The 55,919-nt window shown below is 35.7% G+C and overlaps 3 protein-coding genes and 1 long non-coding RNA gene across 4 annotated transcripts; 3 read left to right on the forward strand and 1 right to left on the reverse strand.

The window, feature by feature from the left end:
• The first annotated feature begins 11,862 nt into the window (after positions 1-11,862).
• On the forward strand, positions 11,863-13,325 carry LOC125498852 (uncharacterized). The gene is made up of 3 exons (XM_048647150.1): positions 11,863-12,331; positions 12,627-12,858; positions 13,025-13,325. The coding sequence occupies exons 1-3, from the start codon at positions 11,863-11,865 to the stop codon at positions 13,323-13,325; spliced, it is 1,002 nt and encodes a 333-aa protein (XP_048503107.1).
• Positions 13,326-18,966: 5,641 nt separating this feature from the next.
• On the forward strand, positions 18,967-20,470 carry LOC125499022 (uncharacterized). Its single transcript, XR_007275684.2, has 3 exons — positions 18,967-19,432; positions 19,948-20,127; positions 20,204-20,470. It is a non-coding gene; the product is annotated as an uncharacterized LOC125499022 (long non-coding RNA).
• A 5,802-nt stretch (positions 20,471-26,272) lies between these two features.
• LOC104896038 (ATP-dependent RNA helicase DEAH11, chloroplastic) lies at positions 26,273-34,835 on the forward strand. Its single transcript, XM_010682721.4, has 3 exons — positions 26,273-27,211; positions 27,999-31,152; positions 33,439-34,835. The coding sequence occupies exons 1-3, from the start codon at positions 26,420-26,422 to the stop codon at positions 34,656-34,658; spliced, it is 5,166 nt and encodes a 1,721-aa protein (XP_010681023.2). The 5' UTR covers positions 26,273-26,419; the 3' UTR covers positions 34,659-34,835.
• A 940-nt stretch (positions 34,836-35,775) lies between these two features.
• Positions 35,776-36,381, reverse strand: LOC104896039 (hypothetical protein). Its single transcript, XM_010682722.3, has one exon. The coding sequence runs from the start codon at positions 36,379-36,381 to the stop codon at positions 35,776-35,778; it is 606 nt and encodes a 201-aa protein (XP_010681024.2).
• Between the last annotated feature and the right edge of the window lie 19,538 nt (positions 36,382-55,919).

The raw sequence follows: 55,919 nt of genomic DNA on the forward strand, positions 1-55,919 counted from the left end.
GCTACAACATGGTTGGGCGTTAGGGTGGCGGCACGGCAAGCGTGTGACGCTAGGCAACAGTCTAGACGAGCAACAAAGGAGGAGGAGGCAACGAGCAATGGAGATCAGGAAGATAAGGAAGGGAGGTGGTGGCGAGAGGTTTAGGCGGCAGTGGTGGTTCACACAGGCTGGGCGTAGTAGGGGGGTGTCGCAGTAGTGGTGTTGGGTGTGGGGAGGGCGTTGCTGGGGGTGTTGGGGTTACTGGGAGATAGGGAAGGGTTAGGGTTAAAATTTAGGGTTAGTTAGGAGTTAGGTTAATTAGGGTTAATTATGGGTTAATTAGAGGTTAATTACGGTTAAGACTATCGGCGGTTAACGCCGTCAATCATTAAGGGTATTTGAGTGTATTTATATAAAACTGAGAAAAATCTGGTGAATTTTGAAAACATGAGGGGTACCTGGTGAATTTTTTGAAAACTCGGGGGTATCAGGTAAAAAAACCGGAAAAACTACTCTTGGTTATATCGTCCCCGGTTTACAATAATTTTCTCAACTGATTGGTTTTGGTTGGATTACTTTGTAAATTCATTTTATTTTAGAAAAAAAGAATCTTAGAGCTTGTTCATTATCGTTTTTTGCTTTCATTTTTTTAACCAAACAAAATATGTAAATCAGAAAATTAAGTTTTCAATTTTAAGTTGTCAATGTTTCAAAATTGACATGTCCGGTACAAGGATGACTAAATTTAGTTTTATTATATCCCTTATATCATACTAGTTTTACGAAAATTGAAAAATGACAATGATAATGAATCAACCTTAAATTACTACTTTTAGCTAATAGTTTCCATCTATCCCCTCAAGAGATATTCCCATCAATCTTTTAGCCAATATCTAAATTTCCATTAATTATTGTTATTTTTGCCTATTTTTAGAGTGTGATCTCCATTTTTGATAAAAATATTCCTAGTCTAGTCAGATGTAAAAAATAGGGGTAAATCACGATTGGTTAAGTCCAATCAAGACTAGTAATTTTAGTTCTCATAAGTTCATGAAATATATCACACTTTAATATTTTTTTTCAAGGTTAAAATCGCAATTCGAAAACTAAATAACAAGTTTGACTTTATAAAATTACTTAATTATATACATTGTAAGTTCAATTTCGGAAACAAAATAATAATCAAAAACCAAGAAAACAACCTTATAAATTACATAAAATATTTTCAAAACTAGTAATTTACAACTTGTCTTTGAAAGTTATAACTACCAAATCAAATACTGAGAAATATTAAATACTCAATCCGTTTCTCAAAGTCCTACTCATTACTTTTCCATCCGTTTTTTTTTAAGTTCTACTCAATTGCTCCGAATTGAGGAAATAATAAAACACGAGCATAAAATAAAATATTTCAGACTGAAACTGTATTCTAATCAATTTTCTAAGCCCACCTATGAATGTTTTTTATATATAAATAGTTCTACTAAGTTCACATTCTAAAACGTTTAAAAATAGTTTTATAAAAGCTCATCTCCGAAAACCTTTTAAAAATAGTTTTATCAAGCCCGTTTTACCATTTTTAAGCCCATCTTAATTAATAAAGTTAATTAATTTTATTGATTAATTTTATTAGATTTTAAAATATTTTCAAAACAATTTTTATGAAAAAACATCTTTACCTAAAGTTTTTACAAAACGTCTATCTTTATTTAACATCTTTTTCTTATTTATCTAACATCGTTTTCCTAAAATTTTTGAATAAAATCAATTTTAAAAACCTAAGGGCTTGTTCTTCCCAGCTTATTTTCAATTCAGTTCAGTTCAGCTCCAATCAGTTCAGTTCAGTTCAGCTCCATTCTTTTATGACCATTTTGTTAAATATTATTATTATGTTGGTATAATTTATTTTACTAATTACTCTTATTATTATTATTATTATTTATATTTATATCATTACTATTAAGTATTATTGTTGTTGTTTCTATATATTATTGTTGTTTATTATAGCTTTACTCATTATTTACTATTATTATTAGGAGGAATATGGTTTAGGACAAAGCACAAATAAACCCACGTTTTCTAGCCTATAAACCAATCAAATCGTGTCAAGACGGTTTATGATGTAATTTTCACTGTGCAACCCAATCATTATTTTTATTACTAAATATTATTGCATTATTAAATCTTATTATTAAAATAGTAATATTAATTTACTTCTTAGATATTATTATTATTATCATATATCATCAAGTATTAATATATTAATACAAATAATATAAAATAATAATTATTAATTATCATTAATTATTATTATTATTATTTATTTATGATTATTAATATTATATATTTATAACTATCATTTAAAAATATCCAAAATACTATTATTATTATTATTATTATTATTATTCATTACTATTACTTATCATTATAATTATTATTTAATATTAATATTATTTATATATTTTTTACATTCAATTTAATTCAATTTAATTCAATTTAATTTAATTCAATTCAATTCAATTCAATTCAGTTCAGTTCAGTTCAGTTCAGCTCAGCTCCAATCAGTTCAGTTCAGTTCAGCTGTTTTATATCGAAGAGAATAGGCCCTAATTATTTTCAGTTGCCTATTACTCCCTAAAAATCAAAACCTATATAAATACTTCTCCCTCAAACCCAACTAAGGCTCACGACACCATAACTCCCATTCTCCACACCTATCATCCAAATTCCTCTTGTAAAAAAGAAGTGAAAGTATTGGGTCAGACCGTCTGACCAATACTTAGTGTCAGACGGGCATAGCCCAAACCTCTTCCTGAATTCCTCTTCACCTTCGGGAGTTTGACAGACCAAAACCAGTAATATCTTTCCATTTCCAAATCTCTCATTCACTCTTACTTCATCTTCTTCAACCACCAACACATATTCATTCTCCAACATTTCCGTAACTATCACCTGTTTGTACTCTTACATCTTTGAACAAGAAGAAAACCCCAATTTAAGAATCTTGCAACACTCCCTCTCTTCGTTTTCTTCTTCATTAGACCTTACAACGCCATTGATTTCTAACTAATCTAGCCGCATCATTCCGAAGAACCTCCAAGAAAGAATCCTCCAATGCTTTAGAAAGGCCGGCACGGGTTCGAGCCTCAGTAAGGGAACGTTTATCGAGCAACCAAACGCAAACGGCGGAATACTGAGAAGCAGGGTCACACAATCGGTGTCGACATCGAAGTTTTCTATCGATGGGACGAAATGACAGCAGAAAGAGATGTGTGCAGCGAAGCAGAGGTGAGGGAAGGAGAGAGAAAATGATGTTAATTTCAGTCTTCATTCTTTTTCTATTTTCCATTTTCAGTTGGACGTTGTTTTCTTTCAGTTGGATTTTGTTTTGTTTCAGTTGGACTTTGTTTTCTTTCAGTTGGACTTTGTTTTGTTTCAGTTGGACTTTGTTTCGTAATATGTATACCAACTGAAACAAATAATGGACCAACTAAAACAAAAAATGGACCAACTGAAAGAAATAATGGGCCAACTGAAAGAAATAATGGACTAACTGAAAAAAAATGAAGACTACCTGAAAAAAAAATGAAGACTACCTGAAAGAAAATTAAGACTAACTGAAAAAAAATTGGAACCACCTGAAAGTCGTCCGACCAAAGATTATGGTCGGACGAGTCCGACACAATACGTTCTCAAAAAAGAAACATCCAAATTCATCACCTTATGATTCGCTCTGCTATCTCCCGCTAACCCACCACCTAGCTAACTAATTCACTCACTAATCATCAACACTGGCTTATACCAATTCAAGCCACCTTACACTAAAGCCATGTTATTTAGACTTATTTTTAAATTAAATTTCGTCCAGATTGGTTACTCTTCATTTCAATTTCTCTCATTTCAGTTTCTCTCACTCCAAAAAAACGGTGCGTAACTACCTGATCATATAATCCATCTTCATCATACCCTTCATCAAACAATACTCATAGAAACTTTTTCTCCTCGATTCCACGAGACCAATTCACCCAATACATCTCTCTGCAAATTTATACTCAAAAAACATTTTTTTAAAAGATTTGTTTGATATTCGATCCAATGTTCGTGCAAATCAACGACCCAGACGGGGTATAATTTCTAAGGTTCAAGTAAATTAACAATATTTATTTTCTTTCTTTTTTATTATTTCATTAAAGTTACTAACATTTTATTCATGATAATGAAGATTGTTAACGTATTCCTGCGATTGTAAATATTTATGTACATTATACTAACTCTCAGCTCTCACTCATATTATTTTTTTTTTCTTTTTTATGAATATTATTTTATGATTGATTGCAATATTTTTCACCTTATATATTATTGTTAATCAAGACCTAAATAAATGTTCTAACACTTAAATCAGATAATATGGACAACCTGCTGGAATTCAATAATATGTTTGCTAAATAATATGTCAGTGAAAAAGTAGTTTTTTGTGAATAATAAACCAACGTAGACTAATCTTTTTTAGGGTGATGGTTATTTGATTGCATAAAACTTGCTATGAATAGTACTAAGTAGAGGTCAACAATAAGCAAATTTGATTCATGATCTTATTCATAACCCCCCCGCCCCAACTCAATTTTTGGTCGTTCAATGACCATTAATGGATTCATGATGGAAAAATATACACTGGCTAAGTCCTTAAATTGTCCTTTTAAAGACTTTTTGGCGACTTCGAGAATATTTTTAATAAAACATTTACAATGGGCTAGTCAAATATGTGTTCATACCACGTAGGCGAACAAATACGCCTACATTTATTCCTCATTTGACAAAAGATACACAATAATTTAATTATCCTTAACACACACTTTATCTCTTCTATGCTCTCTATATCCCTTATAACTAGTTATTAGGCTCGGGCTATGCCCCGGGTAAGAAACAAATTCATATATTAATATAATACTTTATGATAATAACACTAAATACAACTTAGCTAGTGTTAGAACTTTATTATATATGTACTTGAGGTCTCGGGATCAAACCCTATACTATGCAATTTTTTAATTTTTTTTATTGTACATGGATTACATGAACTAAAACTTCTTAGGGAGAGCACCACGTGGCAAAATTTCTTGTTTTCGCATGCCTTTTCATATATTTGTATAGATATAATAAACTCACACTCTTGATCCTCATTAAAAAGGGTTATTAAATTGCAACCCCGCTTTACTAAACGCAACCCTAAAAACCTTTACTAACATATTTTCTCTACAAAAAACTTCTCTCTAAAATAATTATATCCTTCTCCTTCCCGCAATTGGATAAACATAAATTGCAAAAGACCTTATTGACAAATTTGAATTTGATACTTAATGGACGATAATTTAGACCTAAATTTCAGTCTAATAAATGTAAATTGTTATTATTTTTCTTCCCTGACTAATCACTTTCTTGCAATTTTTATGAAATACTTAACACTATTTCGTGCGTGCAATCCCAAAGAAACATATAACTCTGTTTCGTGCAAATTAAACGGAACATGTTAAATTGTTTCTTGATTATTGTATGAAACAAATAAATCTGCTTGGCACAAATAGTATGAAACAAGGCAACTTGTTTCATATATGCCTCCACAAGTTGTATGAAACAAGAAAACATACGTACGGGTAGGGGTATTGACGAGCCGATCGAGATCGAACATGTACAGGCTCAGCTCGAGAATGGTTGAAGTACAGCTCGGCTCGAGCTCGAAGCTCGTTGAGCTCAATAATTCAGGCTCGGCTCGAGCTCGAAAGGATCAAATTCAAGCTCGATTCAAGGCTCGGCTCGAAAACTAAAATTTTCAAATATGAAAAGAAAGTTCAACATATCACATATCAGACTTTTGATAAAAAGTATTGCCTATATAATATTTCCAAACTTTAAACTACCATGAAAGATTGAAAGCAAATAATATGCCCAGTAAATAAGTTAGGCCCAACTTCTACTTGTTCTATAACCTTCTCCTCCTGTATGTCATTTTAAAACATCATGTTCACCTCTTGCCTTGATACCTCACCGATGTGGGACTTTGTAAATCTCCCACAATAGAACTCAGCAATACTAACGTAGGAGTTAAACTTAAGATTTGCTGCAAGGTTTTTTATGCTGCCACACTTAGCTTGTTCTAATGTCTTCAACTATTTATATATATATATTTAAAATAATTGAATTAATTAATTAAGCGCTAATGTTATATACACAGATGAAAAATTCTCATCATTTTTATTATTGCCTTGTTTTTTTGGAAGGTATTTTTACTTTTTTTTTAGTGTATTAAACATGTAAATTTTGGATTCTTTGCGTATTCTTAGAGTCAAGACTACCATTCTTCCCCATATTTATTAATTACTTAAACCTATATTAAACATTAATGAAATAATCTTAGTAATTTAAAAATTGTCGAGTCTATTCTCGAGCTTTTGAGCTGAGCTTAAGGTAGCTCAGGCTCAGCTCATTAAGCTTTCGAGCCAATCCCCAACTCGAGTCAAGCCCTCTCGAGTCAAGTTTTGACCGAGCCGAGTTCGAATAGTTGCGAGCCACCCAAGCTCAATAGCACCCTTACGTAAGGGATTTGAATAAGAGAGATAAGAAGGAGAGATAAAGACGAGTTTAAGAGCAAACCAATTAACACAATGATTTATTAAACTTCTTCTTCACTCTCACTCTCTTCCTAGTTCCTACACAGATTCCCACACATGTTCTCTTATGAGATCAGTAACAAAAAACCTAGAACCCAAAAATAAATCATCCACTGAAGAATATCTACAAAGAAGGGAAATAATGGCGGTTGCTAGGAGAGGATGATGTGGCGGGTTCTGGCCGGGTATGACAGGAATACAGAGTATAATGCCAGACCTGATCTTCGTTTCCATCATTTTCTCTTTCTTCTTTCTCGCTGCTCTTAAAGTCCTCTTTACCTTTCCTTCTTATCGCTCTTCTTCAGATCTCGTATGTTTTCTTGTATGAAACAAATTCTTGAAACAAGGAGGAAGAGGGATACTGAGAAATTGGATAAAACTTATGGAGATAATTTGCCACAACTTTGGATGATAGAGAAGTGGGTAGAGGGAGAAAGGAGAGATAAATGGCTAGAGGGAGAAAGGAGTTATGAGCAAGAGGGGTATTTTGGGTATTTTGGAGCACGATGTTTAGTAAAGTAAAGTTGAACTTAGCAACCATGTTAATAGAAAGTAAAGAAACCACGTGGATCTACTTTATTTTTACACTAACTCTCCAATTTGCCTTGAAATTTGTGTCTATAGTAAATGAGTATAACTTTAAAAATGGAGGGATTAGAATTAAAAATGGCAAGGGGTTTGGTTGGGCTAGGCTTTGACTTTGCAGGTCTAGCACATGCCCTTGCCAAGGAAATATGGATATGCTTAAATTACAACAGGCACCTAACATGAGCCCAGTTGATCCCAATGTTCACGATTTCATTTTACAAATTTCTTATACTTAAAACAAGCTTTAAGAATTGAGAGCAACTCTTTTCACCTAAAATTTAACCAATCCAACTACTTTAGGCTTGAAGGTTAGTCTTTGTCTTTCATACTCATATTTATAATGAAGAGAAGATTATAGTTTTATTCTTCGAATTGATAAACTTACAAGATATGCATTATCAAATCGATGACCATAAATTAGAGCATAGCAAAAGAATGATGATCATACCATAACAAAAATAATCTCTACACTATTAGCATTAGATAAAAGAGTTGGCATGCTTTTGGAATGAAAAACCACACATAACATACTAGTTGCATGGTCTACCTCTTAAAACCTATAAAATGTTAGTTTTATCTTTATCGTATCAAAAGAGAAGGTAGGACTTCTTTTAACATCCACAAGGACCACAACTACTAATAAATAAAAAGTCAAGAAAACCTCTCATAAAGTATTTAATTGCTTCTTTCAAAAAAAACAAAATTTAATTGCATAATCAGTGAAGTCCCACAACAAATATTGATGTGCTTATACATCAATTTTGAGGTCTTGCAAAGATATTTTAGGGTATCACTTGAAGTTTAATATTGATAGTCAATTATATGGATTTTTTTTGGTGCTAGAGTGCCACCAGGACGGGTCATGAGAATCAATCCCAGAGTGGCAGAATCTCCTGAAATCGGGAGGAAAGCTCTAACCAACTGAGCTATCCGTCAATATCAATTATATATTGGATTTGAAATTTTGAATGAATACATGTATACATATTGACTAGGTTATAAAGAATGGACGGGCAGTGGTGGATCCAGGAATTGAGTCACGTGGGTTCGGGGGTTGTAATCGAACATAAATTCTAAATTAAATAATTACTTATTTAGAGTTAATTTTTTTTTTCAAAAAAAGGATAACTTTCAACAATTATACTTAACGGAGATTCCATTCTTGATTAAATTGAAAAATAATAACTATATATCTATTTTATGAAACATGAAAAAAAAATTAGCGACTAGCACAAATGTTAAATATCAAATGACTAATTAGGAACGAAACAACACAACAATAATAACATCTTTGCATTTTGGATGATATTGAGTTCTCGGAAGAATTTTGTTTAGAAGTGATGTATAAAAAATTTTCCATGTAAAAATTTAATATTTATACTTTTAGTTTATAAAATGCACATGTAAAATTTGTAAAAATATATAAATATACGAGTAGTGACTAGAGTGAAAACTATAGTGAATTTTTTTACTAATTACTTAGTGCACTTAGTACTCACCTTGCATGTATTATACAAACATTATTCTTCAGACCAAGTTTATTTCACAACAAAGTGAATTAGTATTAAACATATGAAGAAGGGATGATGGAGATCAGAAAAAGAACAAAAAATGAAATAAAACTTCCACTCAAAGAAATCCCCAGCCACATATGAAGAAGGGATGGAGAATAGAAAAAGAATTAATAATGAAATAAAACTTCAACTAAGAGAAATCGAACACACGACCCAGCCACTTAGGCTCACACCTTGCACGCCTACTGCCACTGGGCCAAATTGGTATACCTGTTATATTTATGCGTGTTTTTAATATATCTTGTATTTATTTTCAGTCTCTTCCAGTTTCCTTCCAAGATTCGCGTGGGTTCAGTTGAACCCACTGACCCCACGCTGGATCCGCCACTGTGGACGAGAGAAATCAAACAAAATAAGATGAGCATTAAACTCTATAATATGACGTTCATGCTTTTCATTTTCAATACTAAATATAACCCACACTTGCATGTGTCTAACTATCACCTATCAACACATATTAGTATATTACTTAACGTTGTATGCTTTTTTTTGTGGAGGTAAGAAAAGACATTAGGAGACTCTCAGCTTGAGGAGAACTCCTAATGTGTCGCTCACAATGATAGAGGAAAGAGAAGAATCAATACAAGGAGTGACAATAAAAGAAGAAGTAATTAAGTGACCAATATTAGCTATCCAATTAGCCGCTCAATTTGCTTCTTAGAAAACATGGTTGAGCTGCCACCTGTCGAATTTATTAAGTAGGAGACTGATATCTCACGTGATATTTGTTATTTGCTACAAAGGTGCCCAAATGCCTTTGGTTGCGTTGAAGACCAAAAGATCATTGCCTTCAATTACAATATTATTATGTTTTGTGGAAGAAAATCAAAAAGGGTAATAAGCAAAAACCTCTCTGGGCGCACGTTAAGGTGACCTTCCTATTGTGCGCCACTCAGGGCAAATGGGACGGAAGAAGAAATCTACCGGTGCCGGAGAGATGGCACAAGGTTTTGGTAAGACTGCTACGCCTATGAGCAGTAACTCAACGAAGATTGTGGGTGCAGAATACATTGAAACCAGTGGAACAATAACACATCCAGGTGTTCAAGAGATGGTGGTGCCAGTGGCAATTAAATCTGGAGCTGAGCTAGTGGAAAAGAGTCAACAATTCTGGACAGGAATGACTTAGAGTAAAATCTCGGAGAAAGGTATGGGTTTAAACTTAGCTGCTCCTATGGTTGTTAATGGTGAAAATGTCGCGAAACTGGATAAAAATGAGGTAGAAAAAATAAATGAATCTTGGGTGAACTCTCTAATAGTGTATGTCATAGGGCAAAATCCTAGTCTCATGGCTATCAATAACTATTGTAAGTCCCAATGGGCACCTAAGTCTGAACCTAAGATATTCTAACATGAAGAGGGGTATTTTATGGTTAAAATGGAATCAAATGAGGACATGGATGATGTGTTGTATCAGGACCTCATTTATTTTTTGGGAAGGCGATGATAGTTAAACAATGGACTCCTAATTTCAGCTTCAATCAGGAGATATTGAAGGTGATTCCTATATGGGTAAACTCCCAAATTTGCCTCTGAATTGCTGGAGTTCAGATTCATTATGTAGGATTGGAAGTGCTCTAGGAGTACCTATTTATGCTGATGAATGTACAACCAAGCAACTTGATCTCCTTTGCTAGAATCCTAGTGGAAATGGATATTACTTGTAAGGTCCCTTATGAAATAAATGTGGAAGATCCTAATGGGAGGGTGATTAAACAGAAGATTGTGTATGATTGGCTCCCACAATATTGTGCTAAATGTCAGCAAGTGGGTCATCAATGTGAGGAGCAGAGAGTTGGTTCTAAGAAAATTATCTAAAGGTGGACTCCTGTGAAGCACAAACCTGATGTGGTTCCCACTATTTCTACTACTAGTGCAGCCTTAGAGGATGGTATTGGGGAGAGAGAGGTGGTGGAAGCTTCAATAGCAGCTCCTAATCCTCCCTCTTCTTCTAATGTAACCCCAGTAGCTACGCCAATACCTTCTACTCAGAGGCAGGACTCGGTAGAGGAGGGGCCATGGAAAGTGGTCACAAGGAAGTCCAAGGATAAAGGTAAGTAAGCTGCATTTCAATCAGCTAAGGCTTCAGTGCAAAATGATATTCAAGTAGGAAACTCAACTGCAGCTGGGGGTGCTAAGGGACCAAACCCTTATTTGTCATGATGAAGTGCACTTCTTGGAACGTAAGAGGGATGAATGACCCTTTTAAAATAAAGAAGATAAAGCACTATCTCACTGCTTGTAAGATTGATGTGTATGCTCTTTTGGAAACTAGAGTTAGGAGTACTAATGTGCAGTCGAAATTTGGGAATGATTGGGCCTGGTGTTATAATTATAGTCACTCTCCTAGGGGTAGAATTTGGATTGGGTGGAAGCATACCTTGACTAGAGTTCAAGTAGAAGATGTCCAGGAGCAATTCATGGTGTTAAATGTTCACAAGGATGTTCAGCAAATCAAAACGATTGTTGTCTATGGTTTACACTCTATCAGTGACAGGAAGAGCATGTGGGTTGGGTTGAGAGGTCATGTGAATCATCAAGGTCCTATGATTGTGATTGGGGACTTCAATGCAGTATGTAGTTCAGTTGACAGAGCTAATGGCACCCTGGTTACAGATGCAGAAACAGTGGATTTTGAAGAATTCCTTCTTGTTTCTAGCTTAATAGAGGTTAAGAGCACTGAATTATTTTATTCATGGTCTAACAATAGTATTGGAGATGAAAGAGTAGTTAGTAGGATTGACAAAACTTTTGTTAATCATGAGTGGCTTACTAGGTATGCTGATGTTAACATTCAATACTTGCCTCCTGGGGTATCTGATCACTCACCTTTGTTGTTTACACTTAATGAAATTACTCATCAGGGAGGAAGGCCTTTCAGATTTATGAATTCTTTGGCTGAGCATGATGATTTTCTCCCAACTGTCTCTGAAGCATGGGATTATGTAAATGGCAATTATAAGTTGCAAACAGTATGGCTGAAATTAAAAGCAGTCAAGCAGGCATTGAAGCACTTATAGGTGAATAAAGTTGGCAAGGCTCATGAAAGGGTTGCTATGCTCAGGCAACAGCTGGAGGAGCTTCATTCCCAAGCAGATTTTGATGGCAATGCACAAGCTCAGAGAAGGGCAAAAAAATTCCTAGATGAGTTAAGGTTTTGGTCCAGAGTGGAAGATAGCATTTTGATACAAAAGTATAGAATAAAATGGGTGAAAGTGGGGGATGATGCTAACGCCAAGTTTTTCTTTGCAGCTACAAGAGCAAGAAATGCTTATAATAGGATTGTTCTTCTGAATGATGATGAAGGGAGGCAAATCTCTGGAGATCAAGCTATAATTGATGAGATTCTAGGGTTTTATAAGAAATTATTGGGAGCAAATGCTGACACTTTACCTGGTATTGATCTTAATATTGTAAGGGTTGGGAAAACATTATCTTTTCATGCTAGAGAAGAGCTGATTAGAGAGGTGGCCATTGAAGAAATTGATAATGCTTTGGACAGTATAGATAATTCCAAAGCTCCGGGTTAGATGGGTTTAATGCTTTTTTTTTCAAGGAAAGTTGGGAGGTTATCAAGCATGATATTTACTTTGGGATTAAGGAATTCTTTAACAATTCTGTCATGCACAAGCCTCTGAATTGTACAGTTGTTACATCGATTCCTAAGGTCCCAAATGCTACAAAAGTCAAAGATTTTACAAAATTATTTCGAAAATCTTAACTAACAGATTACAATCAGTTATTGGTGAAGTGATTAATGATGCTCAGTCAAGTTTTATTCCAAATAGGCACATTGCTGATAACATCCTGCTTGCCACAGAGCTCATCAGGGGTTATTCTAGAGCTCAGATGTCTCCTAGATGCATCATGAAGGTATATATAAGGAAAGCTTATGATTTAGTGGAATGGAGTTATTTAGAAACTTTATTGTATGAGCTTGGATTTCCAAGACTGTTTGTGGGATGGATTATGGAATGTGTAAGGAGTGTTTCTTATGCAATACTGGTGAATGGAACTCCTTCTATGCCATTCAAAGCAAAGAAAGGTATCAGGTAGGGAGACCCTCTCCCTCCCTTCTTATTTGCTCTGAGCATGGAGTACCTCAACAGGTGTTTGAATGAGCTGCAAAAGGTCCCTGATTTTAATTACCATCCCATATGTGAAAGACTTGACATTACTCACTTAATGCTTGCTGATAACTTATTGCTTTTTTAGTAGAGCAGAAGCTAGCTCCATTTCCCTCATGTTCAAAGCTTTTCAAAAGTTTTCTGAAGCTTCAGGGTTAGCTGCTAATGTAGAGAAAAGTAATATTTATCTATGTGGAGTGCAGGATGATGTGGCAAGAGAGTTATCTGATATAGTACACATGAATATTGGTGTGCTCCCCTTTAAGTACTTAGGGGTTCCTTTAACTTCAAAGAAACTCACATATGCCCAAACTGAACCACTAGTAGAAAAGATGACTAGTAGAGCTCAAATTTGGATGGCTCTCATGTTGTCTTATGCAGGGAGGCTGTAGTGGGAGAAAAGCATTCTCAGTAGTATGCAAAACTATTGGCCCCACATTTTCCCTCTTTCCAAGAAGCTTATTAAGGATGTGGAGAGTGTTTGCAGAAGATTCTTATGGACTGGAGATACTGCAGCTTTAAAGAAGGCTCTAGTGGCTTGGTCTACTCTTCAGCTTCCTAAATGTGGTGGAGGATGGAATATTATCAATATGTTCATTTGGAACAAGGTTGCTATGCTTAAACTCTTGTGGGCCACTGAGTTTAAGCGCGATAAGTTATGGGTGAAATGGGTGCACTCTTACTATATAAAAAGGCAAAATGTGCTTACTATCAACCTTAGTAATCAGACTTCTTGGATACTAAGGAAGATTATAAGCACTCGAATGGTTATGAGTGATATAGGAGGTTGGAGTCAGGTGAGCACTGGGCAGAAATTTTCTATGAAAACTGCTTACAAGATTCTTTCAGGGGACTTTGAGAAAGTTCGATGGAAGCATTTGATTTGTAACAATCCTGCTACTCCTAAGAGCAAGTTCATCATGTGGCTTACTTTGCATAATAAGTTGGCCACAGTAGATCGAGTAAGCAAGTGGGGAGTACAATGTGATACTCAATGTTGTTTATGTTTGACGGAATTGGAGTCAGTTCAACATCTTTTCTTCTACTGCAAGTATGTTGCTGAGGTATGGAGTGGTATCAACATCCAGATGGGGAACAGGTCTGGGAGAGCTCAGTTTCAGAATCATGTGGGTCAAGCATGTAAATCTTCACGGAAGAAATCAAGAATGATCATGGTGATGTTGTTTACTGAATGTGTATATGCAATATGGAGGCAAAGAAATAACAAAATTTTCAGAAATCATTGTAAAACTCCTCAGGATGTAATAAGGGAGATTTTATTTAGAGTGACTGCTAGATGTTCAGAGGAGGATAGGCATATCCTAATGTAATCTCTGGAATCTGGTTGGATGATTTGTTTGTCTGCTCCATGTTAACTGTTTATGTTTCACATTTTTTTTGGTATATAATATATCTTCATTATTTGCCAAAAAGAATAATATTTTGTGGAATGGCTAGGAGAAAATCTTGGTAAAATGTAGAAGCTTCGAAGATGTATATCTCGAGATCGAACCAAGGTTGAAAGCATGAACATGAATGAGGTGTCCCATATGGTTGCAAATGATACCAACTATTGCGGAATAGTCTTTGATGGAATCATCAAAGTTGAATGTGAAGGAGTTTATGGGAGGAGGCTTTGAAACAATTAGAATTACGGATGGATGGAAGGAAAAGGGAAGGGGGTTGTGCTCTCTTGATGGGAGATCCAAAACTATAACGATCAATTGTCATGTGGGTGTGTGGTTCTAAATGAGCAAAACGAGCTCTATGGAGGACTATATGTGTGTTTCATTTTCTTGGCTTGAAGCATCAAATCTCCTTTATTTCCAAAGACTCCAAACAAGGAATATAAATTTCAGAGTAGAACTTTTATTTTTAATGGTCTCCAAAAGCTCTAACAAGGGTAGAGTTAACAAATTAGTTTGCAACCAACTTTATGGTATATGGAAGGTCCCATAATAATCTTTGAGTGATCTTTGCACAGTGCACAAAGATTTATAGGAATGACCTGCTTATTGTAAGGTGTGGCTCTTACTTCCAAACTATTGTGACAGATCTACCACAGGATAATTTGAAGCTTTGATGGGACATGAAGTTTCCATATTCAGCGGTAAGGCCATGGTGGACCTGGAGTCAAATCATGAGCTAGCCAAATAATAGACTTTACTGAGAATTGTCTAGTGGGAGTAGGTCCCCAAATGAGCGAGTCTTCCATATAATTAGATGGGAGTGGAATCCCTTTGATTTTTGACACAATATGAGAAGGAAGAATGTTCAGAAGACTTGGAATATCCCAAAAGTGGTCAGGTCGAAAAAAAAGTAGAGACTGTAAGGTCGAGCCTATTGTGATTTGTATTTAGCATGTCTATCAAATTTTCATCTGTGACCCAATTATCCAGTCAAAACAAAATAGATTTACCATTCCCTAACTTCCATCAGATCAAGACAACATTTTAAGTTTAATATCCATATTTTTGGTATGATGCTCAAACCACGTATTAAACAAATCAAATTTGCATGTAATGGATGTTTACATGCACCCAAATATACATGATTAATATGAAATACCAAATATTCGAATGTAATGGATTATGATACTTTTTATATAAAAAACGGACATCTGCGATTTTAAATGTCCAAATAATTTGAGTGGATGTCTAAATATTTGATTTCGCGTATGATTTCTCAAAGCTAATCAATAAAGTATATATTGTATTTGAGTGTGGATCATTAGATATGAATATTAAACCAACCATATAAGTCCTTTAAACAACACAAATTCTTAGTTAGTGATTATTGGTCCATATATATAAATATCAATTCAATTAAGGTTTCTTTTGGTAGGGTATAGAACAATTTTCATGAACATAAATTTTCCTTTTTCACTTGTTTGGTTCCTTAAGGGGTATAAAACAAGTTTACTAGCAAAGGGAAAGAGCTATTGTATAGGTGAAAATCATTTTCCTTTTAGAAGAAATGACAAATACATTTTCCTCCTTCTTCCTTAACAACTTTTTCAGTCCTCTTATCCATCATCTCCATTCACCTTCCATTTTTCTTTTTCCATATCTTTTTTTTATATTGAACCAACACAAAGGAAAATTAGATTTGCAATTGAATTTTCTATTGTAAAATCTTTTACATGAAAAATCATTTTACATTGAAAATGTTTTAAATTCAACCAAACAGAACCTAGGTGGTGAAACTCAATTCATCTAATTTTCAATGTTGTTTGTGTAGAAGATTAAAATAAAGTTATCCCTCTTGATTTTCTGTGTGTATTTTAGTAAATTTATATGATAAAATCAATTCTACTTTAGCCTTTATTCTACTTTAGCCTTTATTACTAGTTTTGAAAAGTCCTCGATTTTTTTTTTCATTTGGATACTTTTCTAAATTGGCCACTCACTCAAGATATTAATTTAACGATATAACAATCTAAATTTATCCCTTTTGACGTCTTCTCACCTAGTTTCTTTCAACTTATTTATACTTGTATGAACTTATCAGAATTTATTAGTTTTTACTAGATATATTATATGAAATTTAAGTAGATCTTATTTTATTTAATGTCAAACCTTATTTTTATTGAACTAAACTAAACTAGACTTGTGCAAATTGATCCACTCTTATTAGATCTAGGTCTTATTTGGTAAAGAGAGATTTGAGGCACAATTAGAGATTTTAGCTCAGAAAATTTGATTAGTCAATCCTCTAATTTGAGTGTTTGGTACAAATAGATTTCAATTAACTTATTGAGCCCAAAAGCTCTTTTTGAAAAAGTTAAAGAGAGAATTTTTTGATATTAGAGGTTTGAGAATGAGTGGATCAATTACATTCATGTCCTGAAATTGCTAAAAATTACATTAATAAATAGGAAAAGGTGCAACAAATAAATTATACACATGTCCTTACTGGTCATTTAACACAATAATGTAACAATCAACTATCAACTACTTACTAAACGTATTTATACAAACAACTAATAATACAATCAACTAGTGAAATCAGCAAATACAATCAAATAACAACTATCAGCTAATATAATTAATCTAACAACTAACAATTATCACTAATTGCCAAATATAACCCTAATTTAAATTTTAATTCAGCAAGTGACTAAGGCTATGTTCAGTTCACCTTATTTTTGCTTATTTCAGATCTAATCAGATCAGATTCGATCAGAAAAAATAAGTTCAGATCAGATCAGTCCATGCTTATATCTAAAAACTCATTATTACTATTAATACTATTATTTACTAGTACATTTGTTCAATAGGATTATTATTGTTGTTGTTGTACTTATTATTTATTAATATTGGTAATTATTATTGATCTCGTTGTTATCATTATAAATGTCATTGTTATCATTATTTTTTTGTTATTTTGTTATTATTAAATAATAGAAAATTAAAAGCCACGTGTTAAGAACATAAGATTGACGCAAAAATAAGAAATATATAGATTATGATAGCTCAAATTCATGACAACGAAACTACTAACTTTGGATTACATTTCAAAATAAGCTAAGTGCGAGACACAAATTATAAATTTAGATCCGGTATACCTCTTCCTATCGAATTCCAATCTCTCTAGCTATTTGAAGTTGCACACTATCCATTTCTTTCTTGCGCAAGTCATAGTTGTTTGTATATCTTATTTTATTTTATATGAAAAAAAGAGTTGAGTCTGCCGACTTCTCAAGTGTGAAATATTTTTTTTAAGGGAAAGTGTGAAACATTTTATAAGTGCTCTTATAAATTAAAGACTTGGATTATATAATTATTTTTAGTCATAATTATTACTATTATGATTATAATTATTGTTGTTGTTATCATAATAATGATAATAATAATTATTATTAATAAAAGTTGTGTAAAAGTCATAATAGAAATAAAATGATAAATAGTAATACTATAAATAAGATCTTATAATGTATTGTACTATAATAAGTTACAAAATAATAATATAATAGTAATAATATATTTTATAAAAAATAAGATCTTGTAAATCAGATCAGATCATATTAAAAAAAATACTTCCTCCGTTTCTTTTTAGATGTTACACTTTCTATTTTAGGTTGTTTAAATTAGATGTTACACTTTTATTTTGGGTAATAACTTCTCTCTATCTCTCTCCTATCACATGTTCACATGAGATCCTTTCATTTTTCATTCTCTCTATTTCTCTTCTCTCCAAAAATTAACTAGGAGTCCGTGATTTGAAAAGTATAACATTTAATAATAAATGGATGAAGTAAGTTCAAATCAAATCAGCTCAGAAAGTTTCAGATGAATTAAACATAGCATATATTTTTTTAAAAAATTAATATGAACCCGGTGCACACTAATTAGTGTGCACCCGATCCATATTACGTGAGTTTAGGATATTGTATATTGATATGATATAGTGTATGTTAAAATAATATAGTGTACTTATGTATAATATAGTATATCTATTTTTGATATAGTGTATCTATTTTTGATATAGTGTATGTTTCTCTAATGCGTTTAAGTAAATATTGTCCTATATGATATAATGTACCTAGTTATGACATAGTGTTCCTCAAGGATATAGTGTACCTAGTTATGATAAAGTGTACCTCTGTATGATATAATGTATGTAGTTATGATATAGTATATCTATTTTTGATATAGTGTACCTATGTATCATATAGTGTATAAGTAAGTACTTCTTAACCGGTGACGTACCTGGGCCTGGTCCACACTATTTTTAGTGTGAACCGGGTCCATACAAGACGGATTATATGTTTTTTTCCAATTCCTAAGACACCTTGCCTTCCCAATGCCTAGGGGCTAGGCAGAGCCCAATAGTGCCACAATGCGTATTCTAGAAAGATTCCCGAAAGTACTATTAGGTACCCTTCCCTCCCTCCCACTCTCTCTCCACATCCATTACCCATTAAAAAGTGGGAAGTGCAAACTACTGTTCCTTAGTAACAGTGAATGGTCAATTCTGCCCTCCCAACTTCCTCTAATTACTGTCTGCCCATGAACCCACACGTGGCTGCTTCGTCACCTGAAAGTTCCACTTTTCCATCTCAGCCCTCCATCTACGCTTTCATCTAAGCCACTGGATTCTTCTCTTCTCCATCCTCTTCATTGCGTCTCTCTCCTCTCCCCTTTCTCTGGCTTTCGTATGTTGCTCTAATTGTCTCTTCTCTCTCCTGTTTCTCACCACAACTTCTTCAGTTACTTCAATTTAAAACCCTAGCATACTTTTCCCCAATTTCTAGGGTTTTCACTTTCGAATTTCACGTTCATGATGGACATTGAATAGATCTGTTTAGAATTGTTCAACTCTAAAACTTTTGTTTTCACTTCCGAATTCTCTATAACTCGCCATTTTCCAGAATCATACAAATACACGATTCAAAATTACTTCGAAAGAGAGGAGAGAGAAACTGAAGCACCAAAGTTTAACAAAAATGGCGACATCAAGAGTAGATATGAAGGGATTATACAAGCAGAAGAAGAAGGTAATACTACTCTCAAAGACTTCTCCTATAATTCGAAAAAAACAAATGAATGGTAGTAACAAAGAATTTGTTCATCCCTCTTTTTTTCCCCTCTTTCTCTCTCATCCCCTGCATCCAATTTTACTACACTTCATTCAATTCTCACTCCAATTAATTTAAACCAAACGTAATAAAAAAAAGGATGATTATGCCTTTTAATTTACGCAACTATACCTAACTTCTTCTACTTATTCTTCATCCTCTTGTAATTTAGTTCAATTTTTGGGTTTCTACTGTATATTATCTGGTGAGTTTTTTTTTTTAACCTTTGCTTATACAATATTGATTCCTTTTCCATTTTTTAGGGATTTGATTATTTGATCGATTAATTGATTGATTCGATTGTTTTGTTTTGCCGTAGTCGTCGTTTCAAGTTGTACATATGAACGTCAATACTATATATGTTGATACTTTTCAGGTTTCATATGAGTCTTTATTTCTTCTTGTTGACTGTTATATCTAAAATAAATTTGTAGGTGTTATAGAAAACCCACCTGGAGCGTCAAAAAATCAAGTGAAATAGCTCTCAATTCTTTGATCCTCAAGTTTTGGTTCTCATCTTCAAATTTTTGTCTAAGTGCAAAGATGTATCGGCTCGAGTCAAAATAATTGCAGATCTTCTTGATTCAAGTCCGTCGAACATAGAAGCATTGATGGTACTATTAGCATGCCTTTCTTTTTAAGGATTTATGCATCTGATGACGTCTAATGTCATGATGTCTTCCTATATAGGAGTATGGATGGACTGCTTGGTTGACAGCTTCAATGTAGCTTGATGTAGTGAAACATTACAAACTGGAGTCGGTTAGTCAAAGCAAAAGTGAGATGATTGAACAAAATTTTGTGAGAACATTGTTTTGTGTTGTCCTTTGCTATTATCTGATATTTGTGAAAGCTAATTGTCAACATTTGGAGGAGGCAGTGAATTTCATACTCTTGCATTTTGAAAAGGTGGTTCTAAATTCTTTGTACTTTGTTGAATTTTTAAATGTTTTTATATACTTAAGCGTTAAGAGGGCAAAGATCGGGATTGTTAGCTTAAGCTTTCCTACTCACAGATTTCTGCTTAAAGAAATGCAACAAAAATACAATTACTAAATGGAAATTACTGAGATCGTATCAACATATTGATTAAATTTTGTCTATCCAATATGTTTTGTCTGGCACAAGCACTAAAAAAAGTTTATTGGTATTAGTTATATGATAACATAAGGGTATTCACTTTGTAGTCATTGTGGATATCCTTTTTTTGACAATATTCATATCTTCCCCGGTGATAGAGATAGTAAATTTTCATATACTGCTATCAATTTTATGTCATAGCTCCTTTGTGAGAGGAAAATCATAAATTCAGGCTATTTTAAGAATTTTAGGCCTTATTCAGGGCGAGGTATTTGCTAGAATTATTGAATTTTTTTTATGGTTTTCCCCCTTTCCCTTTTTCTTATTTCTATATTTCCTTCCTTCTGAAAAGTCATTTTATGCTTTTCAATTCTTACTCTTGTTTGGATCAGAAATATATGAGAATGTGTCAATATGTCTTCGTATTTGTTTCTTTCAACACTAAAGAAATTATCTTTATTTTCAAGGAAATTCTCAAGTTTTCGAGTTTTTTCTCACCTAAATTCCTCCCAATTTCTGGGAAACAATTCAAGTTCTCACACTTCTACCACAACATGTAACAACTCCCAAATTCCTGGTAAATTCATTCTCTATTTCATCCAAGTTCTTAACTTTAAGTCATTTTAAAATATGCATATATATATATATATATATATATAATATATATATATAATATATATATATATATATATATTGTGTACTGTATTTTGTGCTTTAACTTGTTCTATTTTTTAGGGCGCTTGAAACTTTGTTGTATTCTTACTCAAATTACTTGGAGTTCTTATGTTTTTTTTCATTTTATATGAAATTTTTCTTTAATGGGCATTATTGAATTGAACTAGATGATTTATATGTGATTTTTTTCAATAAAAAAAATCCAAAAAACCAATTTGTCATCTTGTTGATTTTTTAAATTTTTAGGGAATGGGGATGCTGACAGTATGCAAAACTCTTAAAGTTTGTATCTTTTGATCGAATGTAAAAATTTCAGCTAATGGGTTATGAGGATATGCAAAGATGGCACCATTATGAAATTCTAAATATAATACTGATTGATGCTTTATTTAAAGCTGGTCATCTAGAGGCTGCTTCCTGTTTTTATGAAATATGGTGAGGGAAGAGGTGTATCCTGACGTACTTGCTGCAAATGCTATTATAGATGGATATTCTAGGAACGGGCAGATGATCAAATCACATGAAGCCTTCCAGTTGATGTGGGAAAATTCTGTTCCAAGTTTGGCTTCTTAGAACATTCTATTACATGGGTATTCAAAGCAGCGGGAACTGTCGAAATGCTTTACTTTATACAATACTCTAATAAGCAAGGGTTTTATTCCTGATAATTTAACACACTATTCTCTCATTCTTGGACTCTGTGAGTCACAAACAGTGGAACTCGCTGTGAAATGTTTAAAGAAGATGATATTGGAAGGAAGTATTCCTGACCTGTTGACATTTAACTTGCTTATCAGAAAATATTGTGAAAGTGGTGACTCAATATATACTCTCTGAATATCCTTAAAAGTCACTTCCATGCTTTTCTTCTTTCTAAAACCAGCTCCCATATTGCATTCAGAATTATTAATATTTACTTTTGCAGTCACAGTTCTGAACGTGATGATGGTTTCATTGCAGCTTGCATAATTGTTACATTGCTATTGTGTCCATGACTGCATGTACTGAAATATTATGACGACACGTATTTCACTTCTTCATTGTAATTCAAGAAATTTAGCATATTTTCGTGCCTATGATTGAAAATGTAATTTTGAACCTTTTTTTTGTGACAGAATATGAGGTTCAAAGCAAATATACTGACTACAATATGAGTTTACGGTTCCCTTATGTATGAGTTAAATAGTATTTCTAAGCATTGGCTTTAGGAACAGACTATAATGGCTTCTTTTTAATGTTTTTTCCCATTGGGCAACACATAAGCTGCAGGTATTCATTGTTCATCTTGCTTTTGTTTAATGTTTTTTCTATGAATAGGAGGTTGTCGTATTGAAGCTATAATTTTCTCACTCTTCTAATTAAACCTTTCTGGATGTAGGTACTGGAAATGGTGTGGAAAAACCTCTGCTGGATTCAGCTGGTGTTGCAGTTGTTTGGTACGGTAAAGTAAGGAGGCTAAGGGCATGGGTGTTCACCTCCTCCTCTCCTCCCCTCCTCCCATCCTCTTCATACTGAATTGTATCCAGTCTTGTAGCTTTTTAGTTGTGACGATTTTACATCAGTTTTGGTGACTTATAAACTTTTGTGATGGAGCCACAGGCCCTTAGCCAATGTTTGCGCTCCTTTTTCCTCTATATAAGCCACCAAACGGAAAAAGAAAGAAGCTTTGCCTTCTCACTAGATCGAGCATGATAAAAGAAAAAGTTGGTGAACTGATGTACACATTCCTCTATGCCATCTTTCAGGTCCTTTTTCCTGTGATTGATAAAGAGCAGGCAATGATCTTGCCTTGCTCTTTTGTCAATGCCCTTCTGCTATAAGAGATTTCTTTCTTAAGTCTACTTCACTAATTTATTAGGTCCACATTTGTGGTCCTATTACTACCCTGAATTGAATTTAGTGATTTGTTGACATTTGTCTTTTAAGGGATGGATTTTTATGTGAAATTACAATTATTGAGATTAAGCAATTATATAGTAGAAACCAAACCAGACTCGTTAGATTGCCAATGAATATCAAGTGGCATCTGGTGTGAGTTTTAAGGATAGCTCTGAGCCTCTGACTTGAAGATGGAATGAGAAAATCAAGTATAGGGAGGTTATAATTTTCTCATATCTTTTCTTCATTTTTTTGCTTGATGTTATCTTTAACTGCTCTCGCATATGCTACGCCTTCCCGGCCTCACCCCAAAAAATACCATGCGTTCGTTTAAATATTTCTCAAATGCTGAACCAAAGAGGAGACATGCAATCAAAACTGGATTTGCTGTAGCGGCATCTGTGAGTTGAATGATCTTTTGGCTGGTTGAAGTTGTACTTCACATATGCATAAATATAACATCTCTCTTCTTTTTTCTCCTGCCGTTTGGCTACTTGTATGCCTGCCATCTTTTGGCATACACACTTCATTTCTATTGTCTGTTATGATATTACTTGTGATTGCAGTGTAAATATATGCCTACTCAACTTCACCCATCACCTGCGTAGATATTCCTTGGCACTCTTTGCGTAAGTCGCTCTTAATTCATGTTTTTTCACTCATTATCGATACATGTATCTTTAGCTCCATATTGTGATGGTTTACTCTTTTATAGTTAACATTATGTTGTATAAATTGATTTTTCTTCCCCTAATTGATCCTAGGTTCACCTGATCATGCATCTATTATTTGTTATTATTGTTGGGTGGCATAGTTCAAATAATATGTTTCTCAGTTATTAGGGTGTGGGAAATGTACCTAGACTACACATGCGACATGCAGGCTTAAGCTTCATCAGATGGCTCGAGAGAGGGGAGGAGAGGGAGAGGGAAAGAGATAGAGGGAGAGAGGGAGATGGAGAGGGGGAGAGAGAGAGGGGGGGAAGATAGGGAGATGGAGAGGGAAAGGTAGTAAGAGAGAGAAGGGGAGGAAGAGAGGGAGAGGGAGAAGGATAAGGAGATGGAGATTAAGATGGAGAAGGGAGAGAGGAAGATAGGGAGAGGGAGAGGGAGAGAGAGAGAGGAAAAGGGAGAGGGGGAGAGGGGGAGAGAGGGAGAGGGAGGGTAAGGGGGAGGGGGAGATGGATATGGAAAGGGAGGGGGAGGGGAAGGGGGAGAGGGAGATGGAGATGAAAAGATGGAGATAGAGATGGAGGGAGATGGAGAAGGAGAGAGAGAGAGGGAGAGAGAGGAAGAGAGGAAGATAGGAAGAGGGAGAGGGAGATGGAGATGGAGAGAGGAAGAGATGGAGAGGCAGGTGGAATTTAGGTTTTAATTTGGTCTAATCTCTCACCTAACACCTTCTTTTCCTTTAAATTTCATTACCCATCTTTTTTTTGCCTCAAACAAAGCTCTCCTACCAAAAAATGGATTTCTTGGAATCCCTGGAGATGCAAATGTTATCCATTGGTGTGTCAATTCTTGCTGTTATTGCTACACTTGCTTTCTTCACCAGTAAGAAGAAATCCAGAGGCCGGTAGGATTGATTTTTTTCTTTGTGTTTCTCTATGTTTTTTTGTATTCTACATGAAAAAATAAACATCTTGTGCTTACTATTGTACATTTCGTAGTTTGTTTGGATCCTGAAAATTTCAAGGATTTTAAGCTTGTGAAGCAGCACCCAAATCAACCATAATGTTGCTAAGTTCACATTTGAACTTCCTACTACTACTTCGATGTTGGATCTTCCCACTGGAAAACACATAAGCTGCAGGTATTCATTGTTCATATTGCTTCTTTTTGATTTTTTTTTTTAAAAAAAATTCAGTGCATATTTTTGATACTGTAATAATATTAAATTTTAGTAACTTGATTCATTTGTGGTTGGTTTGACTATTTAGAATGCTAGATTAGGAAAACCATTTTGCTTGTGTAACATTATTTTTTGTGATTTTCCTATAAGTTTATTGTTTCATTTGTCTCGGAAAGGAATTCTTACGATGTTTCATGTTAGCGGACCCTAAACCATTTTGGAGTGCCTGGTTGTTGTTGTTGTGGTTGTCTTATTACTTCTTCTCTGAAAGGATTTTTCTTTGCTTAGTGCATAGAGTTTTTTGAACTTTAATTAGTTTCAATGTCACAATCAAAGAAAGGAAACTTATATTTATGTGTTCAAACAAGGGGAAGGATAGTTAAGGTGAAGAAGTCCTTAAACCATACACTCCATCTACATTAGACTTTGATGTTGGACGCTTCGAGTTAGTGATCAAGGCATGTCTGTTTTAGTTGGTTTCACTCCTCATTTTTTGTACTTGGTGATATGAGGATGCGTCTTTGTTCTCAAAATCTTAGAGTTGATTTTATGGATAATAGGTGTATCTGCAAGGAAGAATGTCACACCATTCTCAGAGAGACACAAGGTGTAGAGTTGATGTTGTATGAAAGGATGGCTGGTATTGAGATGTGAAGTCAAAATTGGGAGTTGATGTTGTATGGAAGAGCATGCTTGGTGCTGGGATGCACAAAGTGTTCACCTTCATGGCTCTAGGTGAGGTAATTTTGATAAACAGTCTAAGACAGCTTTGGGTGTGTCATCAACGAAGAATGCAGGATCATCAAGTTCTTCTGCTTACTATTTTGCTCTACGGCCTAATGCTCCTTGTTAATAAATTTTTCATTTAAAGTTAATCACTACCTAATGTAAACTAATTTCTGTTGCTGCTAGGCATGATTTAATGCTTGTAATAGATGTAGCAAATTAGAGAAAACACAGAATCTTGGGGCAATTTTTGTGATAATCAAACGGTTTGCAATCAACGCATTTAAGAAATATAATCTAATAGCCTTATTATCTTATCTATACATTCATATACTTTGAAACACCTCAAATCCAATTCACTTATATTTCTATAGAGCTATTCGTAATAATTTTCGCTTTCTTGGGGGGCCGTGCGCGATAGCGCGCGGGCCAACAACTAGTTAGATAAAAAAACGACGACAACAGATAAAGATAAACCCTTAACAATTGGCCCCTTTTTAACCCCCATCAAATCAAAATCCTACTCATAAAAGGTAATTGAAAACGACAAATTACTCTCCTGCTACACTCTTCTGTCTCTCTCTCTTCTCCTTCAGTCTCTCTAAAACCCCTTTTTTACCTTCACCTTTACTCTTCTTCCTCTTAATTCCAAGGGTTTTTTTTTTCCCTCTTTTTCTCGTTCTTCCAAGTTTTACCATGGCTAAAGTATATCATCACTCCTCCATTCAAGATACGACGTCATATTCTTCCCGGAATCACAATTATTCCCGAGTTAGGCCGCCGGAAACTCGTAGCCGCCCTAATTTCATCGTCAAGCTTTGTCCATCCCCTCACGACACCTTACACTCTGCTGTTGTCAAAAGTTTGATTTTCAAATACTGCGAAACTTGCCCTTACGACGTCGTTTTCCAGTTGAAATCTTCTGCTGTTCTTCTCTACTTCGTTGAGTGGACCTGCGCTCGCGAAGCCGTTGTGAAATTCTGGGAATCGCTTTTCTCCGGCGAGCATAATCTGACTCCTGTTCTAATTCGAAACGTCGACGTTTCGTCTGACGTGGTCGAGCTTAATTGTAGGTTGAAACCCTTGTTTTTGGACAAGCTAAAGTGTTTAGACTCTGGTGAGATAGTTACACAATGGGAGGATAAATTGAAGAGTGTAGATACAGAAATCGACGTCGTTTCAGTTGCTATGAGGAAACAACAACCGTTGCCGCTTTTCGAGAAGTTGAAGAAGAAGAAGGAGGGATTAAGGGGTGAAAAGGAGATGATTTTTAGGAGGATTTTGGAGTTTAAGGCTGCTCTTCGCTGTTTATCGAGGCTTATTGAGGAGGAAAAAGAAGATGATGAGATTTTACTGTTTCAGTTCAACAATGGCCTTGATTGGCCTAGGATTTATCATGTTATTATGAGGGAAATTCGACGATTCGAGCATGGTTTGCCAATTTATGCTTATCGAAGGGAAATCCTCCGGCATATCATGTCTCAGCAGGTGAATTTTCACCTAATTTTATCTAATATCAGTATTAAGGCTCTGTTCTTTTGGACTGACTGAACTTAATTTGTGTGAACTGAACTGAACTTAATTTGTCTCAACTGAACTTAATTTGAGAGGAAATTAATTGAACTAAACCAGATTATCATGAACTGAAGTGAACTGAATTTGTCTGAAAAGAACTCAACTGAATTTTTATTAATTCAGAACATAGCCTAAGTTTAGGAAAGTTTATCTACCTAAGGGGTTGTTTGGTACATGGCTAGATTTTGTGTTTGAGTGTGAGAAATTAATCATAGTTACAAGTATCACAGTGTTAGTTATTTCATACGTTGTTTGGTTTGTGAATATGCTGTAAAAAGTAACAGATTTACTAAAATACCCTTATGGATACTTTAATTAAATTTCTATATTGCATCTTCTTATCCATCTTGTTAGAAATAGGGTGATTTGAGGTATATATTACTATATTAGCACCTAAACTTTTGCAGAACTCACAAGATGTTGGGTATGTGAGGTAGGGAAGAGAATAAGGAATTGGTACGAGGGATAGGGGTAATATTGAATGAAAAATATTGGAAATAAAAAATGTTATAATTGCCCTTACTAGAAACTCTCCAGCTTGAGCTGTTATAAGTTATAACAATATATTTAGGGAAGAAACTTTAGGGAAAATAAGGGGGTACCGTGGTATTGGAAAGTGTGTTAGATATGCGAGTGTTTATGTGTGTTCTAGCTTATAACAATTATAACAATGTGTTTTTGATTTGGCTTACATTAACAGATTATGGTATTGATCGGGGAGACTGGATCAGGAAAGAGTACCCAGTTGGTACAGTTTCTCGCTGATTCAGGTGTAGTTGCTGATAAATCTCTCATATGCACTCAGCCAAGAAAGATTGCGGCTGTTTCACTGGAACGTAGAGTTCAAGAAGAGAGTTATGGGTGCTATAAAGTTGATTCTATTAGCTGTTGTCGGTATTATTCATCCCACCAGAAATTTGATGGCAAGCTACTATATATGACAGACCACTGTTTATTACAGCACTTTATTAATAACAGGATGTTAAATGGGGTTTCCTGCATTATTGTTGATGAAGCTCATGAAAGAACCCTAAACACTGATCTTCTTTTGGCAATGCTTAAGAAATTGCTTCCTCTTAGGCCTGACTTGAGGCTTATTATCATGTCTGCAACAGCTGATGCTAAGCAACTTTCAGAATATTTCTTTGGATGTGGAATGTTTTCGGTGGCCGGCAGAAATTTCCCAGTGGATGTGAAATATGTCCCATGCTTCCCTGATGGAACCTCTCAGCCTGTCGCTGTATCTGCTGGTAATATGGCCCCCTATGTATCTGATGTTGTAAGATTGGTGACTGAGATCCATAGAACCGAGAAAGAAGGAACCATTCTTGCTTTTTTGACGTCTGCTATGGAAGTCGAATGGGCTTCTGAAATGTTGGCTGTGCCTGATGTGGTTCCTCTGGCATTACATGGCAAACTTTCATATGAAGAGCAGTCGAAGGTATTCCAGGATTACCAAGGGAAAAGAAAAGTTATATTTGCGACAAATGTTGCTGAAACATCATTGACAATCCCAGGAGTCAAGTTTGTTATTGATTCTGGCATGGCCAAAGAAAGCATGTTTGAACCTCATTCTGGCATGAACGTTTTGAGAGTATGCTGGATCAGCAAGAGTTCTGCTAACCAACGAGCTGGTCGTGCTGGGAGAACTGAACCAGGATGCTGTTATCGGCTCTACTCGCAGGACGAATTTAATCGGATGGCTGCCCAGCAAGAACCTGAGATTCGTAGAGTTCACCTAGGTGTTGCTGCCTTAAAAATTATGGCGTTGGGCGTAGAAGATGTTTGTGATTTTGACTATATTGATGCTCCCTCGAGTGAAGCGATTGATATTGCTCTCCGAAATCTTGTGCAGTTGGGAGCTGTTACTTTGGAAAGTGGTAACTTCAAATTGACTGACCTTGGTCATTCTCTGGTTAAATTGGGGATAGAGCCTCGTTTAGGTAAACTAATTCTTGGCTGCTTCAGATTGGGCCTGAAAAAAGAAGGTGTAGTTCTTGCGGCAGTTATGGCTAATGCCAGTAGCATATTTTGTCGAGTTGGTAATCATGCAGATAAGCTAAAGTCTGACCGTCTCAAGGTGCCTTTCTGTCATCAGAACGGGGATCTCTTTACTTTGCTCTCTGTTTACAAAGCGTGGGAGGAAATTCCTTTGGGAAAGGGAAGGAATCAGTGGTGCTGGTATAACAGCATCAATGCCAAATCGATGCAAAGATGTCATGATGCTGTATGTGAATGGGAGAACTCTCTTAAAAATGAACTTTGTCTAATTGTACCGACTTACTGGTATTGGACACCTGAGAAAGTCACGGAGCATGATGGGAATCTTAAAAAGGCCATTCTTGCTTCCCTTGCTGAAAATGTGGCAGTGTACTCTGGCAGTGATCAGCTCGGCTATAAAGTGGCGTTGTCTGGGCAGTATGTGCAGCTTCATCCTGCCTGTTCTCTGCTGATGTTCAATAAGAAACCTGATTGGGTGGTCTTTGGTGAACTAATATCAACATCCTGTCAGTATTTGACATGCGTTACTACATTTGACAAGGAGTTTTTATCTGCTCTTACTCCTCCTCCTTTGTATGATGTATCTGAATTGGGAAGCCAAAAGCTACAGGTGATGACATTATCTGGTTTTGGCAAAACTCTTCTTAAAAAGTTCTGTGGGAAGTACAATTATGGTCTAACTGGTCTAGTGTCACGACTGCGGACTATCTGTGGGGATAAAAGAATAAGTATTGAAGTTGACTGTGATAAGGATGAAATTCGGTTATTTACTTCTTCAGACGACATTGAGAAGGTCTCCAATCATGTCAAGGATGCTCTGGATTTCGAAAAAAGGTCATTACAGAATGAATGTATGGAGAAATGCTTGTATCATGGTGGTCCTGGTATGTTCCCACCTGTTGCACTATTCGGGTCTGGAGCTGAAATTAAGCATCTGGAGCTTGAAAAGAGATGTTTGACTGTTGATGTATACCATCCCAATATCAATTCTGTTGATGACAAGGAGCTTGTATTGTTGATTGAAAATTGTGCCTCAGGAATATGTGCCGTCCATAAATCTGCTATTCATGGTTCAGAGACCGAAGAGAGAGAGAAGTGGGGCAGTATCACATTTGTGACGCCTGATGCTGCAAAAAGGGCAGCTGAGTTGAACAATATTGAGTTTAATGGTTCTTTGCTTAGAATGAATCTTTCAAGGACAACATTTGGAGTAGACCGAGCATTTTCGTTTCCTGCTGTCAGAGCAAAATTGTCATGGCCACGTAGGATCAGTAAAGGCTTTGCGATTGTTAAATGTGAGGTGCTTGATGTTGAGCTCATGGTTTCACAGATCTCTAATTTGCAGATTGGAGAGAGGTACGTTCGATGTGAAGCTAGTGCTAAGTACCTCAATTCTGTTGTGATAAGTGGGATAGATAAGGAAGCATCTGAACCTGAAATTTTACGGGCATTGAGGAGTGCTACAGATCGAAAAATCCTGGACTTCTTTTTGGTCAGGGGAGATGCTGTGGAGGATCCAGCATGCCGTGCTTGTGAAGAAGCTCTGTTCAAAGAGATTTCTGCTTTCATGCCGAAAGGAAGCCCACAGAGTAATTTCTGCAGAGTTATGGTGTTTCAGCCAGAGCCCAAAAATGCTTTTATGAGAGCTTTGGTTACTTTTGATGGAAGGCTTCACTTGGAGGCAGCGAAGGCATTAGAGCAGATTGAAGGTAAGGCTTTACCTGGTTTTCTGTCATGGCAGAAAGTACAATGCCAACGACTATTTCACACTTCGGTGTGTTGCTCATCCTCCGTGTACTTCGTAATCAAGAGAGATCTTGATTCACTGGTGGCCAGGTTCAACCGTCTAAGAGGTATGGATAGAACCACGACACTTGCTTCGCTTATTTGTTCATGATTCTTTCTGCCTTGGTCTTTTGATTTAATGCTGTCTAATATCAATTTGACTCGCATTTGCTTCTAACATCTTTATTCTTTTATGTTTATTTCTCCTGATCTTATGTTTTAGCTTGGTTTCTTTTATGAATTTTTGTATTTTGATTCAGACGACTTATTTGAATTTTTTAGCTTAAGTAAATGAAACGGCATTTCTATTACCTTCTTCGTTGGAACCTGGAATTTCAATTGCAGCCAGGAACATATCCTATGAACTCCATTGCTTTGAGTCGATTATATATTGTCTGTAACAAGCTTCATCGATACACTTCCTCCTCTTCCACTTGATGTTTAGATATCTTAACAAGATTTACCTCAATTATAGTGCTCAAAACTGCTAAAAAAGTACATGAAGTTGTACTGTGGATTTTAAGATTTTACTGGCTGAATAGAAAGAGAAGCATCAAATTATTGATGTCAGACACTTGATTATTGAAGCTGTATTCCCACTATGGATGAGAATTTAGTTTGTCAGCAAGGTGCCAGCACTGAAGCCAAATATTTGTCTTATCCATGTTTGATGTATGTGTAGCCTGTGGTGTATGTTTTGAGGCACAACTATGGTTACTAAACTTAAAGTGAATTAAATTTGAGTTATATTACTAGAGTTCATAAGGGAGCTGTGTTACTGCCAATATTAGCCAATTGTATTACTCATACCTATGCCATGTTTAAGTAATGCTATCACTTAATCATGCTAAGCTCTTGGATATAACACTACTTAGTTGTATATAGTTAAAGCAGAAGATATGACATAGAAGACAAAGGCTTTGTTCTCTCTATTTTCATAATATTAAGTTTTGGATATGGATACGAAGTTTATATTACAACTAAAAATTAGTCAGGGTAAGTCCACATGAGTTCATAATCCCTTTGTCTTCAATTGATCTTCTGGCTGTTTTGGTTGTCCACAGACTATCTTCATGCTACCTTAAACGGATCAATTGCATTACCATTACCCACAGCATGTGGGTATTATTCCTTCATTTAACTCTCTCTCTCCCCTCCCTCTCGGTCTCCCACCAATGAAATCCACACCTTTTTACTTAATTCTCTTCCTCAATCCAACCCAATTGAACCCCCGGTAAGACTCTCTCTTGCAGTTAATGTTGCTCCACAAGAATCCTTCTATTCTTAGTACTACTTAGTACTTAATCCCCTGCTTGCAAAATAGATTACACTTCGCTTCTACTTATCTTTACCTGTGTGCTCAAACCTAATATGTGGATAATTTGTTGATGGAGAGACTACCAGTTATAATAAGCGAGGGAAATTAAGGTGAAAATAGTGAAGTCTACATGTTTAATTGTTTCCTTGAGAATTTGTTGCGAGCTTGCTTTTAGTAATTTGATTGTGGATAATAAAAATATCATTTATTGATTGTGTGATCTCCAATTGGTTTTTGTGTGACTCAAATTACCTTAATGCAAGTTTCTGGGACCTTGCAGCAATTATGTCGCTTGGATTTAAAGGATATAGATTCGAGTTTGTTAGATAGTTGGCCACTTAGAGCCTTGTACAATCGACTAATTATGAAAGATATTAAGAGGTGGAGTATCAAAGTTCAAGGATTGTCACGCTTTTGATCTCTAACTTGATTTTGTTAGTCCAATAGGGAAATTATGATCCACAAGGATATGTGGAAATGCTAAAGTGAGTAGATTGAATCTAAGTTGAAGTGTGTACGTATATATGATGATATAATCATGTTGAAGTTGGTTCATAACTTACCTGGCATCCACTTTATAGAGTTAGTGGAAGGATGTAGAGGATGATGATTCTCCCTGAATAGGAGGATTCATAGGCTCAATACCTGGATGGAAAGGTCAAGGTCTACTCCCTTGGTCACACAAACGTTTGCATGTTTTCCTTCTGTGGATGTCCTATAATAGGTTGCAGTTTTGTTTAAGGATGTTCTTTTATTTCTCTACATATTTTGTCGCATGTTTTGTGATATTCCCCCTGCAATGGCCTGCGTGATTCACATGTTGAAAAATGTCATTGTGAGCCTTTTCCTGTAAAGTTTGGTTGCATGTAAATTTCAGTTTTGAGCTTCCTGCTCTTAATCTCTTTTGTATCATGTAAATTGCATATTTCCTATTTGTAATTTATTAATGTCAGTGACTTACATTAGCTAGAAGCTGTTATCCTTGTAATATGCCCCTGTACTTCGAATTCACTGTTATGATCTACTTGATATTCAGGTACTGAATGCACTTTGGATAAGAATGCCAATGGCTCTTATCGGGTGAAGATATCAGCAACAGCTACAAAAGTCGTAGCCGAATTGAGAAGGCCTTTGGAACAGCTGATGAAAGGGAAGGTAGTCAATCATGCCAGCCTCACACCTGCTGTTCTACAGATGTTATTTTCTAAAGATGGTATCACTTTGATGAAATCTCTTGAGCAAGAAAGGGGAATCTACGTGTATTTTGATAGGCAGAACCTTAATGTGAGAATGATTGGGCCTTCTGCTAAGGTGGGTGTGGCAGAGGAGCAATTTATCCAGCGCATTCTTAACCTCCATAAAAACAGGCACTTGGAGATCCATCTACGTGGAGCTGAATTGCCTCATGACCTGATGAAGGAAGTTGTCAAAAGGTTTGGCCCAGACCTCTACGGGCTGAAGGAGAAGGTATCTGATGCCATCTTCACTCTGGATACACGTCGTCATGTCATTTCCATTTGTGGTCCCAAAGAGGCAAGGCAAAAGGTGGAGGAGATTGTTAATGAGGTAGCACAGGCAAGTGGTGGTACAAGCGAAGCTAGTGCTACTAATGGAAAGGCCTGCCCGATTTGTTTGTGCGATGTTGAGGATGCACATCAGCTTGAAAGCTGCATGCATGTGTTCTGCAAATCATGTTTAGTGGAACAATGTGAGTCTGCAATAAAAAATGTTGATAGTTTCCCCATTTGTTGTGCCCATGAAGGCTGTGGTATCCCCCTTTGGCTTGTTGACTTGAAATATCTGTTGTCATCTGAAAAGCTGGATGAACTTTTTATAGCTTCAGTGAGGGCATTTGTGTCATATAGTGGTGGTAAGTACAGATTCTGTCCTTCACCTGATTGCCCTTCTGTTTATGAGGTGGCTGATCCAAGCAAGTCAGGGGAGCCTTTTATTTGTGGGGCTTGCTACGCAGAGACTTGTACTAAATGCCATTTAGAGTACCACCCTTACTTATCATGTGACAAGTACAAGGAATACAAAGAAGATCCAGATTCATCTTTACGGGAGTGGTGGAGAGGGAAGGAAGAGTATGTTAAGAGGTGTACGACATGTGGCCATACTATTGAAAAGGCCGAGGGATGCAATCACGTTGAATGTAAATGCGGGAAGCATCTATGTTGGGTCTGCTTGGAGTCATTCGATGATAGTGACGAGTGTTATAGTCACTTAAGGAACATTCATCACGGAATCACATGAAAGTTGGTATTTTCGGGGTGTATATCTATTAGAGGCTTTGTTTAGTTCAGCACATTGTACATGTCCGTCCATATGTATAGCTCATACGTATTAGGCTATTAGCTGCAGTTTTCTATGTAAATATCGTGAGTGCTGTTATAATGATATATAACATCTGTTCGTACAGGTTTAGTATAATCTTTCAGAGTTCAGACTAATATGTTGTGTCGATATGTTATACTGTCATAATGTTGTATGCAACAGATTGTGCTTGTCGCGGATATGTTGTGTCCAACTGTGTGCTTTTCTGTTTTCTCTTGTTCTTCATCCCATGTTTTTAGTCTAGTTAGATTCTCAACAACTAATCAGAAAATGATCCTCATTTTTGTCAGCTAACTCTAAAGTTAATTTTAACTGTTCTTCCTTCACCCCCAACATATATAAGGTTGTCTTGAATCTTGATAGAGAATTAGAGATTGGAGAAGTCACAAAATGTGGTGAAGATCAAAGTAACTTATTGTTACCAGATTTTTTTTTTTTTTTTTGACATCAAGATAATTTGCATCAATTGAAAATTGAAGTACAACCTAATGCTAATACAACCAAACGGAAATAACTATCACTAACAAGACCGACATGAACTCGAACATACTTCTGAAAGAAAACACTAAGTACTATGCATCCAGTCCAAATGAAGTTTATCTTGAGCAATGGCGGGTGAGGTGATACCAGATTTGTGATATGAGAATGGATATAGGAAGTTTATCGAATTTGGTTAAATTAGCTCAAAAGTATATACCTTTCAAGAAACAAATTCACTTATCTCATGGAAGTATATCACAATTTACGGGGTTGAGTGGATGAGATAAAAAATGCAATGAATAATGCCAATTTAGTTATATTATCTGTTAGGATGTCAATTTTTGGCACCTAGAAGCATTTACTTATAAAGGAAAAGGCTCAATCATAGAATAAATTCGCCAAATTGACTAATAGTTATTCTCTTGCAGAAAACAGAGAAAGCATATGTTATCATTGAAATTTCAACCAATTACAACTTACAACCCACCAGAATTAGTAAACCCACGTTTAAATTACACAACCATGTTGTTACAGAGAGGAAGAAATCACAACAAAACTAATAGAAGTATTTGCAACCAATGGCAAATCCAACCCCAGCTATCCCCAAACAGAAAGCCATAGTTATCAACAATGTTAACCCATTACTTCCACTTCCATCATCACCCTCTTCTCCATGTTTTCTCTTCCCACAATCATACAACTCCTGTTGCTGCTGTTTCTGCTGCTCAAACTGTGAGACTTGGAATTCAAGCAACCTCACAAACTGCCTGTATGCGAAAATCTGCATCGAATCTTGCACGAAAGCATAGCCAAGCGCGTCTCTTTCCTTGATGATCGCCTCATATTTGGCTTCTGCTTCGCGTGCTCGTGTCTGAGACAACCTTAGTGCCTTCAGAAGCCCCAGTTTTGCACTCCCATCATCCTCAACATGATGATGATCACCTACAAAGTTGTGTATTTTTTTTCTGTTCATGGGACTGATAACTGTTACATTGTCAGACAACCCAGAAATGACCTTTGTAGGAGGAGGCAGATCACAGTTTTGGATAAGATCATTATGTCCTGGTTTTTGTGACAGCATAACTCTCATCATCAAATCATTCTCGTCAAACCCTTTTATATTGAACAACTGTTGATTCTTCAGCGTCGCGCAATTAGCCATTGAAGACTGCTTCCTGTTCAGTTCAGTTTAGCTCTGAATTTTGGGTTCTGGTCATCCTAAATATTTACACATAACAGAGCAATTTCTGTGTTTGAGGCGTGAAAGAAACAGAATTTTCTTCTCTTTCTGTTGTTTTTAGTTTTTATATTGTGTTGATGCAGTTATAAGTTAAAAGGGTGGTTGAGAAGAAAGTGGGTGCCGCAAGAAATGGTGGGAATTGTTTTTTGGGTTTGATGGGGAGAAAATGCTTTACTTGCGTGTGTGGGATGCATAGCATTGACAAAACGTTACAACTTTTACTTTAAATAATTGAAAGATTCCACTACATGAAAATTATGGAAAAAGTTGGGAACTTAGGCATTTGTGTTAGTCCTTCAATTTCAATTTAGGTATATCACTATTCTACTTTCTTAATTTCAAAATATTTGAATCATTTAACTTTTACACTATTCATTCATTTATGTTTAACAATATTTCGTGAATTTGTTTGACAAACATTTTTGTGAATTCAACAAGGAAAAAGATAAAGTCATTTGGGTTTTTAGGTTCATCTCGATATATGGCTTCAAGCCTTCAATATATCAAGTTTTTGAAATTTTTACTTGCAAGAAATTAAAATATTAATGATTAAACTTATGCATTGGCAAGCGTGTCCGGAGAAACGTTACAAATAATATGAGACGGAGCAAGTACAGTAAGTATAAGAAAATAGGATATGACTTGGCATCCACCCTAAATTACTAATACACGCTCTAATAGAAAACAATAACACTAGTATATATATGAAAATACACTATTGGAAAAAAAAAATTCTAACTGATACTAAAGAACTGATCCGCCGGGGTCTTGAACCGAATCAGTTGAGTTAGTGATTTTATTTGCAAAGAAAAGGATCAATTAACTAACTTGGTGGGGGTGATAAGCCGAATCAGTTAACAAAAATTGATCCTTTAGTTTTTGTGGCAACCTAAATTAGGCTAAGTTCTTTTGGACTGAATTAAAAATTCATTTCAGTTCATTTAAGACAAATTCAGTTCAATTCTGGAAATTTCAATTCAGTTTGTTTTCCTTAGTTTCCTATCACAGTTTTCATTCAGTTCAGTAAAGTACAAACAAATTAAGTCCAGCTCAGTATAGTATAGACAAATTCAGTTCAGTTCAGTTTAATTGACTTCAGTTCATTTCAAAAGAACAGAGGCTAACTGATCCACTCAAGGTTGGTCCAAATTGCACCTTTTTAGTATAAGTCACCCTTGTTTCCTCTTTCCTCACGCACCCTCTCTCAGCCACTTACGGTGTCCTATTTCCTCACTCCTAAGTCCTTACTCCTCAATCCTCTTCTTCTTTTCTCACCCTAAATCACTACCTTCTCTCATCTTCGCTTTCGTCAAGTGCCGACAACCTCTCTCACTCAAGAGCAACACCCTTTCTCATCTTTTCCTTTGCTTCCACGCTGGCCATCACTCATCCACACTCGCCGTTTCTCGTCACCCAACCACCACCATCTTCGCCTTTGCTTTCACCACCGACGACAACAACCACTACTATCATCGCTTAGTCGCCCAATCTCTTCTCTCCATGCTCCATTGGATCTAGGGTTTGAGGTTTTAAAAGTTTCGTTCTTAGGAGGCGTTTGGTTCAAATAGAGGAATGGAAAGGGAATGAAACCAAGTAGAGAGGGGGAATGGTAGCAATCATTGTTACTTTTATTGGGTGTTTGGTTTAACAATGGAAAGAAATCACTTATAAGCGAATGAAAATGATTTTGTTACTCCTCTAATTTGAAAGGTAACATTTTGGGAGTTTGAGTTACCCTTAAATAAGGGTAATGGTCAACCCATACCCAAATCAAACAAGAAGTAATGGATTATTGAATCCGTCTCCAGGCCCTTAATTTCATTTCCTTCTGTAATTTCTGAATTTTTCCGTTCTCTAATTAATCTTTTTGATTTTGTTTTGATTAGGTTTTGTTCTTGACTTTCAATTCATCTTATTGCTTTGCATTTTAATTAATTTATTAGTTGTTTTTTCGTTTTTCTAGTGTTATTAGTTTTTCGTTTTGATCAGTTTCGTTCTTAATTTTAACTTTATCTTGTTGATTTTTTGTTAACTTAGTGATAGTACCGCCATTTTCGTTTACATTTTTTTTAAAATTTATTAGTTTTGTCTTGTCTCTTTTCTGCATATTTTTATTGTGTAATTTATTTGATGTAATTTCCGTTTTTGTAGTCTTATTTACTAGTACTAGTATAAAACAATTCAATGATTTATTTGTAATATTATTTATTCTTAGATAATATTGTTTATATTGAATGTTGATAAACATATAAAACTTGGCAATTTCGAGCTATAATTTCTGTTTTGTCAGAATGAAACTAGCTGGTGGCCGGTGTGGTGAGATATTGTGATGAAGCTAAGGCTTGAATTTTTATTTAATTCAATTTACACTTAATTCATCCGGAGCTGAAAATCGGATTAGTTAACTACACTAACAGATTCGATGATTCGCTGCAAACCGGATCACTTATGTGTGTAAACTGATTTGGTTGTGAACCGAACTAGTTCATGTTTCTCACTACTCCGCCCTGAACCACTCTGGTGCAATTTTTGATTAGTTTAGCCTATTTTCCCACTAGCAATATATATCATATATTCCATAATCTAACCACTTATGAGTATATGCCTGTTTAAAGGCGAAGATCCCCTCTTCTAACGTGCTCTGATTGAAATCCCAACGTTGACGTTGAAAAGTGTAATCCTTTCCAATAGGCCAAGTTTAGTATTCTATCTTGAGCATTTATAATTTAACAATTCTTGTTACACGATATACTAGCTACCTCCGTCTTTTAATAGTTATACCATATTCTTTTTTGGGATGTTTTTGAATTACTTTTACCATTTCTTTTTGGGAATTGTTTTCTCGTCAAATGTACTTTGTGTAATACTTTCAACATATGACATATACAATAAAAATTACTCTAAATCATTTGAGCACGCAATGCTCCTAGTCTCATCTTTGGGACGAAGTAAGGCAATTATATTGGCTATATTGGTAAAGTTAAGTAATTTAATCGCATATCTCATCTTTCGTTTTAATCTGGTGTCGTCGTTCACAGTCTAAAAAAGTAGTATATACGTGCCATTCTTTTAGGTACAATTGTTAAAAAAAGAGAGGAAGTAATCTAAGACATGATAATATGGTCAACAAATTGTTAAAAAATGGAGGAAATTGCTAAGAAATTGTCAACAAGAGGACTTGGATGAAAAAACGAATCTATCCATATAATCAACACATATATGGAAAGAGATTGAAAATGATGGTCAGTCTATATAGGTCAACCTCTTGCTTTGAAAAATTTTCATGTTCTGAAAGAAAAAAAAAATGTACGTTCAAACTTCAAACACGGTTTATTTTAAAAGATATCTCACCCCCTTCTCATAAGTTGGGCCGGTAAATGGATTGTCTTATATACACGAGAATTGAAATCGGTGGCTACATAGATATACCTTCAGAAATTCTAAACTTTAAGTTGGATTGATTTTAAAGCCTATATGTACATGAGTTGGTTTAACTCGACATGCGTGAATTATCTCTATTATATAAAAAAATAGGAGAATGATGGTGTATCTTATCCTTTTTCTGAAAATACTAAATTACTCTTAATGATTTAATGAAATGAAAAAATTACTCCATTCGTCCCAGAAAGATCTAAACGCTTGTTGAGACACGTATTTTAAGGCGATAAGTTGTAGTCTGATTATTAAATGTTATTTTATTTTAAATATGTAGATGTGATAGACATTGGTGGGGATACTTTTTATTAGAGGAGAGAGAAAGTTGGATAACTTTTTATTAATAAAAGGTAGAGTGTGGACCAAATGAGTGTGAAAGAAATAATACATAAATAGTGGGACCACGTAAAAAATGAAAGTGTTCAAATTAATTTGGAACAAACATAAAAGGAAAATGTTTAGACTATTCTAGGAGGAGAAAGTACAAAAGAAAACAATTTAAGAACCCTTTCTCATTTCAACTTGCCATTCTAAACAAGTTAAAAATGGTATATGAATCAAATATGTTGATCAAAAAATTAAATGGACAAAATATCTTAACCTTTATTTATAAGAGAATATGACATACATGACGTCCACCTGAAAAGTCTGAAACACTGATTACCTTTTATACTCTTTGATTTAGTCAAACCAACTCATTACGGAAATTATTATCGTTCAAAATTCTCTCACAAAAATTGGTATTAAAATCATTCACAACCTTTGCTAGTTTTTTACATTAGCGAATTAATATATCTAAATTCATCTAAATATTAATCTTTCACATTTTAAGTGTAATAGTAACTATATTACAGAGGGACTATATAATAGAATATCAAGTTTTGAAATTAATGTATGCATCTCATGCATATAAGACTAGTTTGTAATATGTTAAGTTATTCCCTCTTCTTTTTATTAGTTTACCCACCTTTTTTATTTGAGTTGTCTTTTGTTAGTTTTCCTACTTTCTTTCTATTTTTGAAATAGTCCCACAGTAGTAACTTCAATATTATATGTCAATAAACTAATATTTTATTTTTCCTTTTATGACCCATATACGGGGTTATAATGAGTTAGGCTTGTTCGCCAATAGTTTGGGCTCGACTTGATCAAAGCTCAGCTTGAGACCTTAAGTGGTTGAGCCTGACTAGGCCAAACTCGGCTCGAAAAGTTCGTGTACAGGCTTGATTGTTATTTTATAATAAAATTATGATACTTTAAAGCACTGAAAGAAGTTAGTATAGGCTAAAACACTTTAGAAAAGTTATTATAGACTAAAACACTTTAAAAAAGATATTATACATATTATTTTGTATAATTTTTTACATTGAATAATTCACATGTCTTTTCTTTTGTATCATTTAACTCTAGTTTGTCAATATTTTTTATGTATAGTTGACCATATGCCCTTAATGATAATTCACCATATGCCCTTAATGATTAACTACTATCAACTTTTTGACATGTTATTAGGCTAAAACACTTTAGGGTACAAAATAGTCAGGAACTATATTTTCCATTGCTGGCCTCTACTAAATAGTGGATTCATTACAGAGTTTATGCCAAAGAATAATCAAATAATATTTTTATACCCTCTTAAAATATTTAGTCTTGATTGGTTCAAGAAACACGTAGAATAACTAATTTTAGTGACATGTTATTAGGCAATCAAATTACTAGGTTTCTAACAGGTTGTCCAAATTAATCTGATTAATATTAGTACAATTCTTTAGGTCTTTTTTAGCAATAATAACATATGGATGATAAAAATCATGCAGGACAATCATATAATATGCATATAACAATCAGGAAGGCATGTAATAATATACAAAAGGCATGAATAAATATAATATGAAATAAAGAAGAGAAAAGGGGTTAGAATATACAAAGGCGCGGTTTTTATATTAAAGATTTACATCATGAAAGAAACGATTAGTAACTTCAATATGAAAATAGAGAATTTATTCAAGAACCCTCAGGTTTATACCTTTGCAGTTTAGATTGAGGAGCACAACGATCTTTAGGCGGAGCAATCGTGGAACCAAGAACACAATGATTAGGAATAGATTGAAGTATTGAAAGTGTGAGAGAATTTGTGTTCGTAAGTATTCGTAAAATAATACGGAAAAGTCGTCCGTGATTCGGGAAATCAGGAGTATTTATAGGAAGAACGACACTGCGCCTCACGCGCTAGCTGTGCCTGGCGCATCTGACGTGTCAAGCACATGATGCCTGCAAGCTCGGTAGAAAGTGTACACGTGGCACACGTTTTGAAAAAGATAAGAAAGAAACTCCGAATTTCACGCAGAGACCTGCGCTTGACGTAGGACTTTGAATGAGTCAGGAATCCACATGTCAGGTGCAAATTAGTGCACCTGACACAGGTGGACAATCTTGCGCCTGTCGCAAGGCCCTTCTCCAAACGCAGGTTGGTGTGCTAGGTGCACCAGCCTGGCTCATGGCGAGCCTTTGCCAGCTTTATTTAAAATGCGTTTTTAAAAGATTTCTTTTATTCTTTAATTACGAATATCTGTACGGGATAAAATCTGATTTTTAACTTATAAAAAATATCTTTTGAATATACTTATTTATGAAAATGATTAATTAATTGGGCTTTTCAAAGAATTGGGCTCAAATACAATTAATTATCATGAATAATTAATTGGTTTTAAATATTATTTTGAAACACAACTTTGGAGTGGTTCTGTGAATTGCTCTTCCGTTGGACCGCGCCGACTAATACCTCAATATGTTTCATCATTGGATCCTTAAATGAAGAGACACAATTATGTGTCTACAGAATCCCCCACTTTGACTGAGGTTCAGGAAACCAAAAGTCAAAGTATACGGTGTCGGGACGGAGAACCATTCTAAACGTTCTGCAGTTTAGAACTGATCTATATACGTCGGTCTCTGTAAAACAAAGTTAGTATGCAGGACAATAGCTACAAGCAATGTAATTACCTCCAGGGAAATATGTTAGCAGATAGGTGCAAACAACTCAAATAGCACATAATAATGCAAAGATGTAAACTTAGACTCTTTAAGATGCATGAGACGCTATATCAAGGATTAAGTTTATGCAAAGCTAAGGGTTGACACGTCATGCAAGGTCAGGTTATGCAAGACTAGAATGGATGAAATGCAAGGTCACTGTTTTGCAAGCTAAGGCTGCAATGCAAGGTCAGGATTTTACAAGGCTAGAAGATGTGTAGAATGATCAGAAATAGATAGAATGATTTCCAAAATCGTTTTTAATAAATAATCGAGGTCCGTAAACGAGATCCGCGTAATATAACTTTTCGGGAGTTTGATTCGACTCGGAGGAACCACCATACATAGGAAGCCTCCATTTTGGGTGAGCTTGCCTTGAATTAGGCACGAGCCTTAATCGAAATGTACTTGATCTGATATTAAAACGTATTTTCTATGTCTTGAACATTGAAATTTTTTACTGGAGATTGTACAAGGGATTCTTCTTTGGGAGGCAAAAGTCAAGTAGCGCTACAGACCATGGAATTGTTAGAGAGTCCTTCTGGGAAAAGGAGAGTTTGGATTGAAAATAAAAATTTTGAATTTGTGACTTAAATGAATGTAGGCGGGAAAAGGCTTTGAGGAGGCTAGGTGCAAACTCGAGTCTATGTCGATATCTAGAATAGAGATTTTGCTCCTAAATTCTAGAAAATCAAATCATTAGAACTTGATTAATTTTATTTTATTGAAGCGGTTGGACCTCGAGATGAGGATTCCTACGTATCTTCGCGGAATCAGACCATTCGTAGTTCTTGATCTGACTTCTCTTTTCTTATTATATATATTTTTTGTGCCCTAAATTTCTCCTAGGCCACCCTTTCGGGTTCTTAGCCTAGCGTACCTTGAAAAAAGAGTTAGGGTTGATGTTGAAGGCTTGAGGTTTAGATGAAGGTTAAATTGATTTGGCGAAAGGAGGATCATGGATTTGGAGTGTATGGTTAAGGTTTGATCGAGTTGAAGGATTTGAATGAGGGGAAGACATTGTGTGCAAGCCCCCTAGCTCGAGTTTTTATTTATTTTTGCCTTTGGCTCTTCTTTTTGCATTCTTTTTTTTCTTTTTGACTTGTATGTTTTCTTTTGCTTTTGCTTTTTTCTTTAGCACTTTGATCTTTTTAACTTTTTTGTTTTTTTTTTGAATTTTTTTTTCACTTTTTTGTTTTTGACTGGCATTGATTTTATTATCTTTTATGTAGTAAGGCTTGCACACAAGTTGTTGTTTCAAAGTATTGGAAGGCTTCAAGGCTATTTGTGGAGCTTTGAAGTTGAAGGGATTGTTTGGTTTATGATCATGGAGACGATGGTTTAGGAATGATGGAGGAAAGAGGGGCATAAGTCCTGATCCAAAGGATGGCCATTTTCCTTTATTTCAGTTCTCCTTTTATTATCATTATATTAGTCAAGTTCATTGGGTGATTAAGTTTCATGATTGAAACTCGAATCATAAATAAAAATGATGGAAGGCCAATGAAAACGAAAATGAAATTGCAATTAGTTTATTAATTAGAAATAAAGAAAATAAGGATTATTGAAATAAAATCCTAAATGACATAGACTTGACAAGAAAGGAAATTAAAGAGCTAGGGGAGGGACTCTTTGACTCAACTTAGAAAACTAGCGTTAACTGACTATGCCCCAACATTATTTAGGCACTTCCTAAGGGGTTGCCGCTAATGCTGACTTTTGGTGCAGGCGAAATAGCAATTTACCGTCTTCAATCATATCCCATTGTGATGTTGTATGCCCATTCCCTTGATGGTACTTGCAGTAGGCATTACAATTTCATTTCCTTGACCTTTTCTCAGAAGGAGGGTCCGGAGTAGGATAAGCTGAAGCACTCCTTTTGCATGTATCCTAGTGAAGGCTTCTTCTAGAGTTATGCCCAATGGAGTGAATGTCCTTTGATGTCCTTGATAACCTCTCTTGTCAGTAGTTAGGGCATTGGCATTAGAGCTAGAAGGGTTGCTATTGTTAGTTTTCTTGAAAGAGTTGTTGTTGTTGGAATCCTTGTTCTTGTTGGCCTGTACCTCTTCTTCAATTAGCAAGCCTACCTTATAGAGCTTCGTGAAAGACTCTATGGGTTGAGACTTGATATGATCCCCATACTTAGGCTGAAGGTTACGAATCACCAGTCGGACTTGGTCTTCCTGGGATGGCCTATTAGTCATTTGTGCAGCTTTTTTCCTCCATCTGTTAAGGAAGGTGAGGAAATCTTCGTTGGAATTCTGTTTAGTTAAATCCAACTCACGAAGGCCAATGGAAAGCTGAGTATTGTATATGTATTGTTTATGGAACTCTTCTCTGATATAGTCCCAGTCATCCGGCTTAGCTTTGTTAAGTGATCTGAATAACTTGGATGGATGAGCATCCAAGGTTAAAGGAAAGACATAAGCAAACGAGGTCCTTGCTCATGCATTTGAGATCCATAGAAATGGAAAAAGTTCTTAGATTACCATTTGGGTCTTCGACCCCCTTGAATTTTGGAAGGTGACCCAATGTTACCTTTTTAGGGAACTTGTCCCTTAGTTTAGGATCAATTATGTCATGGCCATGATCTTGACTCTCGAGTGCAGGAATTGACTGGATCAATTGCTCGAGTTTTTCAAACCTCAAATCTGTCTTGGTCTTATTAAGAAGTGGTGGTGGCGGAGGAGTGTCATCTTGCACTTCTTCCTCAACCAGCTTCTCTCTCAGTGCCTTAATCTCCTTGTCTTATTCCGCAAGACGAGAGTTCATTAGTTGAAGTTGGGCCATAATGGCACTGAGCTGTTCATTAGCGTCTCACATTTCAGATGATGATTCAGACGAGTCAAAGGATTCTTCTGAAAATGTGAGAATGGGTTTGACGAGTCTAGGAGTAGGTTGACCTTGTATCCTCTTTGTCGGGAGTTCCCAAGTTATAATCTCACGATCCGTCCTGAATAAAAATTGAATGAACCTCGTTTGTTTTCGAAATAATGTTTTCAAAATGAGAAATGGAAATGAAAGTGGCACTAGTAGAATAAATGCTATTTGCTGCGGTGATATTGCTGCGGTTTTACCTATACGCAGCAATATAACACGCAAAAAGAAAAGAAAAAATAGAAATTGACAATATTGCTGCGGTTCTCGCCCAAAACCGCAACAATATTATCTAACACATACTTTTTAAAATAAAGTGGGGCCTTGGCAACAAATATTCTGCGGTTTCCACGTAGGACTGCAGCAGTATATTGAAAAAATATTTTCTTAATATATTGCTGCGGTCCTACGTGGAAACTGCAACAATATTAGCTGGCAAAAAAATTAAATCGGCTCCTCACATACTCTCTCACTCTCTCTCACACTCTCTCACTACTTCACGACATTATCTTATAAACCAAACCCTATACTCTCACGCCTCCCTCACTTCACGCCTCCCTCACAACTCAATCCTGCACCTCCCTCACTAAACCCTAAATGAAAAAACCAGATATGACCTCTCTCATGTGATCTCTCTCCTCTCTCCTCAATCAGATCTTCTTTGTCGTTCGTCATTCTTTGTCCTTCTTCGTCGTTTGTTATTTTTCGTCCTTCTTCGTCGTTCGTCGTCATCCCGAAAATCTCCCTCTCCTCTTCCTTTTCGTTCGTTTGTAGTCGGCCGTTGGTCCTACATCAATATCAGACTGGCGGCTATTCGTTTGTGAGTCGAAATCCTAGATCCTGTTGTTCGTTCGTTCATCGAAATTGGACCGGCGGGAATTCGTTCGTGAGTCGAAATCAATATCGTCGTTCACAGCAATACCAGGCGAAAAGGAAGAGGCTGATTTGCGTTTTAACGGCAATACTCGACGAAGGCTCCGTTAGTCGATATTGTCTATTTTTTTCCCTATTCTTTTTTTTTTTTTTCGTTTTGTAGATTCGTAAATTTTGTGTTTTAGGAATTATAATTATTCTACTAGTGTTTCGATGAAGGGATTAGATTTGAGGAAAACGTGACTTTTCGTTTGATTTTTGTACTAGTTTTATTTTAGTAATTGTTGTAATATTTTCAGATTTAGTATTTTGTGGTATTATCATATTATAGTTGTATAAATTTTTTCTTATATTCTTTATGAAGTTACATTCTTATTCTTATGTTGGTAATTTTTAAGAGAATTGTTATAATTTTTTTTCAGATGCGCAGTTGTTTTGGTATTATAATTTTGATTTTTTTATAATCTGCCTTAAATTTATTGTAATAATATACTTCTGTATTTTTGTGGTCAAAACCACAGCAATATTTTGTATTTTTTTCAATTAAAAAAACATATATTGCTGCGGTTTAAAACCGCAGCAATATAATTAATACATATTGCTGCCCCCTTAATTGCTGCGCGCCCTAAACCGCAGCAATATACCTCTTTTTGACCGCGGCAATAAGCATTTATTCTACTAGTGTGGGAAATGGACGAATGAAAAAAAAGGAGAGATAAGGAATGGGGATGAAAGTGGACATAGTAATGGGAATGAAAATGGGGAATGAGTAAAAATGGCTATGATTATGGTTATGATGGTGACATGGGACTAACTACATACATATGCAGATGTGAACCGGACTGGATCGGACTATGCAAGCAAAATGGACCGAATGACTGGTCTTTCATGCTAGTTTCACTTAACTTAATGGATTGCCTTTATGGACTTATGGGTGATTGGCTTCGCCAGACTCGATGATTTTGGGCCATTATGGACTTAGGGTAGACTAGCTTTGCTAGACTCAAGAATTTGGACTGTTGCAGATGTAAGATAAGAGTAGCTTCGCTAAACTCGGAGGGTGCCTTTATAGTCTTGGGGATGAATAGCTTCGCTAGGTGAAAGTGCCGTTATGGTCTTATAGGGTGCTGTTATGGACTTACATGTTGCTATTATGGACTTAAAGGGATGACTAGCTTCGCTAGGTCAAGGTGCCATTATGGACTTAAAGGGTGCTATTATGGTCGTATATAGGGTGCCATTATGGACTTAAAGGGTAGACAAGCTTCGCTAGACTCAAGGTGCCGTTATGGACTTAAAGGGTGCCGTTATGGTCTTAAAGGGTGCCATTATGGACTGACAAGGATGACTAGCTTCGCTAGGTCAATGCGCCGTTATGGAATTATAGGGTGTCGTTATGGATTTAAAGGGTGCTTCACTAGACTTAATGGTTCGGACTTCGTCCTATATGGTTTGAAGTTAGACTTGAAAGTGCACATGGGCTTGACATAGGATTGGACTAGAGTTGGATCAAACTTAGATTGGGCTTGACATAGACTATGTTTCACCTAGATTTGACTTGAATTAGACTTATATGGGCCTAAGATGGACTCTAATGCTAGCGGGCCTAATATGAATGCATTGACTCAAATTAGATGGACCTAGTAAAAATACAAAATGGACTCTAATGCATATGAATCTAGAATGAATGCAAGGTAGACTCTAATGTAGATAGGCCTAAAATGAATGCAAGTGGATTGGATTGATTGGATTGAATTGAAGGTGTTTAGAATGGGCTTAGAATTTTCGAAATTTGTTTCTGAAGATAACTCCTTATTTTTATATTTTATTTGGCAAAAGATGATGGATTAATTTTTAAAATATATATTTTTGCAAATGTCGTGTATGATAACATTTAGTAAATGCTTTTGAAAAAGGAGTAGAATAGAAAAGGGTGTAGGATTGATTTTGAAAAAGTAAGTTTGTAAAATTTATTGAATATGGTAAGGTAAGATTGATAGGAAAGATTAGTTGAACAGGCAGGGAGAAGGTAGACATACATGATGACGCTAACTCTACATTACCATTTTTCCTAGACATCTTTTTTTAGGACAGATTCGACCTTGCATGAAAAGACTGACCCTATTGAATTAGGTAAGACCTCTGATTAGACCATGTACTATGTGAATGTAGACAAACAAGCATAGGAATATATGAAAGATCATCCATTATGCCGATTAAATTAGCGTAAAGAGTGCGACACACAGACTATGTGCCGCACAACATTGCTGCACGCGGCACACAGCTGTGCGTCTGTCGCAAGAGTGGAGTGCCAGGCGCAACTTAAGACGCTTGGCGCACTCCTCCCCGACACATTTTTCGGGGATTTAGGCGACGTATTGGGCAATTGACGATTTTATATGTTTGTTAGATGTGATTTTAGGAACGACGCATAATAATGACAATTTGACAGGGTAATAACAGAGTAGAATTGCAATCACAATTTACTGTCATATACCATGGATGCAAAAGTTCTAACCTAAAGTTCAGTTCTATATTTGAAATTATTGGTCAGGTTTAGGTTAAGGCTGAAAGGGTCTATGACTAAGAGATTGATCCCACGCTTCGTATCCCTGCTTAAAAAGGTGGCCATGTGTAAGACGCACTCCAATCTCCAGTCAGGAACCAGAGAACAATGCCATGGTTGGGTACTTGGGTAGGTCTGCTTATAATTAAGATCCAACACTATCGTTAATGAAACATTTTGGAAGTACAAAGCGCAAACCTCCCCGGGGGCGACCTTACATATAGAACATGTGTTAATGAGGCAAGGTAGATTGTCCTTATGGTGGCTGATCAAAAGGCATGCACATGCAAAATTGTATATTATTTAAAGGTATAAAAATAAGAATGAATCATATTTTCAAGTTTCACCACTCATTTTTTTTAAAAAAAATCCTCCCCATTGGAGTCGCCAAATTGTAGGCGTGTTTTTATTTCGCCTACGCGGTGTGAGCGCATATTTATTTGACTACCCCATTGTTAAGGTTTTATTGAAAATTATTTTGAAAGAAGTCGCCAACAATTCTTTTTAGGAAGAATCATAAACCTAATTGGATATTGGGAAACCGTAGGGATAAATAAGGGACTTATCCAATGTAGATTTTTCCGTCACGACTCCATAGATGGTCAAAATGAATCAAAGATTGAGTTTGGGATAATGCCATGGTTGGTAGGTATGCTTATAACTAAGATCCAACACTATCGTAAAGGAAGCTTTTTGGAAGTACAAAGCGCAAACCTCCAGGGGGTGACCTTACACATAGAACATGTGTTAATGAGGCAAGGTAGATTGTCCTTATGGTGGCTGATCAAAAGGCATGCACATGAAAAATTGTATATTATTCAAAGGCATAAAAATAAGAATGAATCATATTTTTCAAGTTTCACTTCTCATTTATTTTTTTTTTAAATCCTCCCCATTGGAGTTGCCAAATTGTAGGCGTGTTTTTATTTCGCCTATGCGGTGTGAGCGCATATTTATTTGACTACCCCATTGTTAAGGTTTTATTGAAAATTATTTTGAAAGAAGTCACCAACAATTCTTTTTAGGAAGAATCATAAATCTAATTGGATATTGGAAAACCGTAGGGATAAAAAATAAGGGACTTATCCAATGTAGAATTTTCCGTCATGACTCCATAGATGGTCAAAATGAATCAAAGATTGAGTTCAGGACAATGCCATGGTTGGGTAGGTCTGCTTATAACTAAGATCCAACACTATCGTAAAGGAAGCTTTTTGGAAGTACAAAGCGCAAACCTCCCGGGGGTGACCTCACACATAGAACATGTGTTAATGAGGCGAGGTAGATTGTCCTTATGGTGGCTGATCAAAAGCCATGCACATGCAAAATTGTATATTATTCAAAGGCATAAAAATAAGAATGAATAATATTTTTCAAGTTTCATCACTCATTTAATTTTTTTTTTAAATCCTCCCCAGTGGAGTCGCCAAATTGCAGGCATGTTTTTATTTCGCCTATGCGGTGTGAGCACATATTTATTTGACTACCCCATTGTTAAGGTTTTATTGAAAATTGTTTTGAAAGAAGTCGCCAACAATTCTTTTTAGGAAGAATCATAAACCTAATTGGATATTGGGAAACCGTAGGGATAAATAAGGGACTTATCCAATGTAGATTTTCCCGTCATGACTCCATAGATGGTCAAAATGAATCAAAGATTGAGTTCGGAGGTGAGGGTACAATACAGTCAGGAACTATATTATTCATTGCTGGCCTCTACTAAATAATCGATTCATTACAAATTTTATGCCAAAGAATAATAAGATAATATTTTTATACCCCCTAAAAATATTTAGTCTAGATTGGTTCATGAAACACATAGAATAACTAATTTTAGTGATATGTTATTAGGCAATCAAATTACAAGGTTCCTAACAAGTTGTCCAAATTAATCTAATTAATATTAGAACAGTTCTTTAGGTCTTTTTTAGCAAAAATAACATGTGCGTGATAAATATCATGCAAGACAATCATATAATATGCATATAACGATCAGACAGACATGTAATAACATACAAAAGGCGTGAATAAATATAATATGAAATAAAGAAGAGAAATGGGGTTAGAATATACAAAGGCGCGATTTTTATTTTAAAAATCTCCATCATGAAAGAAACGATTAGTAACTTCAATATAAAAAAAGAGAATTTATCCAAGGACCCTCAGGATTATACCTTTGCGGTTTAGATTGAGGAGAACAATGATCTTTAAGCGGAGCAATCGTGGAACCAAGAACGCAGTGATTAGGAATAGATTGAAAGTATTGAAAGTGTTTGAGAGAATTTTCGTTCATAAGTATTCGTAAGGATTTTTCGTATTCGTAAAATAATAATGAAAAGACGTCCGTAATTCGGGAAATCAGGAGTATTAATAGGCAGAACGACACTGCGCCTAGCGCAGCTGACGTGTCAAGCGCATGACACTACATGCCCGGTAGAAAGCGTAGACGTGGCACATGTTTTGAAAAGATAAGAAAGAAACTCGCGTCTCACGCAGAGACTTGCGCTTGACGCAGGACTCTGAATGAGTCTGGAATCCACGTGGCACACGATTTGTGCACCTGAAACAAGTGGACAAATCTGCGCTTGATGCACAGCCGTGCACTAGGCTTAAGGCCCTGCGCCAGGCGCGGGTTGGTGCACTAGGAGCACCAGCCTGGCTCGTGGCGAGCCTTTGCTAGCTTGATTTAAAACGCGTTTTTCAAAGATTTCTTTTATCCTTTAATTACGAGTATCTGATTTACGGGATAAAATCTGATTTTAACTTACAAAAAATATCTTTTGAAAATATTTATTTATTAAAATAAATATATACATTATCAATTAATTGGGCTTTTCATATAATTAAGCTCAAATACAATTAATCATGAATAATTTATTGGGCTTTAAATATTATTTCGAAACACAACTTTGGAGTGGTTCTGGAGATTGCTCTTTCGTTGGATCGCGTCGACTAATACTGTGGTAAATTTCTTCATTAGATCATTAAATGGGGAGACATGATTATGTGTCTTTAGTGTGCATGATGACAGTATGAGGGAGAGTAGTGTACCAACTAGAAGTGGGAAGAAAGATATGGGGGAAGGGAGAAAAAAAGAGGTAGGCAGGGTCATGAAGGTGGTGTAACTAACACCACTCTTATGAATAGAAATGACATGTATTTCAACGTTTTTCTATGACTTCTTCAGTACATTTATCATCGGCGGAGGTTATGTCTCAACCCTGCCGAGAGCAATGAGTATTTTAAGTTACAACTGGCGGGGGCTTGGTAACCTCGAGGCGGTTGTAAAAATTAAAAAGTTGCTAACACGTGAATGTGTTGATATTTTTTCTTGATGGAGACGAAACATAGTGGGAGTGAGACAAATAGATTTCGGGATGACTTTAAACAGTATGAGGCGTGCTTTGTGGATTCCGTAGGGAGGGCAAGGGGGCTAGCTCTATTTTGAGGAAGGAGATAACTTTTAGTCTCTTTTCTTGCTCTTTACATCATATTGATGGATCTTTTGAGGGTCTATTTGGGGATTCTTCTTGGCGATCTACTAGCTTTTATGAATGGCATGTGAGTTCAAAACACCTATCTTTGGAACTTTTTTATTCTCTTCAAAATGACTTTGATTGGGAGAGGCCTTGCCTTTGTGCGGGTGATTTTAATCAAATCTTATATAATGAAGAGAAGCTCGGTGGCCTGCATAGAGAACAAAAGTTCATGGATGAATTTAAAGCAGCTCTTAATAGCTGTGGTTTTTTGGATTTGGGCTATGTCGATTTCCCTTATACTTGGTGGAATGGGTGTGATGGTAAAAAAAAGCCTTCATGAAAGGCTTAATAGAATGGTTAGTAATAAGACATGGTCTGAAAAAACTCCTTTGATGTGCGTTAATCATCTCAGTGTGGGTGGATTAGACCATATTCCAATTAAGCTTGTAGGGTCTAGTGGGAAGAAAAAGGGTAGGCTCAATGGTGTTGGGTTATGTTGGCTTACATCAAAGATGTGTAATCAAGTTGTGGAAGATGCTTGGTGTGTAAATGGGTGAAATGGAGCAAGTGCGGTCCCTCCTAAATTGAGTATAGTGACTTTGAAATTAGTGGAGTAGGGAAGAGTTTGGCAGTATACAAAAAATTAAATGAGAAGGGGGAGAAACTTGTCATGCTCAACAATGTCCAACCATCTCTTAACCATTGCACATAACATCGGAAGATGATGAAGGTAATTGATGAGTTGTTACATTGTGAGGAAATTTACTAGAGACAAAAATCTCGTTTTTATCTGAAGGGGACCGTAATAAGAGATTTTTTTCATCTTAGAGCTTGTATCCGGAGTCGACAAAACCTTATGAAAGGGGTATATAAGAGTGATATTTGGCTTAAGGAGGAAGAGATTGAGATGGTGGTTGTTCTTCATTTCTGGCAGCTATTTACGTAAACTAAGAAATCACATTTTGAGCAACCCTTGGACAACTTAGAATGACGAGTTACACCAAAAATAAATGAGACCATTTGTGCGCCTTTCACTCGTCTAGAAGTTTACGAGTCTCCCTCACAAATGCATCCTAGTAAATCTCCAGATATAGATGGTCTTAATGCTAATTTTCTTTCAAAAGTTTTTGGAGTATTTTTAGGGAGGATGTTGCTAATTTTGTGGTTAATGTCTTGATGGGTCAAAGTTGTATAAAGTAGATAAATTGTACCCATATTGTCCTTATCCCAGAACTGAAGTCCCCCTTTTCCATGTTGGACTTTCATCTTATTTCATTGTGTAATGTGGTCTATAAGTTAGTGTATAAAGTTCTTGTAAATAGGCTAAAAAGAAATTATCCCTAAAATTATTGTTTCTCATAATCAAAGTGCTTTTGTCCCTGGAAGGCTTATTATTGACAATGAACTATTTTTCTTTTGAGCTTTTTCATTACTAAAAAAAATAGAAAAGGATAATTTTGCGTTTAAATTGGACATGAGTAAGGCTTTATGACCGCGTGGAGTGGGACTTTCTTGAAGCAGCTCTGTTAAAATTTGGCTAAGATGCTAGATGAATTTTCATGATTACACAATGTGTTCATACCGTTAATTTTAGGGTTAATTAATAGTGTACATGTGGATTCAGATGTCTTTTACCCAAAGAGGGTACTCCAGCAAGGAGATCCAATCTCCTGTTACTTGTTTATATTATGTGTAGGGGTGTTCTCTATTTTGATTTTCCAGAGTGTCCGCAATAAGAAAAAAAGTGGGATATGTGTTGCTTGTGGGGTGCTTGTTATTAGTCATCTACTATTTGCGGATGATAGTATTATGTTCGCCCATGCACGCGTGGAGGGGTATGACAAATTCAAGGATATTTTGCAGATTTATGGTGATGCTTCAGGTCAAACGGTTAATATGGAAAAATGTCGAATTGCCATTAGCCCAAATGTTGATGATGAATCGTGAAATAGTATAACTGAAATTGTTGTGTCCATATGGTTCAAACTCCCTCTAAATATCTTGGCCTTCCAACCGTGGTTGGTCAGTACAAGAAAGTCGCGTTTCAGATAATTAAGGAGAGAATCCGAAAGAAGCTAACATGGCGGAAGGAGTAACTTTTATCATTTGCAGGTTGGGAGGTTCTTATTAAGGTTGTTGCCCAATCCATTCTGACATATGTGATGAGTATCTTCAAGCTACCTCTTACTCTTTGTGGAGACATCCAATCTATGATTGCTCGATTTTGGTGGGGTACTAAAGATGGCAAACGAAGGAATCATTAGGTTTCTTGGGATAAAGTGTGTAGGACTAAAGTTGAAGGTGGATGGGTTTTAGACATCTTGAGTCATTTAATGAAGCATTGCTAGCTAAACAAGTGTGGAGATTGTTGAAGGTTTCCAAGATTGTTGCTACACAAAACCTAAAGACCCGTTATTTCCCGAGGACTTCCATTCGGAATGTTAGAGTGAGTTATAACCCAATTTATCTTGAAGAAGTTTAGTGGGGGCTATTTGGGTTATTTCTAATGGATGTAGATGGAGGGTGGGTAATGGAGCTTCCGTTAACATGTGGTCTGATAAGTGGATGCATTTGGGCCCATCTTTAAAGGTAGTTTCTCTTGTTGGAAACAATGATGTGAATATGAAAGTCGTGGATTTGATTGATTGGGAGTGGTATATGGAATGAAGATAAGCTAAGGGAAGTGTTCTTACAATTTGAAGCTGAAGAGATTTTACGAATTCCTATCCGAGAATCTCCTATACCAGATGCATTGGTATGGAATTATACAAAGTATGGCACATACTCCTCATGTTCGACTATCATTTTATAAGATGGGTCAAAACCCTTGAGGTGAGGACTTCCTTTTCTCGTCTCTCTTCTCATCGGAAGAAGCTCTAGACCCTATTTATCCTTCCTAAGATAAAGTCTTTCATCTAGTGTACGTGTTCTAATGCCTTGTCAACTTGCAAGGGTGTTGGGGTTTGTATTCTTGGCTTCGATGACACTTGTAGTGGCTGCAAGAGATCCACTGAGGATGTCTTACATGCTATAGTCTATTTCCCTCGTGATCAGACGGTGTTCGACTCGTTGGGCTCGGGGGCCAAGAATGATAGTGGTCTAAAGCACTGTTCTTTTGCGGATCTTTCGTGCGCTATTAGACATGAAGTGTTGGGTGATGTATCGTGTAGAGTTGTAGTAGTGTGTTGGGGTGTATG

This window comes from Beta vulgaris, chromosome 6, assembly GCF_026745355.1.
Source record: "Beta vulgaris subsp. vulgaris cultivar EL10 chromosome 6, EL10.2, whole genome shotgun sequence".
NCBI lineage: Eukaryota > Viridiplantae > Streptophyta > Magnoliopsida > Caryophyllales > Amaranthaceae > Beta > Beta vulgaris.

Coding starts and splice junctions, on each gene's coding strand:
- LOC104896038 (XM_010682721.4), top strand. CDS start 26,420: ATGGCTAAAGTATATCATCACTCCTCCATTCAAGATACGACGTCATAT. Junction 27,212..27,998: donor GGCATATCATGTCTCAGCAG/GTGAATTTTCAC, acceptor TTACATTAACAG/ATTATGGTATTGATCGGGGA. Junction 31,153..33,438: donor CAGGTTCAACCGTCTAAGAG/GTATGGATAGAA, acceptor CTTGATATTCAG/GTACTGAATGCACTTTGGAT.
- LOC104896039 (XM_010682722.3), bottom strand. CDS start 36,381: ATGGCTAATTGCGCGACGCTGAAGAATCAACAGTTGTTCAATATAAAA.
- LOC125498852 (XM_048647150.1), top strand. CDS start 11,863: ATGCTCAGGCAACAGCTGGAGGAGCTTCATTCCCAAGCAGATTTTGAT. Junction 12,332..12,626: donor AGATAATTCCAAAGCTCCGG/GTTAGATGGGTT, acceptor TGCTTGCCACAG/AGCTCATCAGGGGTTATTCT. Junction 12,859..13,024: donor AAAGCAAAGAAAGGTATCAG/GTAGGGAGACCC, acceptor CTTTTTTAGTAG/AGCAGAAGCTAGCTCCATTT.